The 60,948-nt window shown below is 36.9% G+C and overlaps 3 protein-coding genes across 5 annotated transcripts in view; 1 reads left to right on the forward strand and 2 right to left on the reverse strand.

The window, feature by feature from the left end:
• LOC104892885 (lon protease homolog 2, peroxisomal) overlaps positions 1-7,765 on the forward strand; it is a 15,467-nt gene extending 7,702 nt beyond the window's left edge. Inside the window, exons 11-17 of the mRNA XM_057395019.1 lie at positions 967-1,097; positions 2,463-2,676; positions 4,039-4,341; positions 4,695-4,889; positions 5,356-5,601; positions 5,893-5,994; positions 7,315-7,765. Coding sequence (XP_057251002.1) covers positions 967-1,097; positions 2,463-2,676; positions 4,039-4,341; positions 4,695-4,889; positions 5,356-5,601; positions 5,893-5,994; positions 7,315-7,398 — 1,275 coding nt within the window. The 3' untranslated portion in view covers positions 7,399-7,765. The remainder of the gene's footprint in view (positions 1-966; positions 1,098-2,462; positions 2,677-4,038; positions 4,342-4,694; positions 4,890-5,355; positions 5,602-5,892; positions 5,995-7,314) is intronic.
• An 8,388-nt stretch (positions 7,766-16,153) lies between these two features.
• On the reverse strand, positions 16,154-19,426 carry LOC104892886 (ATP synthase subunit delta', mitochondrial). Its single transcript, XM_010678909.4, has 2 exons — positions 19,052-19,426; positions 16,154-16,774 (listed from the first exon to the last, which is right to left on the reverse strand). The coding sequence occupies exons 1-2, from the start codon at positions 19,307-19,309 to the stop codon at positions 16,430-16,432; spliced, it is 603 nt and encodes a 200-aa protein (XP_010677211.1). The 5' UTR covers positions 19,310-19,426; the 3' UTR covers positions 16,154-16,429.
• Positions 19,427-31,542: 12,116 nt separating this feature from the next.
• Positions 31,543-60,209, reverse strand: LOC104892887 (uncharacterized). 3 transcript variants are annotated; one of them, XM_010678911.4, is made up of 23 exons: positions 60,015-60,209; positions 55,463-56,343; positions 54,289-54,401; positions 51,437-51,645; positions 50,953-51,072; positions 47,493-47,618; positions 47,280-47,405; positions 44,697-44,752; positions 44,513-44,612; positions 43,474-43,591; positions 42,747-42,956; positions 39,376-39,700; positions 38,201-38,294; positions 37,042-37,150; positions 36,671-36,942; positions 36,456-36,583; positions 35,245-35,479; positions 34,791-34,979; positions 34,421-34,707; positions 33,353-33,560; positions 33,007-33,246; positions 32,427-32,512; positions 31,543-32,300 (listed from the first exon to the last, which is right to left on the reverse strand). In XM_010678911.4, the coding sequence occupies exons 2-23, from the start codon at positions 56,314-56,316 to the stop codon at positions 32,147-32,149; spliced, it is 4,359 nt and encodes a 1,452-aa protein (XP_010677213.2). In that variant the 5' UTR covers positions 56,317-56,343; positions 60,015-60,209; the 3' UTR covers positions 31,543-32,146. The 3 variants fall into 3 exon arrangements, with proteins under 3 accessions (XP_010677213.2, XP_057251003.1, XP_010677212.2); XM_057395020.1 differs by having other exon boundaries at positions 31,543-32,312; positions 55,463-56,331; positions 60,015-60,208; XM_010678910.4 differs by having other exon boundaries at positions 31,543-32,312; positions 60,015-60,208.
• Positions 60,210-60,948: the final 739 nt, after the last annotated feature.

The following is a 60,948-nucleotide window of genomic DNA, read 5'->3' on the forward strand; positions in this document are numbered from 1 at the left end:
TTCATTAATAAAAAGTCATACGACATCTACATAAGCAATCGAATCAAACAAATACATAAGTTGAATTAAACAAAAATTTCCTTCATAAAAACTACGATCGTCAAACAAATCTTGCAATGTGGAACATCTCCCGCTTATATCGCTGGAAAATACAGCCTTGTTGGATAGACAATCTAACAATCCCTTGTAGTCGTGAGGATGATTTCCGTCGGATTCATCTGACCGTATTCGAAAAATTGATAACCTTTGTGATTTCGCATAATTATTCACCAACAAAATAATTTCACGGCAATCCATTAGATCTAGTATCCCGGATTGTAACCTGTAGAAATTCTCCCTCTAAAAGAGGAGAAAAACCCTGTCTTTCGAAGGAGGTCGAAAAACCTTGTCTTTCGAAGGAGATCGAAAAACCTTTTCTTACGAAGGAGATCGAAAACCCTTTCTTTTGAGGGAGAATCGTTATTGGAAACCTAAAAAAAATAAAAACAAAGGTGGGGGCTTTCCAACGGTAAAAACCGATGGAAGCCCCTTTAAAAATCAACAATGGAGGCTAGGGTTTTTGAAAGTAGAGAGGAGAGAGGGAAGATTATTTATTGTTTAGGCACTATTGTGGATAATAGCACTGCAAACAATGTTGTATTGGTGTATTTGCAACTGTTAGCTATTGCTTTTCTATGGTATTTGTTTGATCTTCTGAACTGTAGCTATCTTTGGCAACCTTGCTGTAGCTAAATGATGAAAGGTAAAAGGAATTTTTTTTTGGCAAGCTTAATGTTATCTCCTTTTTAGATATATTTAAATTCTATAGTTTGCTGTTTCCTTGATGATACTTCCTTCGGATATTGCGGTTGTTACATTTCTTAAATTTCCCCTTTTTTGTAGTCTTTAGGAGTCATGCCAACGAGCTGCTTGAATAATTTTGCTTGTTATATAATGTCCTTACAACAATTATTTGTGAGTTTCCAGAGAGTGGGCGTCTCCAATCCTGTTATGCTGTTAGATGAGATTGACAAGACTGGCTCTGATGTCCGTGGAGATCCTGCTGCAGCACTGCTAGAAGTCCTTGACCCTGAACAGAACAAAACTTTCAATGACCAGTATCCTTTATTCCTTTCTGACACTATATGATCTTGAAAGTTTCTTTTTTTCTGTAAATATTAACTTCATATGGTCTGTCCGTGTCACCCAATGACACTTTTAGATGACAATCACATATTAATGCCTATTGCTAAGTCTTTACAATTTGTCTGAAAGGAAGTGGGGGGGGGGGGGGAGTACAACACTCCTAGTTCTGATCTTTAATTTTCTTTTTGGGTATTTTATTATGTCTGGGGGTGAGGGGTTTGGACTTTTTCAATTTCTCCTTAAATCAGTGATCAATGTTTAATTTTTATTATATGTAGGGATGGGTAAGTTGGTGGGTGGATAAGGGGGTAAAAGAAGAAGGCGTATCAATTTATCCTGAGCCCCTTTTCATCTACCTAAACATTTGATCCTTTTTATTTGATTTATTAATTTTTGGTGGGCATGCCTCATGGGTAGGTAGGTTGGAGGAGAGTGGATCAGTGGAGGGGTCAATGAAAGAGAGGGTGTGGTGACAGAATGACCATGTCTTAATCCTATTACCAGCCTTTACCGTTTCTTCTCTCCTTAGTCCTTACTCATCAGGATAAAGCTTTATCCTTCCTTTCAATATGCCTCTTCATTCTTGAAATCTTACCCCATTTAAGCTCATTCTCTTAATTAAAAGTGCCAAACTTTGAGGGTAAGCTTTAAAAAATGGGGGTCATTTGACCACATTCAGTTTTAACAATACCAGGCTATTGCATCCTCCTGGATCTAAGATGCATATGCGTCTTCACATGAAGCAGCATATGCATTTGGATATGTTATACTTGCTCCGTTCCTAAATACTTCCTCCGTTTCTAAATAAGTGCAACACTTCTTGTTTTCACGTTTGCCAATGCATTATTTTAACCATTAATATCTTCAATTATCAATAAGTAAAAATTATAAAAAGTTGATATTAAAAAAATTCACATTCAGACGAATCTAACAAGATCACACATGACTATGTTTTTCCTAAAATGTAAATCACCAAAGCTAATTAAAGTTTAAACTGTGAATAGGAAACACTATGCAAATGTTGCACTTATTTAGAAACGGAGGAAGTATGTGTTATGTTCACTTCTCACGTAACCCAATGCGCTTCTTTGATCGTTAATATCTTTAATTGCGAAGAAGTGAACACTCATAAAAAGTTGATATCTTGAAAGTGTGTACCCATTTGTCTATGTTTTCCTTTATATAATAGCAAGAAAAAAAAAAGTCAAAGTTAGTTGATAAATAGTGTCAATTTATTCAATGTAACACTTATTTGGAAATGGAGGAAGTTTAATTTAGCAATAATCTTATGAATATAGGTTTGAACTTGATGTCATGCCTTAATTAAAGTTATCCAGTTATTTGAATGTTCCATATGATCTATCCAAAGTCATATTTGTGGCAACTGCAAATAAAGTGCAGCCTATCCCTCCTCCACTTTTGGATAGGATGGAAGTCATAGAGCTGCCTGGATATACACCTGAAGAGAAGGTCAAAATTGCTATGCAGTACCTTATACCAAGAGTTATGGACCAACATGGATTGAATTCTGAGTTCCTGCAGATTCCAGAGGTAGTTAGCTTTCTGATGAACATTTTAAGTTACATCTATGCATGTGAGAATATTTATTATCTACAAAAATGAAGCAATAGCTGATAGTGAAGTTTCAAAGAAGTCTTGAGGACGAAATAGAACCAGGCTACCAGCCTTAACGTGTAGGGTTTGAGCCGAACATGGCCTGTCTTCTCCTTTCTGTTTAAGTTTCAGTTCAGTTTCGGCTTGTGGTAAGCCTTCTTAGTTCATACCATCATTGGACTGCTAAAAGACAAGATTCACACCTCATTTTTTTTTCTTAGTTCTCCTTGTAATTCAATCGCAAGCTTCTGCTCTATGTTCAAAGGGCCATTTCCATTTCCTTGTCAACTCCACTCCCTTCCCAAAAGAGACAAATTAAATTTTGGCATTGAGTGATTTTTTCTGAAATTAGATAACTTACATACACAAGGTATTGCTTATACTTCTTCATTAGCTCGATATGCCTTTCTTGAGCAATTTAAACTGTCATGACACATTGAGATCGTTGTAATTTTTCAAATATCTATACTAGTTGTCTAGTTCATGCCACATCTTTCTAATTTCATCATTAAAAATCAGATTCTTATGCGATGAGACAACTATACCTGTTGTTGCTATAATTGGGGTATCCCAATCCTATTTACACTTAAACATAAGATAGAGATATCTTGTGAATCAGAAATTTCTGTTATTTAGGAGATTGACTATTCCTTTTGGACATCTTAGTTTCCGAAAATTGTGAAATTAAACATTATTTATGGACGATCCATCTTCATGATTTGTAATTAGAAATTAACTATGGCTATTTTAAAGTTTTAGGTTGCAATTCACTATCAATTGTGTGTCTAATCCACTTTTATATTCCTTCCATATTATGATCGAAGGCATGCTCACTTTTCGAGGTTAAACTTACACCCTTAGTTTCTCTCGAAACATTTTGATTACTTGTATTAAAATTCTTGCAACACTTTGACTTTTATACTCCCTCTTCCCTATAATAAATGCAACATTTTGACTTGCACACTTGCAAATGCATAATTTTGACCATTACTTTCTTTAATATCTATTGTTATCAGTACAATAATGAAAAGTTGATATTATATAAAAGATAGACATTGAGATAAATCTAAAATCATCTATATTAACACTTATTATTACTTTTTTTAGTGAAATTGTAAAAATTCTATGGTCAAAGTGAGGTATTTGCAATGATGTTTTGCAAGTATTGTCTATTTAAGATGATGAACGCTATCAATTTTTGAATCAGTCCTATTCTGAGTGTTTAATATTTTGAATCAATCCTATTCTGAGTGTTACAAGGTACATGAACTTTCATGACATTTAGGGATTTTCTGGCAGGGTATGGTGAAACTCATAATCCAAAGATATACTAGAGAAGCTGGTGTGCGGAATTTGGAAAGGAATTTGTCTGCTTTAGCTCGGGCAGCAGCTGTAAAAGTCGCTGAGCAAGATAATGCTACAGCTGTTAGTAAAGATATCCATCAGTTTTCTTCACCAGTAGAGGAAAGCAGACTCGCGGAAGGAGCTGACGTTGAAATGGAGGTTATCCCAATGGGTGTTAACAATCAAGAAATTTCAAATGCGTTGCAGGTTGCATCGCCTTTGATTGTGGATGAAACTATGCTTGAAAATGTTCTGGGAGTGAGTATTCTGTGTCTCTTTTGTCTTTAATTGCTACCTTTAAGTGACCATGTTGTAAGTTTCTCCGTTCAGTCTCTTAATATTGTTAACTTATTTGGCTTCATGATGTATAACTGCAAATTCTTCTGCGGAATTTTTCAAAAATCATGAGATCTTAGAGGAAATTGTCATTAATGTTTTATATTGCTTTCTTTGGCCAGGACAAGATAAAAAAAAGAAGCTAGGTTAAGGGAATTTGATTTTTAAGATGGGGAGGAGCTAGTCTGTAGTTTCTTAGAGGATTTTGGTGTTTTAGGTGCCGCCTCAGTTTTTCTTGGCTAAAATAATGAAGCAAAGGTTGTTTGTGATTGCAGCCACCCAGGTATGATGACAGAGAAACTGCTGAACGGGTATCAAATCCTGGGGTCTCTGTAGGGCTGGTATGGACTGCCTTCGGCGGGGAGGTCCAATTTGTTGAGGCTTCTGCAATGGCAGGAAAGGGTGAATTACGTCTGACTGGACAACTTGGCGATGTTATTAAGGAGTCCGCACAAATAGCTCTCACCTGGGTAATTTTTCTAATTATATATTTCTCTGGTTTGTTTTAGGCTTGTTTCTCTCTCCAAAAAAGTTCTTCTAAGCTTGATATTTTACCTGATTTTTATTGGTGGGAGGTTAAATCACTAATGGTCTTTGATGAGGACTTTCACGATAAATTGAACCATATATTCTCTTTCTCATTTAATGATTCTACATTTATGAACATGTGCAGCACTCTAAAACCTCGGTAAAAAAAAAATCGGATGGAGTAATGACTAGCTTCTAGGTGTGCTGTAGAATGATGAGAGTCTTAGACTTGAAAATATGATACTTGAATTTTATTCTTATTGCAACTTGCAAGGTTCATGAATCTACATAAAGAATAAAAATGTTCTCTATCTTCCAGCTCTAGTTTTGAAAAAATAGTCCGGATCTTTCTTTCTGAATTTGTGAATCATGATTTGACATAATTTTTATAAAATTAAATATTATTAGGTGAGAGCAAGGGCCATGGAGCTGAATTTAGTTGCTACTGGTGAAATAAACTTAATGGACGGACGGGACATCCATATACATTTTCCAGCCGGGGCTGTTCCTAAGGACGGTCCGTCAGCCGGTGTGACATTGGTAACAGCCCTTGTTTCCTTGTTAAGCCAAAAGAGAATGAGAGCAGATACAGCTATGACTGGGGAGATGACTTTGAGGGGCCTTGTGCTGCCTGTTGGGGGTATCAAGGATAAGGTATGCCTTTAATGCTAACTTTGTTACTTCTTCTATCATCTGCTCTTTTCATGATGCTCTATAGGAACTAGACATCTTTTTATATGGTCCATTTGCATTAGTAGGATTAGAGTTTATTTTCAGTTTCTGCTTAACAGGCTGACTTGCTCCCATCTGTCATGTGAGCATGTTCTATAGTGATACTGAAGTCGGACACTATTCTAAAGACTTCATGGTGTTTGATATGCTTTGTCTTTGTTTAGGCACTAGGTTCTTCTAAACTGTTAGCTTTCTCAATCTGATGTATAACAGGTATTGGCGGCACACCGATATGGTATAAAGAGAGTTATATTGCCTGAGAGGAACTTGAAAGATTTGGTTGAAGTACCATCAGCAGTTCTTACCGATCTTGAGGTAATGTCTCCTAAGTTCTAGCTATAACTGCAAAAATTAACAAGTTCGGAGTTTTGCTCTAGCAATGCTACAAAGTGTAATCATGAATGAAGGGGCCCTTTTTGGTTTCTTGATCCAGCTTTTAGATCCAGGCACCTAGCGAAAGGGGGGGGGGGGAGGCGCCCATCCCCAGACCCCAAGTGCTGTTAGGTTACATTCTGTTCACATGAATTTACTTGAACCAAATTTATTCGACCCAATCTAACATGATCAACTCTGGTATCACCTCATGTTTACACTTATTGGATCTGATTAAACCTTGTCAACTCTGAAAGTTATACTTCTTCCATAATAAAATAATCCTGTTTCTTTTTAATTTACTCACTTTACTTTGAGAGAGAACTAAGGAGGAAATACAAAAGTATGAGAGAGAAACTGAAAAGTGAGATAGAGAAACAAAAAAGTAGGTTAAAATATTAAAAAGTGAATGACATAGGTGGAAAAAGAAGATAAAAGTAGATGTAATATGTTACCAAAAATAGAATAAACAATAATGTGTAGATTAAAAAGAAACGGACTAAAAAGGAAAGTGTGTAGATTAAAAAGAAACGGATAGAGTAGATGGTACACTTTGAAAATTGCACTATTCGCCTAATACTTTTGACCATTTTATAGATTTAGAGAAAATCGACCATTACTATATGATATGTTGTTGGATTCGTTTCAATGTATACTTTTATCATATTAACTTATTATAATTTTTACTAATACACAATTAAAGTTTCTAATGGTCAAAGTATTGCATCGACAAGCGTGGAAGTCAAAGTGTAACATCTATTTTGTTATGGAGAAAGTATTATTTTTTAAAGTGAATAGAATGGGTCCTTGGCTTTGTTTGGTAGGAAGGATTTGGATGGAAAAGAAAGGAAAGGAAAGGTCAAAACAAACCTTTTCATGTTTAGTAAAAGAAAATAAGAGGGGTTTGATTGGAAAGGAGAGGAACTGGAAGGAAAATTCTTAAATCCTTGCTTTCCTTTCTTCCCAAAATCGGAGAAATTTGACAGGATAGAAATAAAGCTAATAAGTTTTTACCTATGTTTTCTTTATTCCCTTCCTTTCCTTTATTAATGACAACCAAACATGTGATTCCTCTTAAATCCACCAATTATACCAAATATTGGAAACTACAACTACCTTCTTTTCCTTTCTTTTCTTTTCCCTTCCTTTACTAAAAAAAAAATATACCAAACAATTAGGGATAAAAAGTAAGACCGTTACCAGTTGAACTGCCCTTTTGTTGGTAAATTAATATTTTAATTCTACTTCTTAATTCATAAACAGATAATATATGCCAAGCGAATGGAAGATGTATTAGAACAGGCTTTTGAAGGTGGATGTCCATGGAGACAGCGTGCAAGGTTATGACGAAATTTTACTCGATAAATTATGACCTATTGCACGTCCATGTTTTAGCAGAAGGCGGCAAGCTGTAAGTTCATTCATGCGTGGGTCTAGTCTATGACAGAAGTATTTATGTACAATGACCGGTGCTGAATTTAGTAGAGGTTACGAGCCAGATTATTCCTGCTGCTTTTACACGACCTTTGAACTTGAGATGCTTATAATCTTGTAAATTGTATAGAAGCCTTCACTTTCTCTTATTCAATCTGCGTAAAGTATACAGAAGCCTTTACTCCCGGTGTTATCTAAGATCTGAAGCTTACCTTGTAAATTTGAGTTATACTTGACAGATTTAATTAATGAAGTTCATTCCACAATTCTTCTCTATTCAGATGATCTGTCCAACTAGTTGCAAGGTTTGAACCTTGTGATCCAAGGTACTGAAACAGAAAGCAAGCTTGAAATGCTAAGAGTTTCGAGTGACATCATTAACTAATCAATGATGTGAATATTTGCTTGCTTGTTTGGTGGGTAATTGATCCTTAATACAATAGCTGGAGGGTTGCTCTGATCTCATTCAAAATTATTGCTTAGAGCTCGTCCTACATCAATTATTGCTCTATGAATTCACAGTAAATAATCTGCGGTTTCTTTTTTCTCTCTCTATCGACATCTATGAAATTTTAATTTTTCTATTAGGGAGGGGGGAACAGGTTGAGTCCATATGTTATTTTCTTGAGATAGGAAATACACAAAATATAGTAGGTCAAACAACCAAAAGGTGTTTGGTATATGACCTTTGAGTACTTAAATTTTGGCTTTTTTTTTGAGTCGAAAAAGCAGCCTATTTGGCTAAAAGGAAAACCAACTTTGGATATTGGCTTTGGCTTTTCATTCGTTTGGCTTAAACAACCAACACGAAAGATACTAATAGTTGATTTTACTAAAACAAACAACTAATTACTAAAACAAGCAATACAAATTGTTGGTTAAACAAGTCAAGTAAAATAGTCAATAACAAATTGTCAAGTCCCACACATTCCTTAAAGTTGTGAAATTAAAAAAAATAAGTGCACATAAAGAGGCATCAATGTCTATTAATATATTGTTAGTTAGTAAAACCACTCTTATAAAGCGATACATTGTTATGAAAAAAAGATGTCTAGAGAGAGCGCCTAGAGAGAGATAGATAGTCTAGAGTAAGAGGAAGAGAGCCCAACCAAGAATGGATCAAAGTAACCAGAAGGAAAACCTACGGCCACCGCCGACCTCCACCTCCGCCTCCCCTTAGCTTCTCAAACCGCCTTCATAAAACTCCTCCCTCCCCACTTCAAGACTGAAGATATCACATTCATCTTCCACAAATATGACCCTATAACACAGATCACTCTGCCAAAATCACCTAAACCTACCTTTCAATTTCAGTTTGCTTTTGTCAAATTAATGGCCAGACACTCTCTTCACCAAGCTATCCTTAATGAAGATGGGAAGAAGAGTGGAAGGTTATAGACTGAAAGTTGAACCTGCCAAGTTCGACTTATACTAACTCTATAAACCATCAACCCTCTCAACCTAAACCAAAATCCAACAGATCGAAATCACCCTTTAAACCCGCAATCAATTCATCCCTAAGAGATCATAGGTCCTATAAGGACGCCTCCTTTCCCCCCACGCTTCAACCTCAACAAACCAACCTCGAACCCCCGTTTTGAATGCTAAACCCCAAAACTACCAAACTTACCCCAACCTGATTTCATTAACTAGGAGATGACAAATGCAAGATTAATGTGCTCCAAAGTTTTGGGCGATGAAGTGGAGCAAGCAAGATTAAATCTTGAAACTGGAGAATGTGACGAGGAGACTGTTAGGCTCATCAGGCTCAACAGATATTCAGGCCATGAAGAACTGATTCAACGAAACCTTATTGGGGTTGCATATAATCTGTCATCCTCATACTCGATTTCACGCCAAATCCTTACACAAGTTGTAAATTGCCTCTCAATCAAATCACTGGGTGGTCCCCTCCACCTCATCTCCTTTTAAACCCTAGAGGATAAAACAACCATGTTGGAAAGAAATTGGCTTGATAGTTGGTACATGGAAGTATGTACCACTTCAAGCAAAAATATAGCTCTTTGGTGTGAAACTTGAATTACAATCTATGGGGTTCCCTTAAAAGTCTGGTCTTATGAAAATTTTCTCAAAAATAGCATCTTCGGAAAGGTCCTATCAGTTAATCAACAAGAATTGGAGTTCACCAAAATTCTGATCTCAACTGACTGCATGTTTAAAATAAACTACAAAATGACACTAGATGTTGATGGAGATAAATCAAAAATCCATATTTGGGAAACTCCTCAAGTCCAATCTCCCAATGTGTCGTGAAAGAACCCCTGCCATTGGCCTGAACTCATATTCCTATGCAAATGAGGCATTGGCTAACGATCTGTCAGAGGAAGGTGAAAAATCGCCAAGTTCAAAGGATGATCATCCTTCTAGAATCCCCGCTGTGAGTAATGATGACCCCTTGGTCCATGTGCCTTGAAAAATAAATCCAAATGTTGCTTCACAAGTAGGGATGGGCAAGGGTAGGGTCTGGGTAGGGTCTGGGTCGGGTCCAACTGGACCTTAGACCCGGACCCTAAATATTTTTGCAGACCCAGACCCGGACCCTAAGGGCCTGAAAAAAATTGGACCCTGCCCCGGACCCTTAGGGTCTGGAGAGTCCAGGCCTAAATTTTTTATTTTGCCAAATTTTCACCATTATTAATATCAATAATCATCTTAAATTCGCATGAAACAAACACAAAAAAATCGCGTGAAACAAACATAAGAATTCGCATTAAACGAACACAAACATATAAATTGGAAAAAACGAAACAAACACAAACACAAACTTATAAACTGAAAAAAATGAAACAAACAAAATTCACATACATATATAAACTGAAAAAAAAACCGAAACAAAAACATAACAAACCGAAAAAAACGAAACAAACACAACTTACATAAGAGTTTAGAATGGGTGTTTTGGTGTTTTAGTTTAGGTTTTAGTCTTTTAGAAATTCAGTTTGTTGTTTTTTAAAAAAGTTAAAATGTATATATTAAATAATTTAGGGTCTAAAGGTCGGGTGGGTAGGGTCTAGGTCCAAAATTTTAAGACCCGGACCCTAAAAAATTTACTTGGACCCAGACCCGGACTCGAACCCGGACCCTTAGGGTCTGAAAAAGTTGGACCCAGACCCTTAAATTAGGGTCGGGTCCAACAGGGTCCGAGTAGGGTCCTGGACCCATGCCCATCCCTATTCCCAAGACATAAACTGCCATTCCACATCTCCCAAAAACAACCTTTTTAAGCCGCTTATTCAGAATATTAATTCCCAAAGCAACACTCATACCCTCAAAATGTCGAAAAATCCAAATTCGATCCAGTAAGAGAAAGTATCCAATAATCTACCTCTCTAACTGACCTACTCCTTGTCTCCATCTAAATCCATCAATCAGCGCCAAATTAGCCCAATAAAATAAAAGAAGTCCAAAAACCCACCTAATTCCAGACCTGAGACCAGCCATACCTTGTCTCAGATCCATCTCAATAACAGATTTAAGGCTCCCTTAAACAAGATTCCCCCTCAAAATCCTTCTCATCTAATTTCGGCCCACCCTTTCCTCCTGAGTTTGAAGACTTAATTTCCATCCTTTATAAATGGCCCATGCAAGAAGAAAGGAGAAAAAATTGAAAAAAAAAAGAAATTCAAAAATGTGAGCTTACCCTCCTCAGATCTTTTGGGCCACAATCCCACCTCCACCCAGTTAGATTTTTGAATGACGCGTACCTCATAAGTGTTGATGATGTGATCGAAATGGGTCAAGCACTGGGAGTTTCTTTCAATGGGCCAAAAGCTGAACTTAAGAAACAAATTGCCAACCTCCTTTCAGCTCAGAAAGCAGACTGGGTGGAATCCCAAAGATAAGTCTTTCCTTCCACCTCTGATCTATCATCTTAATTTTATTTTTTAGATGATTGTTTTTATCCTGGAACATAAGAGGTTTGGGTGCAAAAATAAAAAGGAGTGCACTCAGAAAAACGATAAACATCTATGAACCTTCACTCATAACAATTCAAGAAACTAAAATGAAAGACTTCAACCCCAAGCCCATTAGATCAATTTGCGGAATAAACGACATCAATTGGACTTTTAGTCCTGCAGAGCGTAATTCTGGGGGATTCTGTCCCTTTGATCAAAGGACTTCCTCACAGTAACTACCTCGAACTGCTCTAAGCAATGGCTTGCTTTGAAAGGTTTCCTTACCGCCTTCAAATAAGAATCAATTATCACAATTTATAATCCATGTTATGCAGAGGCCCGTGCCTCGGTTTGGAAGGAAATTTCGGACTATTGGGGGAAACATGAGGTCCCTTGTCTTATTATCGGTGACTTTACCTAAACTCTCTCTCCCATGACCGTGGTAGTCTTCAATCTTCTCTTGTGGGAATGGAGGATTTCAAAGAATTTTTTACGCACACTTCAGCTGGTAGAAATCCCTTCTAAAAACAAATTCACTTGGTTTAGAGGGAACTCCAAAAGCAAGATTGACTAAGCCTTCATCACCAATCCGGAATGGCTTATTCAATTTCCAACTCTTAAACTCTCTCTCTTGAAGAGGGGTCTCTCTAACCATTTCCTTCTCTTACTGAGTTCACAAGCGCATAATAGGGGTCCAAAACCATTTAAATTCAAAAATTGTTGTCTTTTGGATTTGAGATGTTTGAAATTGATCAAGGATGGCAACATCTAACTCCCATGCACTTTGAGGCCAAACTCAAAGCAGTTAAAGAGAACCTTCTTCACTGGAATGTAAATTTTTTCGGTGACATTGAAACTAATATCAAACGCATTGAGCAGGAAATACAAAATCTGGATGAAATATGCAATGAACGGGATCTCAATTCTGATGAATTACAAAAAAAGAAAAAAGCCCAAATTGATCTTTGGGCTTGGATGAAGCGAAAACAAACTTATTAAGCTCATAATTCCCTTATCAAGTGGCTCAAGGAGGGGGATCGCAACACAAATTTTTCCACGTTGTTGCCTCAGTCTGAAAAAGAAGAAATACTATCTCATCAATCAAGGTCGATGGTAAATCATATCTGATCCAGAATGTATTAAACAAGAGGCGACTAGTTTTTTCAAGAAATTTTTTAAAGAAGATATGAACACCATAGCTCTTCTTGAAGGGCTCAGATTCAATCACCTCTCTACATATCAATCTTCATCTCTTATTGCTCCCTTCTCGAAAGAAGATATCGACGAGGCAGTTGCTTATTGTAGCCCGTATAAGACCCCGGGGCTCGATATTTTTACTTTCAACTTCATAAAAAGTTCATGGGAGATTATCAAAGAGGATGTTATGAGATAATTATGGAGTTTTGGAGTTCTACTCGTCTGTCTCGTGGATGTAATACGACTTTCATTGCTCTTATTCCTAAAATTGCGAATCCATTCGACTTCAAGGATTATCGCCCTATTAGTATGGTGGGTTGCCTTTACAAAATTGTGGCAAAAATTCTGACATAATGCCTTCAAGGTGTTATGAACTCATTGGTGGGCCCTTCTCAATCATCTTTCATTGAAGGCAGGCAGATACTTGATAGTGCTCTTATTGCAGGTCAATTAGTGATACATGCAAACGATTGAAAATCTCATCTTCTCTTCTCAAGATCGGCTTTCACAAAGCCTTTGACAGTGTCTCATGGAGATTCCTTGATTGGATTTCCCCCTAAATGGCGCCTCTGGATTCAATCTTGTATTATGACGGCTTCATCCTTAAAATTGATAAATGGCTCACCCTCTGCCCCTTTTTTTAAACTTCAAAGGGGCCTCCGACAAGGCGACCCCTTGTCACCTTTTTTTTATTTGTATTGGTGTCGAATCTCTAAATCTTCTTATTCACAAGGCAACTTCAATGGGGTTTTGGTAAGGTGTTGAGATCTCCAAAGGAGGCTTGAAACTCTCTCATCTCCAATATGCGGATGACACGCTCATTTTTTGTCCCCCCTCAGATCAATTTTTTGCAAAATATCAAGAAGGCCCTTATATTGTTTCACCTTGCTCCGGGTTTGAAGATCAATTTCCACAAAAGTTTCTTGATTGACATTAATGTTTTGGATCAATGGATGAGCAATGCTACTCGATCTTTGCTTTGTAATGGCGGCTCATTGCCCTTCTCCTACCTTGGCCTCCCATCGAAGGTGATACTTCCTGAATTAAAACTTGGGATCCATGGATCACATCTCAAGGAAGCTCAAATCTTGGAAGGGTAGATTATTGTCAATCGGAGGAAGGGTCACCCTCAGAAAATCATCTCTCTCAAATCTTCCCCTTTGTTACATGTCTCTCTTCCTTATACCTAAAGTAGTGGTAGATAAAATCAACAAGATTCAACATTATTTCTTGTGGAGTGGTTCATGTGATAAAAAAATCTCTCCCTCTTGTAGCATGGCAGATTATGGAACTATCTAAGGATTTGGTGGATTGAGTATTGGGAATATTTTTCATCGAAACCCCGCCCTTCTCTTCAAATGGATCTGGAAATTCTTAAATGATCCTTCATCCTTATGGAGGCAGGTTATTTCTCAAAAATATAAATATCCTCATGAGATTACAATTCATGACTTGGTCTCTCCCAAACACGATGGGCCATGGAAGAAGATTTGCTCTGCCGTGCTAAAAAATCATACAACAAAGGAGGTGGCTCTCAAAGGGGTAATGACTTATGGATTGGGCCTAGGCCTCTAAAGGCCCGATTCCCTCGCCTTTTCCTATTATCGGTTGACAAGCTTGCATCAGTAGCATCACTTCGATTATGGGACCGTTGTGTTTGGGCATGGAATTTTTCTTGGGCCCGTGCTTTAAGGCCACGAGACATCATTGAAAAGGATAACATGTTTTTATTGCTTGACTAGGTTCACCTTGATCTAGGCTCTAAGGACTCCTTGATATGGAGTTTTCATAAATCTGGCATTTTCTCGACAAAGTCCTTCTCACTAGAGCTTGCCAAGGCAAATCCGCCTCCTCAGATCGATGTTATGAACGGTATTAGGAGAGGCTTAGTACCTCACCGCATCCAAAATATTTGTCTGGACCTCTCTTTTGGGTCGCATCGACACGAAAAATAAGCTTGCTTCTCTGGACATCATCCCTCCATTGGAAGATACATGTGTTCTATGTAAATCATTCACTAAAAATCACAACCATCTCCTCCTTCAATGCCCCTTCTCAGCCTTCTTATGGAACTGGTGGATCGATCTTTGGAACTTCAAATGGGATCCCCACTCAATTCGAGAGGCTTTTGATCAATGGGCCTTTCCCATTAAAAATCCATTCTTCAAAAAGGTATGGTTGGCTACCTTTTTTTTATTATTATAATCTGGTCCATTTGGAAAGAACAAAATGCTTGTATTTTTGAGAATATCTTTTCACCCCCCTCTAGTATATGTGAGTTAATTTTATCGCAGCTGGGATGGTGGATTTTTGGATGGGATGGCTCATTTCCTTACTCCCCCTCGAAAATTCAACGAAACCCAAGTTGTTTGCAATGGGGAGGTGGGAAGCCTCGTCATCCGTCAAAATTACTGACCCCCTATCTACTCTTTGGATTGCTTCTAGTTATGGCTTATTGAAATGGAATGTTGATACATCATTCAATCTCCGTCTTGGGAGATCAGCCATTGGTAAAGTCCTTAGGGACCATAGAGGTCATTTTATGTGCCTCTTCTCTTCTCCAAATCCATCAATGGAAACAAATAGCGTCGAAATGCTCGCCATTCATAGAACAATTTCAATCTCATGCGCCAACAAGTCTTTGATCCCATCTTCCCTTCTAATTGAGTCGGACTCACCAAATGCGGTGGCTTGGTGCACTGGGGCTCATGGAAGTCCATGGAATTTGGGCTTTCAACTTAATTTCATCAAAATCATTCGCAAAAGCATATCATCAAACCAGGTTGTTGATGCCCTTGCTAAGCAGGGCCTTATCCGTAGTGATAATTTTGTTGCATGGATTTATTCTAGCCTCATTTTCTCTTCATGTATATCCTGTTGTTGATGCCCTTGCTAAGCAGGGCCTTATCCGTAGTGATAATTTTGTTGCATGGATTTATTCTAGCCTCATTTTCTCTTCATGTATATCCTCCCTCTTACTACATTAGTGGGTGGTTTCATGGGAATGTTTTTATCTCATTCCTTGATTTAGTTTTGCTTTCTTTGTTCTGATTCTTGATGTAATGTTGTAATCTTTGATAGAGTTGCAAGTCTCCTCCTTGTCAGGTGTGTTTTAACACTATAAAAGTTCTCCCTTTTGGAAGATACCTTACTTGGAGTTGAAACTCTCAATCTCTTGAATATTAATGGAAGGCAAAACAAATTATCAAAAAGAAAAGCATACTAAAGTATTCAAGTCTTGTGTAAGAAAAACTTCCAAGAACTTGTTGTAGGGTGTTAGAAGTTTAGAAGCTCCTTCAAATAGAAAAGTAACTCATCACTTGCAAAAATATTTTACAAGTCCATCTCACATGTAGTAATGTTCTGTGGTGAAAGTATGACTTTCCTGCCTTTTCTCTACTTAATATCCAAGCCATATGTCGTGTAATTGGATATAAAATATAGCACTGGACTTCATTGTTACTGCAGCAAAAGCTAATAGACCTTCAATAGATGTATAGAGTTAGGCTTCATCTTAATTACCTACTAAGTCCATGATAATTATTAGCAATCAATAAAGATGAACAATTCAGCAATTTAGGATACATGTCAAATGAGAGAACTTTTCTATTGACCAAAAATGGCCATACAAACAAAAAACAGTACTCACTGATCATTAAAAACCATGTTTCTGTGAGTATTGCAACAACAAAGGCACGGAAGGCTCTTGTTTCACATAAACTTATTAAACTTTCCATCCAGAGAGAGCTGCACAGTAAAATGATCCTAAACATTCAACATCACTTCGAAAGAGAATCAAAATGGAGGAAAAATCATATGCAGCCCAAATATCAGCCAGTAAGGGCACCATTAAGAGCACTGTGAAGATCCACTCCGATCTGGGCTTCAGCTTTCTCCAAATCAGTGGAAGCGGAGCTAAGCTTTTGATTGAATTCAGCAAGGCCTTTCTGAACAGCAGCGGGGTCAATTTGCTCAATAGGTACAGCTTCAATAGCAACTATATCAGCAACTGAATTTTGATGAATGAACGCAAACCCACTGCTTATAAAGTATTTAGTCACATCATTTCCTTCATGGACTGACATAATTCCGGGCTTCAGCTCTGCGATGGTGGCAACATGACCAGGAAGCACACCCATCTGACCAGTGGTTGCAGGTACTATGATCATATCAACCTGAAAGTGGACCAAATATAAAATGAAAAAAAGTGCATGAGCTTCTCCAGATATAGAGATCACTGGAATTTCATCCTATATTCATTGGTATAACTAATAAAGATCGAGGAATAAATAAGGTGATATCAGATAGGGAAGTTGTACAAATACTTAGAAAGGTAAGAAACTAAGGATATCAACACATAGATATCTGAATAACTCTGATGTGAGTGTTTGAAATGGATAGATCTATAGTTGAGTCTCGTCTATTGTCCCAAAAATGTGTTCTTGAATTCTATTCGTATTCAAGGATGTGTGCTCTGTACATAAATATTAAGTCAGAAGGGCACTTCTATGAGATATGCAAATAATTGATCATTTTCTCTCAATGCCTTCAAAGGCTTCCACCTTGTGAAGGGTTTTAGGTGTATGCCGCCGTACCCCTGTAGCAATACTACTGTTTCCAGTTGAGCCTTCATCTAATATGCCATAACCATGATGCACTTCATAAATAACAAGTATGCAAACATTTTTATGTCCTTATGAGCCATTCTAACATTTTCCATCACAATCTAAAGGTCGAAGCATATAATTCTGTGGGTCCACTGCAATAATAGTTGAGTTCTATTTATGCAAAGCATCAAGGTTCTTTTTTGTAAAAATGGCATTAACCAACGAGCAAACTTTAGCTTGTGAAACAACTAAGCAATCAAGAATTGTACTAGGCTACTAAATGTATCCATTATGTAATATGTAATTATGTATGTATCTTTATTCTGGGGGGAGGGAGGGGATGAGGCGAGGGGTATTTCCTCTTCTTTAGGGTCTTCAAGAAAAGGGCACAATGTAAAGTGTTTACTACCATAGTTCACTAACTAAATTCAAACTGCTACAATTTATGCATAACAATAAACAGGGTTTTGGAAAAACACATTGAGGCCTAATAAAGCAAATTGTTCATAAGAAGTACTATATCCACTACCCTAATTCACTAACCCAATTCAAATGCTAGAATGTCCCTTATATCCGCAAATCAACCAGGTGAACATCAGAGTTCCAAAAAAGACACATTGAGGCCTCAAAAACAAAAATATTCACAAGAATTAGGTACAAACATTTTAGCCCCTGAGATAAAACATACTCGTGATCAAAACTAAAATTACCTAGAACCCATTGACAATCTCAATCACGGGGAAAGCTCCATTTACAAACACTCTATAGATAACACCTAAAAGAATAACCAAGTCCTGCCCCTTTCTCTGTTTTCTTCATGATTATTCCTTTACCACTTACAAAATATTTTCATGCCAAGATCAGCATTAAAGTTTCTTTCTGATAAATCATCAGACCATCTGAAAGGTACAGGCACACCGCCCAAAAGAAGAAAGCCATTCTAATTATTATTTCGCAACATAGGCAACCACGTCTGTCATAACACTCTTCAATAATGTATCTTCGCCACCAGGAAAAAACCCTGCTATAAGAGTAAGACTACCATATATCAATCCTCCATCACCACCCTCACAAAATAGGAACCAATTCCTTCCAAAAACTACGAAAGCAGTATTCCGTAACCAAGATCCTCCTGTAAGTAACTATTAAAAACGAAGCCGAAAAGCTGAAATGAGATTTGAATTTATGTTGCCAACTGATGGGCCCAGGCAACAAATCTCCACTCTAATTAAAAGATGAAAACCAATAGACAACCCTTAAAATCACCCTTATAAGCTATATACTTCCTCTATCAGAAAACAAGTGACACACTTCTCACAAAAAGCTCTCATATAAAAGAGAGAAGTGTCTCACTTAACTTTTTTTTGACGAAGCAAGCATAATGCAATTACCCTTAAAATTAAACCCCCCATTCCATTTCTTTCTTAGAAGAATTTCCCTGCACTTAAATTACATGAAGACAATCCTTTCACACAAAAAGATGCTTCTCATTCAGCCCAAACAAAATCACAATAAACCAACCTAAATCTGTAGCTTTCTTTTCTGCCATAAACAATCCAAGTAGTTCACAATCCACACCTCAAAATCAATCATTAAAAACACCAATAAAAATGTCGCAATCAAACAAACCATCAACAATCAAATAAGCACAAACAAACTCCTCATCAAAACAACAACAAAAATCCCAAATTCACAAACTCCCCACAAAAAGAGGCATTAAATCCAACAAACCCGGATCACATAAATCTCAAAAACATCAAAAACTTGCATCAAAACCAATATCAAATCAAACCCAAAAAACAAAATAAAAAACCCACAATAAAGAAAAATAAAAAAAAAGCGAACCTCTTTAGAGGAGAGCATAGAAGAATAAGGAAGGGCGACATTAATCTTGAGCTTGGAAGGAATAGTAGAAGGAGTTGGAGGTCGAGGCTTCATATAAGAAGAAGGGGTTTTTGGTGGATCAATATTTGGTATCATTTTCTTCCATTTTTCCGAAAATGCTGAAACACCAACATTTTCTGTCGCCGGAACTTCTGCTGCCGTCGATAAAAACCGAGATTTCCCAGATCGGAGGAGGTGTGCGCTCGCTTGACGGAACATTTTCGAGGGTTGAAATTCTCGATTTACTTTACTTTTTTTTTTTTTGTTTCTGTTTCTGGGGTTGTTTTGTTTCTTCAGTGATATGCTAAATTGCTAATTCTCTCTCTCTTCAAGGAGGCAAGGAGAAAGTGTAGTGTACTAGGATATATTGGGCTTCTTGTTTTGTGTTATGTTTTTTGTAAAATTTAAATTAGGTTTGTTTGGTTCATGTCAATGGTCTAGTGTACTAGGCCCATCTAATATTATAATTCATTTTCTTTTTGGGTAGGTTTTTCATGCGTAAGCTTAATATAGGTTACAAAAATTACATTTCGAGTCTAAAATTTATGATCATTGTTCATTTTTTCTTGTCTTAAAATTGGGTTGGTCTGGTCTAATCCGAATATTAGGCAGAAAAATTTGTCTGTATTTAAGTTTTTAAAAATTGGATTAAATTAGTCTTGCAAGTAGACTAGACTTGATCGCTCGGTCTATTCATCAATATGATAATTTTATCAACTATCTTCTATCACATTCAGGGTGCGTTATCTTCAACTTATTGACCCTAAACTTATCTGAACTGAACTTATTGAACCTGAACTGAACTGATTGGAACTTATTAAACCTGATTGGACCTGATTCAACTTATTGGACCCGATTGAACCTGATTGGAACTTACTGGACCTGATTGAAACTTATTGACCTGATTGAAACTTATTAGACCTTATTGGCCCTAATTGAAAGTTATTAGACCTTATTGGACCTGATTGAAACTTATTAGACCTTATTGGACCTGATTGAAACTTATTTGACCTTATTAGACAAAAAAATTGACGAGTAATAACATAAATATTACCCCTAACGTAAATACTACCCCTCAAAATTTATTATGAACTAATAATTATTAAAATTCATCCTTTATAAAAATAATTATTATTAATTATCTCTTATGATAAATAATTTAACAAAAAAAATTTTACTATTTATATATTTGCCTATACATAACTTTCACCACTAATATATCTAATAGTCTTGTTTTGATTTCATAAAGCACTAGTAGAAAATCAAAAATTGATTAACATTTATTGCTAACAAGTGAGAAATTGGCACATATAATACTATATATTGTGGTACTTTAATAAAAAATTATAATAATAACATAATCAGCTAATAGTAATATGAATAATAAAATAATAGACAATAATACAAGTATAATACTATATAATTATTGTGGTACTTTAATCAAAATTCTAATAAAACATAATCAGCTAATAGTGATATGAATAATAAAATAATGGACAACAATACAAATGTTTATTGAAAATTGACTATTTGGACCTTATTAGACCTAATTGAAACTTATTGCACCTGATTAGAACTTATTGGACCTTATTAGACTTGATTGGAACATATTGCACCTGATTGGAACTTATTGGACCTTATTAGACCTGATTGGAACTTATTGCTCTGATTGGACCTGATTGCAACTTATCTGAACTTATCTAAACTTATCTAAACTTATTGGGCCTGAAACTTAATTTTTTAAGTTGAAGAGAACGCACCCTCAATTTTCCTCTTTTCTCAAATTAATAAAACTTTTCCTAAAACAATGTACTTAAAAGGTAGGAGCAATGATTTAGCGAGAGTATACCGAGATAAAGCATCACCGGGTTGGGTGGGAGCCGCGACTCTGACCAACTTTTAATTTTTTCTAAAAATTAAGGTTAAAATGTATTTTTTTTAAAATAAAATAGGTTAATGTTTATATTTAACCTTTTCAAATCAAAAATGAACTTTTGAAATGCTGAACTACAAACGAAATAAATATCTAAAGCAATGGAACCATCATTATATTTTTGAACTGTTACGAAAAGAAGGATGGTAATTGGATAATTTACTGATCTGGATCTGGTCGATCCTATATTTTCTCTCTTTTTTTCCAACGGAAAAAGAAAGTAAATTCCATTGTAGAGCCATATGCAATGTGGAAAAGATGCACGTACGGTTGTTCAATTCTATTTTTTTCATTGTTATTCTTTTCTCATCGCCTCTTTGTGCGAGATAGAAGAACTTTCCCCCTTTAATATACAAATTTTTTTTTTGGCCTCCTTTAAAATGTTTTTCTGAATTTACCCCTAGGAATATATGAAATGAACGTTTTTCTTACTGTAAGAGGAATGGTTAGTGCTCCTATTATCTATCTATATATATATTAAAATGCGTGCGAAAAAAGTCTATGTGCCACGTGGTGCTCTCCCTAGAGAGTTTTAATTCATGTAATCCATGTACAATTAAAAAATTTCTTTCAAATTTCTTCAAAAAAAAAAAAAAAAATTTCTTTCAAAAAAAAAATGTACAATTAAAAAATTGCATAGTATAGAATTTTATCCCGAGACCTCACGTATATATACAAGTCTTAACCACTAGACTAAGTTGAATTTAGTGTTATTATCATAAAGTGTTATATTAATAAATGAAATTTTTTCTTACCCGGGGCATAACCTGGGCCTAATAACTAGTTTATCTATTATACTTAGCAAGAATTATTCACATTAGACCACAAATAGTTGAGGCTTTTTTATATTACGGTTGTCATGAAAAAATCAAGTAGAAAAGTGGATTGAAAAGAAATTGAAGAAGTCTTGAAGTGGTGTTTTTAACTACAATCTTCATATCTAATATATATCTTAGCAGCAATATTAAGTCATCAAATACTTAGAAGCATGCATATGATTATAATTTATATGAACGTAAGGATATAAATATCCCTTCAACCTTACCCTCTTGCATTCATCGTCTAAGCGCAATCCAATTAATCTAATCAAATATTCCAAATTCCCAAATTCCCAGTAAAAAAGAATCATCTAACATGGTATTATATGCTACTTATTCCCCAAATAACTTTGACTTCCCTCATTTCCCACCACCGTCGAACAACCCCTTTCATCCACCCCTGCCACCCACTCCGACCGCTTCACCACCACCATTTCCGGATCCCAACCACCCAACAGTTGTAATAATCGCGGTCATCATTTCATTCGGCTGCCTCTTCGTACTAGGAGCCTTGTTGCTATGCACTTGGTGCTTCGTCAATAGGCGTAGGGTAAAGGAAGTTATTGATGAGAGGAAAGAGATTGACATGAATGAGCATTTGAAAGTGCATGAAATGATCATGCATGTCCCAAAGAAGGTGGTGCTATTGGTGAAGAACGATGTACGTGTGCATGAAGATGTTCATAAAAGTGAGATCGATTTGGTTGGTAAAGGCAGCTTACACGGTGAGCACAGCGGCAAAGCCAGGATTTTCAATAAGGGGTAGCATAATATAACTAACTAAATAATGGTTTATAATAGTAGAATATAATTCACGTTAACCTACACTTATAACCCTTTTGTACGACACTATATTATATATTCGATGGTTCATACTACTATATTCTTTAGACGTAGATTCTGAGAGAGTTCTTCCCATAAAAAACTCTACGTACCCTATTAATTAGTTTATCGTATCCAACCCTTTTAAAGCCGAAGAATTTGTATCTCCGGTATAATGTAAGTCTGAAGAACTAACAATAAGAAACTAATGAAAAACTTAAAGTTGATTTATAAGAGGGGTACAATATAGAATAAAAAAACTCAAAGCTACAATTTGAAATGAAAAAAATATTCAGAATACAATTTAGGAAATGAAAAAATACATGGGTACTTTATCAAAAAAGATTCTCTTTACAATATGTGATTTATAAAAGGTTGAACCTTTTTATTCGAAATTAGAGGAGTGTAATGTATTTATAATATAATGAACGGCAACTATATTTCGGATGTAGTCGAACCTAAGACCTCCTTGTATTCAGGATAGTACACTTACCACTGCGGCAATCGCAAAACATCAGTATCATCATGCTAGATTTTGTATATATTCTGTTTCTATTTTTTTTCTCCCAGCCTATTTTTTTTAAATTTTTTTTGAGGCCTTGTTACTTAGTAGATCCGCCCCTGGGTGAGCATAAACCCAAAGGAGGTGGTGGTTATATATAGCCAACAACTAACTCTTCCTGATAGCCAAGTTTGATAGCATTATGGAGTTTGTGAAAGAGTTGTACATATAAATGATTGTTTATGCCAAATTCTGCACGGGCAAAACTTAGTTGAGGATCTATAGCTATGATGGTACGCAGCTAGCAATAAGAAGAATAACTAACTGTGAAAAGGTAAAACAACAGAGACTAAACACCAAAGATGGTGATGCGGAAAACCCCAGGAATAATGGTGAAAATCGCGAGTGGCAATGAGTCCACCAATCCTCTATTTCAAGGTGTTACAGCTTAGTCTAAGTACTTTTGTAATATTAAAGTGAGCAAGAACAATACTGAATGTAAATGATAACAACTTGTCTTTTTCTTAGATTTCTCTCCCTATATTTATATAAGTGAATTTATACTTAACGTTGCTAGATTTTCCCGTTGGGAACTAACTCCTTCTCTTTCACCATGTTCTCCTAGAATCAAGAGAGTAGTTCCTTCTTCTACTCGATCATGGGCTCCATCCTATTTTATAGGCTTGGCTTGTTACAACAATATTTCTTTGACTCAGTCTTCTTTAACAACCGCGCGTGCTTCACTAAATTATTTGCTTGACTTCTTTGTGCATTCATGATCACCATCTAGCTCCTCTTAGCTATTTTCCAGGTAGCTGCAATAATGGCCTTACCTGCGATACCAGCTTAGGCAAATATTTAGGACATAACAATGATGTGTTGCCATTGTGCCAATTGGTATGAAATTCAATTACTAGACATACTTTATCATGAAAGGAGAAGATTGATCGAAGTTAACTTGATTTAGTTCACTCCACAAACTTTCAAAAAGCCTACAAACATTATAATATCAAATAGATTACTAAGGAGGATAAAAACGTCTCTTTCTTTTTCCTTATACGAATCTTACATAATTGGATGACACTCTCTCTATCCGCAAACTGTTAACATTTGAGCTTTCTTTTTCCTCTCATGATTTTCAAGATATCAATTTAGACCTTCATATCATTAATTATACATTAATAAGAATTACTGAAAATCCATAAAAAAATTATTTCGAAATAAATCTAACAAGATCACACTAAAAAACATGAAAAAAACAATAGTTGCTACTATAATCTCGAGCTTATCTTACTATATTAAATTTTTTAAAAAATGAATTTCATACATGGGATAATCCAGCAAATTAACCAATAGAAGGAAAGAACTTCCCCCCTCCCTACCTCCAAAAAAGGTCTTTTTTTTTAAGCAAAAGGGAAGGGCCGAAGGGGAGAGTATATAAGTTAAAACAAGCTCCATCAAGGCTAAAATATCTTGGGGATAATTCCCAACAAGAATACACTCATTCCCCCGAAGAAGAAACAATATGAGCCATGAAGTGAGCTACATTATTCCCACCCCTTCTCACATGAGACAATGAAAACTCTAAAAAAGAAGAACAAACACTTTGAATATCTTCAAGAAGGAGACCAGCATAAGCACAACCTGCATAATTTACTGATATGGATCTGGTTGATCCTATATTTTCTCTTTTTTTTTTCAACGAAAAATGAAAGTAAATTCCCTTGTAGAGCGGTATGTAATGCGAAAAAGATGCACATACGGTTGTTCAATTCTATCTTTTTTTATTGTTATTCTGCATTTTTTCTCATCGCCTTTTTGTGCGAGATAGAAGAACTTTTCCCCTTTAATATACAAATTTTATTTTTGGCCCCCTCTAAAATATTTTTCTGATTTTACCGTAGGAGTATATAAAAAATGAATGTTTTTCTTATTGTCAGAGAAATGGTTAGTGGCTTAGTGCTCCTATTATTTATCTATTATATTTAGACAGAATTATTCACATTAGACCACAAATAGTTGAGGCTTTTTTATATTACGGTTGTCATGAACAAATCAAGTAGAAAAGTGGATTGAAAAGAAATTGAAGAAGTCTTGAAGTGGTGTTTTTAACTACAATCTTCATATCTAATATCTTAGCAGCAATATTAAGTCATCAAATACTTAGAAGCATGCATATGATTATAATTTATATGAACGTAAAGATATAAATATCCCTTCAACCTTACCCTCTTGCATTCATCGTCTAAGCTCAATCCAATTAATCTAATCAAATATTCCAAATTCCCAGTAAAAAAAGAATCATCTAACATGGTATATGCTACTTATTCCCCAAATAACTTTGACTTCCCTCATTTCCCACCACCGTCGAACAACCCCCTTCATCCACCCCTGGCACTCTCTCCGACCGCTTCACCACCACCCTTTCCGGATCCCAACCACCCAACAGTTGTAATAATCGCGCGGTCATCATTTCATTCGGCTGCCTCTTCTTACTAGGAGCCTTGTTGCTATGCACTTGGTGCTTCGTCAAGAGGCGTAGGGTAAAGGAAGCTATTGATGAGAGGAAAGAGATTGACATGAATGAGTATTTGAAAGTGCATGAAATGATCATGCATGTCCCAAGACCCAAAGAAGGTGGTGCTATTGGTGAAGAACGATGTACGTGTGCATGAATAGGGGTGAAAGTTTGGTGTGCGGTTTGGATTAGGGCCTAATCCAATCCGATCCAAACAAAATTTGGATTTTAATTTTCCAATCCGAATCCAAACCAATTAGAGTTTGAATCCGATTCAATCCAATCCGAATTTTCATACTCTAAATTGGATCCGATCCGAAAATCCGATTTTTTAAAACTCTAGTTTCTCGATGAAATAAATCAAGCACAACAACAACCTAGTAGATTTAGAAAATGAGGAATTAAGTGTTGTTAGGGTTCTAGGGGAAGGGTGGAAGTGCTACGCCTCCTAGCCTACGGACTATGCTTTTTTTAAAAAAAAAAAATTAGTTAAGCATTTAAGCCCAATCAAGAAAAATAATACAAGGCATATTACTATTTGGTTATATTGGATTTTTGGATCCAATTACCCTCAATCCGATCCGATCCGAAAATCCAATTTTTCAAAAAATCTTAATCTGAATCCAATCCTAACACATTTCGAATCCTATCTGAATTACTAATTCGGATTGGATTGGATTGGATTTTGGATTTTATCCGAATAACTTTCACCCCTATGCATGAAGATGTTCATAAAAGTGAGATCGATTTGGTTGGTAAAGGCAGCTTACACGGTGAGCTTAAACCCAAAGGAGGTGGTGGTTATATATAGCCAACAACTAACTCTTCCTGATAGCCAAGTTTTATAGCATTATAGAGGTTGTGAGAGAGTTTTATAAATAATGTGGTGCCATTGTGCCTATTAGTATGAACTTTAATTACTAGATCACATACTTCATCATGGAAGGAGAAAATTGATCGAAGTTAACTTGATTTAGTTCACTCCACAATCTTTTAAAAAGCCAACAAACATCATAATATCAAATAGATTGGTAAGGAAGATAAAAATGTCTCTTTCATAAGTGTTAATACACTTGAGCTTTCTTTTTTATCTCATGATTTTCAAGATATCAATTTAAACCTTCATATCATTTATTATACATTAGTAAGAATTACAGAAAGTCCATACCAAAATTGTTTCGAAATAAATCTAACAAGGTCACAGTCAAAAACATGAAAAAAAACAACGGTTGCTACTATAATTTCGAGCTTAACTTACTATATTAAATTAAAAAAATGAATTTCATATTTGGGATGATCCAGTAAATTAATCCATAGAAGGAAAGAACTTCTCCCTCCCTCTCCCCCCAAAAAAAATCTTTTTTGTTTAAGCCAAAGGGAAGGGGAGAGTATATTAAGTTAAAACAAGCTCCGTCAAGGCTAAAATATCTTGGGGATAGTTTCCAATCAAAATAGACTCATTCCCCGAAGAAGGAACAATACGAGCCATGAAGTGAGCTACATTATTCCCACCCCTTCTCACATGAGACAATGAAAACTCAGAAAAAGAAGAACAAACACTTTGAATATCTTCAAGAAGGAGACCAGCATAAGCACAACCTGCATAATTTTTTTTAACACAACACACAACACCCCATGAGTCAGACTCCACAATTACCTTCCCATAACCCAACCGACAAGCCGGGAGAGAAGCTAGCCTAACAATAGCCAGCTCAACAATTCCCGCGTCCCACCCAGCTAGGCAGCGAGCCACATCAGCATCCACGACCCTGCCCTGGCTATCTCGCCCCACCACTCCAATCCCAAACTCATCCTCGCCAAGCATTGCTGCATCACCATTGAATTTCATCTCCCACGGGAGGTCGAAACCATTGAGAAGGCGAGTTGCAAATGGTCGAGGCTGGACAATAATCGTGGACAAGACGAGTAAACCACGATGCAACGTCACTCACTCTTGGTTCTTTATGTTCCATTACCAGCTCATTCCTACATGACCACATCGCCCACATCAAAGCTAGCTAGCATGGTACTCACCTCACTGTGTTCAATATGCTCAATTATCCATGATACCATTGATAGGCTGTCGTACACCTGTCAAAAATAAGGTAAGTAGGATCGAATATAAAGAGAGATGATTGTTTTAATCTAGCCTCTAAAGTGTGGAAAAACTAAACAAGATCAGAAATGTGAGAGTTAAAGTTCTAAGCTAATTAAACTACGAAAATCAAATTAAAAGGATCTAAGGTTATGGTTCACCATGTTCATAAATATAATCTATCAAATATCATCAATAGTTTAATTAATCAGATATCTACAGCGCAGGTTAATCCTATGGCCGGATCTTAACACTCTCAAATCAACATATGTAGAACGGTCGCTAACATATCAGATTTGCTAATTGTAGGCAAGCCTCTAAAAGTAAGATCTTGGTCAATACAAAAAATTATTAGCAATATATAATTAGACAATTGATCAGATTGCAAGATTAACAATATAAACACTAATCAGTTAGAAATATTAAGACTAATCAAACTATCAACAAACATCAATTAAGTTTTATATATAGTATATAAACATGGAATCCAAACCCTAGAAATAAAATCTACTCAATCATGAAATAAATAATGAAATCTAAATCTACAAAGTAAAGCATAATCAAAGAAATCAGTGAAAGAAAAAAGAATGAAATAATCAAACTAATGAATTAATGAAGAACATGAAAAACTAGGGTTCTAACTAAAACTAGAGAGAAAAAGATGAAGATAACACTAAACCGAACCTCAGAAATAAGAAATAAAGTGAGAAGGGAGGGAGGAAACAGTGAAAATCTAATATAATTAATACTAGGTAACCTAATATGACTAGGAAAGTAAGTTACAAAAATAAAGAAAGTCGAAATATCATTAAATGGGCGAAATTAGTGATCAGCGTGTACGATAACAAATTCCAGCGGAAACAATCCAACTTCAAAAAAGCATAACTTCTTTACTAGAAGTCTCGAGGCGCCACCTATCGTTTGAAAGCTCTTTAAGTCTAGTTTCCAGATGTGCTAGAATTATTCGATTCTAAGAAGCACATCAAAAGGTATGGTCAGCAGAATAGACATGACTCTTTTACCACATTTCTTCTAATGATCTTCTGCTTTGTTTTTTCTTAAACTCATACTATGACATATTCATATGATCCTTATGCATTATAACTTCTTTCCAAGTGCTTCTAATCCTCAAGCTTTGCTAATCATACAATGCATCACACATTGTTACTTGTGGACTAGTGATAAGAGGTTTTTAGTGTGTCGTTAAGGCACTAAGAACCGCTTTCCAAACAATATTTATAGTCCTAACAAGCAATCACTAAGAGAATAGTAAGGGCAAGTCAAGAGTCGATCCACAGGGAAAATGGGATTGATTAGTGTCTATCTAGTCTAGACTACCTAATTGAAAGGTATTTGGGGTTTGAAAGATGTTTGGTAACAATTAAGACTATCTAACAACTAGAACAAGCAAATATCACGAGTTTAAATATCAAATAAAAGACACTAGAGTTAAGGTTACTAGTATGAATAAGAACGGATGATGATTGTTAATGCGATTGCGAAGCAACAGAGACGATTATGAAGGTTTAGTTTCCCTCTAATTACTTGAGTCCTCTCTCGAATGGTCCTCAAGAGTAATCACTTCAATCAATCAACTAAATCCTCTCTCGAATGGTCTTTAGTTAATTGATTAAGGATTCGATAAGTTTGGAAAACCCCTAATGAAGGATCCCCTTAATTTCCATCCAATATCTTGGTATAGAAATTAAGTTGATTCTTGGGGATGATAAAAGAGTTCAAAATCCGTTTAAGAACGTTTGAAATCAAAATACCAAAGTAAATGTGATCAATATCTATCCTAAGGTCTCAAAACACCAAGATCAATGCATAATTTCTCAATAATCACAATCACATCAACATCATATTAAAACCCTAATTCATACTTTCACCCTAACCCTAGATTATGAAACTACTCACTAATCATGGAGTTAAAGCAATTAAACAATGAATCTATGACTAATCTAAAGTTAAACATGATTAAGAAATGATTAAACTAATGGAAATCGCAATTATTAAACTAGAAAATGAAGATCTTAAATAATATAGAACATAAACAACACCAAGAGAATGAAATAAAAACTAAAACTTTGAATTGAATTGAATAAAAAGTACCTTGAATGTAAATCGAATCACAAAACTATGATCTCTAATCTCAATTACCAATGAAAACTCCAGTGTTTTCTCTCTAATACAAAACCCTAAAAAGTTGTGTGAAAGATAGAATAAAGCGTAAGTCCCTCACTCGAAAGGAAAGAGGGCTTTAATGATTGAAATCTTTGTTACGGAACGCATGGTGCGGGCGCACCACAAGGAGGTGCGGGCGCACGAATGTTAAGGTGCGGGCGCACCTAAGCTTCTGCCTCAGCTTGAATTCATACGTCAAAATGTGCGGGCGCACATAGAGTTGGTGCGGGCGCACCAGACGCAGGTGCGGGCGCACCTTACACTTGGTGCGGGCGCACCAATTCGTCTGTTTTGGGCTGCAATGTTTGTTGATGGTGGGCGCACAAATAGCGTGTGCGGGCGCACCAGACGCACCTCAGGCTAACTCTCAGCCTCTAGCTTGTTCCCTCGTGCCATGCCTCACATTTCTCGGCCCCAAAAAGGGTCATACCTGCAATAGAAACACGAGCAAACATGGTGAAAGCAAATGTGCTAGAAATTCGATCAAAATAGATCGAAAATCTAGCAAAATGTCACTATGATCAAGTATGATCAAGTGAATGAAGTAAAAGGGAAAAGTGAGGAGAAAGAAGGAAGAAAAGGAGGAAAAGGGAGCTAAAACAAGCCAAAAGAAGGTCATAAAGTGCGTTAGAAACGCACTTATCAACTAGGAGTCTAGGACAGAGAAGAGTCTAGGACAAAGAGATCTTACCAATTTTTAACTGAGCTCATGCGCCCAATATATTAGACAATCACCACTCTAAAGTTCTAGACTAGGGGGTTACTCCGGGTTAGCATATATTATAGAATAAAATCCTAACCGTCATTTAGTTAGAGATCATAAATAATGAAAATAATAGTGCAAATTTGTAAAATAAATTCCATAACATTGCCCATGGTAATGCTACGTCATCCCAAAGTATTTATTATCTACCTAAAATTTCATAGCTATGTATCACCACTTGGAAAAGTGGTATTAGGTGGTAATAAAAATTTTAAAAAGGAAAACTGATGTTCTATTGTGAAGTTTCATGACCATGTTTATTACATGGAAATTTCTTTACAAATTTACACTAAATTACATTAGCATTACCACTATTTATGACCACACAAATTGGCAATTGCGCTGTAAATGGAGAAGTTTTTTTTCTCAACCAAAAGAAGTACTCCCTCCGTCCCAAAATATAGTTTCCAGTTCCATTTTTGGTGTCCCAATGTATAGTTTCCATTTCCATATTTAGTTCCACATTTTTTGTAATTTGTCTAGAAAAACCATATCTCATCATTCATTTGCTTCTTGAATTTTGTTTTTTCCTTTGTTTATTCAACCAAAATGTTACAATTAATGCTCTTTCACCAATTATTTTTTATTCTCTCTCCTAAAATCATCTTTTCTCATACAACATTTATTTAAATAAACAAAAAAACTTTACTATCCCTCTTAAATTCTACTTGCATAAATTATCGTGAAAAAAGAGAAATGAGAACTATATTTTGTGACCGATGGAGTAGAAATAATATAATGCCAAAATGCCCCCACATGTTCAATAAAGAACCGTTCTTGAAATAGTCAAGCTCAAATATATATGTAGTCCATGAAATCAGAGCAAGAGCAAAACAATGATAAAATTTTCTTACTAGTAATAGTTATTTTGCTACAAATCTTCATTGAGTCCTTCCTCAGTACCTTTTTGCTGCAGACCAAATATTGCTACCAAACAAATTTCTTCCTATCAAAACTATCGGGATAGTGTGCAGGGCTAGCTAGCTGCTCTTTTCCAACTCGCAGAACTCTTTCTTTAAATGTACAGACAGTGCTATACTTACAGTAAAAGTTTTCCACCTAATTGTTCTGCGCATAAGAAGAGGTATATTGACATAATTACTCTTTGTTTTGTGAGCTAGGGTAGAGCTAGTAAGCATAAGAATGTCATTACACCTCTTTTTTATGTGGAGAACGGTAAGGTAAGCCTTAACTCTACTAAAACTCATATACTGGCCTACTGAAGCACAAACAAGAAACCTGACGCACTGATGCACCTTGAAAATTGCTGTCAATCCATCTTTTGCATCACTTCATCATTATAGCTGCAGATTAAAAACTACACAACTCTGCAGAACTACTAGTACTGTACATCTAGAACATATTTACAAGAGCACGTCATGCCTGGAAAGTCTCGCTCTTTAAGTTGTTGCAACTGCAAACTACGATTCGTGGGCCCAGAAGGCATCTGGGTCTGGGGTTAATAAAGAAGAATCGGAAATTTCCAAGTTTGCCAAGTGCCAATCCACGAAACGAGCCTGAATACACTTCAGTAGCAGCAGGATTGAAGGCAAAAGCCACCATGCATCATCGTCCCTGCTACCAAAACTAACAATTCAGAATATTAATGGTCAAGCAAAACAAACTATAAGATTGTTAGCATATCAGCTGGTGAATGCCTGAATGGACAGAAAAGAAAAGGATTTTTAGGTAATTCTTTACCTTTTAGCATTTCTAGCATATTCCTTTTCGGACGCCAGGACAGAATGAATTGTATAGTAAAATATGCCCGATATAAAAGCCACAGCCTGCAAAACAGTAAAAGGAGTTAAAAGTATTAAACAAGAATATTGATAGCAAGATATATGGGTTATTGGGTTTCTAGTCCAAGAATGAAGCAAAGTCCTGTTCACTTCAACTTAAGGGATCATGAAGCAAAAATCACTTTGAATCAACAAAAATCAGTTTTATTCAGTACATTTCTGTTTCCATCAGTTAATTACAAAAGAGGAAATTACTAGAGAACCAGCAGAAATAAGTTATCATCAGCAAAAAATATTTTCAATCAGTAAAATAAGTTTTTGTCAGTCAAAATAATTTCAATTCATTGTAAAGTGAGCGAGGCCTAATAAAAACTATTAGGTCCAGCTCATTCATGGTTGGCCATGCTCACAGATTCCATTTCTAGAATAAAAGAGCAGTTATAGACCAGCATGGTTTGTCAGGATCAACACCAATTTGCAAGAATGGAAACCTAACTAATCAATACTTCGTAGATTCATTTGAGGTAGGCCTAACGTACAATGCTTGAGAGAGATGTGGCGTTCCACAACGCATACATCCGAGCAAGTGAAGCCCTTCTATGCCCTTTGCTGAATACTGCATTCAAGCCCGCAGGAAAGGGGGACAGCAGAGATAAAGGAAGAATAAGCAAGACAGCCAGAAAAGCCCCAAGAGAAATCCAGTAAAACTGAACTAGCATAAGGCAAGTGACAGAAAGATCAGCCAAAATGATGATCAAGATGAGCAGCTGCACAGTATCCTGAACCCGCATAAACAAGGCGAAGACATCAAAATCGAATTACTATAGCAAAAGATTCATAGAAGAATTTCACTAATGCACTTGATAAATATATTTATGTACAAACCTGACAGCTAACAGGCCTTGTGTTGCGCAGGAACAGAGAAAATATAAAGAAAATGTCTCTTCTGAATTCCAGAGATTTCAATGTAGCATCATTAATAAGAGCTCCATTAATTAGCCCACTAGTCCTCCTACGAGATAACACCTGGCTTGTGTAGCTTTGTGATTGCTGTAGCTGCCTGTACCGCGTTTCCAGTGTTCTACCATTTCTCCTGAAGAGTGAACAAAAAGGGGAAGGGGATGGAGGAATGTTGTAAAAGTAAGAATAAACAGAAATGCAACTGCTATTACCCAATAGTAGTAGGAATAAAGTGTGCAGATTAAAATTTCTTCAGATAGTAGCAGTAGTAGTATGACAACAAGAAGCATATAACAATAACTGAAATAGTAAGAGCTATAACGAAAAAGAGATACATAAAAGAACATAACATTGAGACAAATAAAAGTAGTAAAGACTAAAGATTAACATTAGTAGTAATGACAGGCATAAGGTGATAACCTTTGATACAGTATATAGTAGAAGGCACTGAAAGCAGAGAGCAGATGCACACACAGATGACTAAGAAAGCTACAATTGGAGACCACAATGTGGAGACGACAACACATATCACTGGCTATATTCTCATTAGAATCTAGCTATAAGAAGTCCTCATCACTGATTGCCCAAATTACATAGAGATGCCTTCAAGGGAAAAGGTTCTTGAGGTAGATTAAGCGACACATAAAAGAAGTTTAAATCTAAATTATTTGACTCGTTTACCTCAAGTACCAGTGTTGGATCCTCCACATTCCAACATGGGCATGGACAGTGTAACACTCTATTTTGGGCCAAAATTACAGAAAATTACATAGATAGCTGAGTCGGACACTTAAAATCCGTGCTTGACACGAGTACAAGTCCAAGTAACATAGGTTTCAAAACTACACACTTTTGGTAAGAAATTATATGGTAACCACTCATAAAGATATGGGGTAGACAAAGCGTGTGGGAAACTATATCAATCATCATGAAATTTTAAAAGTGTCCAGAAATACATAAACCTAATTCGACAGATAGGAATAATCAACTTACCTAGGAGACTCATCAGGATTTATGTTCAGTGAAACAGGTTGAGGGTTGTTATGAACAGTACAATCATCAACCACTACCCACATACCCAGTTGATTATAGCCAGAAGATGTGGCATGAAACCAACCAAGATCAATCCTCACCCCATGAAACTCCAACTGGGGATTTGCATGGCTATTGATCCAATATATTAGAGGAACAAGTGTTGAGCGCATGAATCCATGCCGCACTGTTCTTAACTGAGCATTTAGACCAGCCACCAAATGACTCCAGACGGAAGTTGGGACATGCTGAAACAAATAGGAAAAGAAAATTGAAGGTTATGAGATGCATCACAGTCACGACTGGGTTGGGGAAGGAAAAAGCAACACACCTGAGCAATGAGATTGGTCAGCAGTGCATCACTATGAAGACTATAAGGAGACATATAACTGCCATCCCCACCAAAAATTATGCACAAGGGAAATCTTTTTTGTATGATTGATGCAATGTCTACACGCTTTTCATCACCACCGAGAAAGAAATCAATATATGCAACCATTAAATCAGGTGTTCCTCCAACCTACAATAATCAAATATAAAAAAGCTTTATAGATAATCTTGAAAGGGGGGGGGGGGACTAGAGAAGAGAGCCACTTAATCCTTGTATTCATCCCAAATTCCCAATTAAATTGCCCCATCCCATGTCCTATTATGGGAAATCTTTTTCCTTTTACCTTCTCATGCACATCTAGAGAAAAAGGTGATTGAAACTTCTTGGTGATGAATAATTTCGGCATATGAGTTCAAGTTCTTGCTACAGAAATGTCTATTTCAAAATTGAATACCTTCATTCCTTTGTACAAAGCCCGGGCTCGGCAAGAGCGTAGGCATGAGTGATCATATTCGGATTTGACATATTCCTGAAGACGTTGGATTTTAATCCTCCGACGCCATTGCTTCCATGACCAAGCGCAAGGATAAGCAAGCACTATAAGAATGCTATGCACAGAGCCTTCCCACCAATCATATGCAGCAATAGAATTTATCTCATCAATGAATCTGTTAAAGGCATCTTCGTACCTGAAAGGAAAGTAGCAAAAGTTCATCAGGTTATCCTAAATGCCAAGCCATGCATCAGATGAATCAGATTGGGATCCTAAATTCTGAGTCATATATGAGAGGAAGTAGAGAGGGAATCATATATCAACTCCATCTCTATTCTACTAATTTTCTGAGAGTAGCAGGATCTTTGGGTTATTTATCAACATTCCTACTCTTCTAAGTCTTCCCTCATGGTGCCTCCAAAGTCCAATCCCAAATTCTTCTGCTAGTGCACCATCTCCATACATGGCAACCATAATGTCCATTTACTTCACAGAATAAGAAAGTTTGGCATTCTTCAGTACTCCCTATATCTTTCATATGCTATTAATCAATGGCCAATTGGGATCTAGGGAGGATAAGATCTTTGCAGCCTAACTTCCGCAAAAGCAGAGGGGTTCTTTCTGAAACCCCTGAATGGATCAGTTTTCACATAAAAATCTATTTGGTGGCTTTCCCTTTTCAAAATATTCCAAATCTACAAGCAACAACATAAATGGATTGCCGCCTCTAACAGAAATGACTGCTGCCTTTTTAGATGTTTATATCAGTACAAGTCAAAAGAAGTGATAGAGATTAGTAGACAAACAATTCTTGGCGGGATAGCAGCAAAAAGAGTGGAACTGAGAACTCTCTTGGAATCAATTAACTGTTCGAGCTAGTCTTTGCAGAACTCACTCACTAAGGAATTAGTACAGCTTACTACCAAATTGCTGTCTAACTGAGAACTCTCTTGTAGCAACTTTGCCTCGTAATTGAGAGACCAAACAGACCATAATGTTTGCAACTCGAAAAGCTTCCCTCTCGTGACCTGGCTCTGGGACTTTCTTTTAAATATTAATATTCCGCATCAATACTGTTTGAAACTACTCTGAGACAGAGCAACCCCTGTCAAAGGTGAAGCCAATACGTAGCGAAGAGTAAATATCCTACAAAGGAAGAATAAATATCTTACACAATCTCCACAATTTCATCTGGAGGAGTATATGGAAGGTGCCAGGGCTCCCTGAAGGTGTTTGGACCCATGAAGTACATCCTGTAGATATGGCTTTGAGTTTCTTCAGTTCGGCTGGGTCCCTTAACCTGGTGTGAAGAGTGTTTTAAATGCAATTATTTTCGTAAGCATTCAATCTTCTACTGAATAAAATTTGTCTGGCATCAAGAACATACCTCTGACAGAGAGAGAAGATGGGGATATTGACAATCAAATTGGTGCTGCTCAAATGAGTATGTACCATGACACACAGAGCTTGATCCAACCATTTTTATACGGAGCAAGTTTAACAATAAACCCAGGGCTACCAAACAACATAGAAGGAGAAGGGAAAATGGCCAAGGCCCTCCAAATGGATACATTAGCTCCTCCAGTGGTGTAAAGCAGTGGGGCATCCTGTATTTGTCAGAAATACATTTGTATGGACAAGATGGTTGACTTACGCCACCTGTGGTATTGCTTCAATAATCAATAGTCAAAAAGGGAAAAAATTATATAGAAAATGGTTAGATAAAAATTTGGTACAGGTTTCACAAAGTAATTCTACCTCGTACATATATGAATTCTGCTCGGTGGGGAAGTAATTCTTGAGGGCAAGGAGCACAAAAGTGTTCATCAGAGCCATCTATATCCTTAAAAGTTCCGATAGGGCACTCCTGTAATATCAATAAATACAAGCTACTCAACGCAGTGTCTCTGGCATAATGCGAATGCAAAGTAAACTATAGCCAAGCATGAACAATCAAATCAATGCAGCCGTCATGATGTATGTTTGATTTAAAATTTTCTTTTTACTAGAATCTGTTCAAGGGAGTCTTCAGAAGTCTCCTCCCAGGTGATACGAGCTCAGCCTTAATCACTGGAATGAATGAGCTGGAATATACCAAAGGAGGGGAATAACGGCTGGAAAAGGAGAGTCTAAGTACAGTTCACCTTTAGGAATAACAAACTAGTGAGGTGGCAATATTGTTGTCTTATTATGGCATAACAAACTATCTGTTATTAACCACTAGTGAATTAGTCAAATTCCTTTTTTTTTTTTTCACCTTAGATTTCTTGTGATGTAAGAAGTCTATATATAGTGCACTGATATCTCATTCAAGGAATAGGATGAATGAATGAAACACACACTCTCTCTCTCTCTCTCTCTCTCTCTCTCTCTCTCTCTCTCTCTCTCTCTCTCTACAGCCTTTTGTGAATTTTGGTGGCAGCACCATTTCCCTCAAAGAGAATTGTAACAACCCATTAATTCAAGGATGGAAGAGCTGGAAACTAAAAGTGGGGAAAGGTGGGGCGGGGAGATGGGGAGGAAAGCTTTTCAAATTGTAGCTGCAAATAGTTTTGAAGCTCAGAACATGCACCTATGCAAACGGTTAAAAGAATAAAATCTGAAAGGCAAGATCATCTCTGTAAAGAAAAAAAAAAGACAAGAGTTAATGTCTCATTATTCACCAGTCACTTTTCACAGAGACTTCTAACTTCCAAGAAACCCTGGAGCATGCACCAATGAGGTGTCAAACACACTATTTAACGTCATAACTCATAACTAATAAGCAACCAATTTTGCACAGAACAGTAGTTGGTCATCTCTCACCAGCCAAAGTATCCAACTGTGCATTACTGAGAAGCAACTGCCTTATACTACATATAATTTGTTCAAAAATTGTATGTAAGCACAAAAATTTGAAGGCAGAAAGCTATCTTACACTGCAAAATGTACCATAAAGTCCTTTAGGGCAATCTTTGCCAGTGATTGTGCCCTCTTCTCCATAGTAGGCTGAGCTATTCCCTGCACCTCCTCTGTCAAAAGTAAAAACATCATTTAACCAAATTCAGGTGTCCAAAGCTTCTGTAAGCTTTAGAGTAGCATATGTTTATTCCAATCCCAAAGGAATATCATTACTATAAAAGGTGTGATTGTTGACTAAATAAACAAACAATAGCCTGTAAAGGAGGATGCCATCAAGGAATGAAGAGTAAATATTCTCTCCTGATTGTAGTAGTGTAAATCCAGCGACAGGCGAGTGCATCATACAAAAGTAGCCAACTTTTTATTGGCACAGTTAATATAACACTTGGAACAACTTCAAGGTATTAAAAAACAAGTACTATCTCCATTTCCAAAAAAGTTTACATGGTTTACTTTGGGGGAGAACCAAGGGAATGTGCTAAAAGTATGAGAGAGGAAGTCCAAAAGCATGAGAAGAGTGTCTAAAAGTTGGGGAAAGTAAAAGAAAACCATAAAATATTGGAGGAGAGAGAATATATGAGTGTAGAGATGGATTGAAAAGGTGGGAAAATAGATGATGGGAAAGGTTACAATTTTTAGATAAAGTGAAATTGTGTAGATTAAAAAGAACCGGCCTGAAAAAAGTGTGTAGATTAAAAAAGGGATGTAATATATACTTTAATTAAGAGTTGTTTAGCAACAAAATGATGAATCTTAAGACTATCCTTTAGTTTTTGATGACGGATTCATAATCTGATTGGATTGAGCGTTGGCATTCCCAGATGCATGATTTCAAATGGACATATCACTCATATGATTTGAGAAGCTTACAATTGATTTTTATATTCAGATAAATCCAGCTCTCCTCAATTTTTGTCGTCGTTAGTAAAATCTCATCAGTCATATTTTGTACTCAACAACATCAAAGCACCCAAAAGTTTAGTTGTACGCAGCCTCAAACCTGCTGAAGCAAAGAGCCTTTGTCGGACCCTTGGTGGAGCAACACTAATCCTTATACTACTTGACAATAGGTGAGGGACTAGATAGTTTACTAAGCTGTCTTGATCAAGTAATTTCAATAAGTCATACTAATCAGATGAAGACTAAAAGGGCAAAATAACAATTTATGTGGTAATAAGAGTTTGGGCATACCGATTGTAGATGGTGCCATTTATGACAGCAATAGGTACATATTCATCTCCTGTATTAATGTCAGACCAATGGAAATGAATTCTTCCACCACCACCGCCACCACCACCAAGAGGACCACCCTTTCCACCAGCAGCAGATAAGTTGGATTGCTCTGCAAGTATGAGTTTTTGCAGAAAAAGAAGAATTGTGCCACCAGATCCCCCACCAAGACTGCCAATCAAAGTGGCACCACTATTTTTCATCTCTTGACTGTAACCTTGACCATCAGCCCTCAATGATCCATACAAATCAAGCCTGAACAATGGCCATTGTTTTGCTCCAATCACTGTAAATTCAGAAGGGCAGAAAAAACAATTATTTCTCAAGAACAATGACCACCTAAGGAAAATACTGCAGTCAAAGTCATTTTCAAAACTCATACTGCCCTGGGTTTGTTCGAGTTCTCAAAAGTCAAGACCAACATAGTGCAACAGCTAACAAGTAACAACACCATCAAAGGTTCCAATATTCATGCTTTCTGGAATTATAATTGTTCAAGAGTAAGGTGTATATTTTGGTATATTCCCCTGCAGGAGCCACAATGTAAAGCAGCTTCTTGTAATGGGGATACAGAGCTCAAATCCAGCTCCATTTGCAAGAAAGGTAATAGTGGGGTAAAATGAGAGGAAGAAAGGCAACCAAATAGGATAAAGGCCTCCAACCCCAGCAACAACCAGCAAGAAAACCCTGCACCTGACTTTAAAGAGGGCATGATTTCACATAATCAAAATGAGAACATTTGGCAAGCTGCACATATCTAAGGACAAAACTACACATCCAATTCTACATTTCCTAGTCATAGACCAAAGCATTAAAAGTTTGGAGCAAAAGATAGAGGCCCTTGCTGAAGAATTTTTTATGTTACGATACCTAGACTTAGTAATGATCTCAATTGTCAAGTATGTATATGTGTTGGGTTTCTGAATATCCACAACAAAAACAAGAATGTTGAAACTTTGATCCAATAAGATGGGGTTGGCTAAGTATCTACAGCAACAAGAATGCCAAAACCTTAATCCCAAGAGAATGGGGTTGGCTACTATCCACAAAAACAGCAATGCCAAGGCCTTCAAGTTTTATATTTGGTGGTCATCCATTGCAACATGCATCTCTACCACCCCCATCTTCCTTATATGCTCCATCCTAAACGCCCAACACTCCAACATATGCTGGTATAATAGCAAACCTATTTCCTTTTTCATCACTGCAATAGTTTAATGGCTCATCTAAATTCAACTATTCAAGCCACCATGACTGTATACTACGAGTCACATATTTGACCATATCTCTATCTCCATAAAGTCGATCCAAGCTACTTATAACAATCAATAAAAGAGAAATTCCTTACATCCAACGTTTGTACGTTGTCACTTTTCATTATGAAATTGCACTATATCTACTCATTTTTACTTAACTTAACCTAAACACTTGAGATCCTAGTTTACCTCCATTTCTCCAATACAGCATTAACCCCATCTGTAGTCTTGTCTATGGCTACAGTATCATCCACAAACCACAACACACATCGGTATCTCACCCCAATAACTTATTCTAGTTCATCTAGTATTGTCACGAACTAAAAAATGACTTAATGGGAATCCATAGAGTCCTATCGTAATAAGGAAGTCCTTTATACTCCTCACATGTCTCGACATTTGTTTTCACTTCTCAAACACACATTTTAAACTAACTTAATTTATTAACAAGGCATTCCCTTCTTTGACATTTCCCCCCAAAAGTAGGTTTTGGTACCTCATCATAAGCCTCTATAGGTCAACGAAAAACATGTACAAATCCTTCTTCCTCGCCCAGTGATATTTCATTGTCTATCTCATAAGGTCTTGGCTTCTATGGCAGATTGTCCCAGAATAAACAAAAATTGGGTCTCCAAAATACTTGTACATTTCCTCAATCTATACTCTATACTCTATGAGACTATGACTCTTTTCTAACGCATTTATAATATGACTCACGAGTTCTATCCCCTTATAATTTGAGCACTCTTGGGCATCTCCTTTGCTCGTGTAAATTGGTACCAAGATACCTTTATTTATCCAATCTCGAGGTATTGTTTTTCCCGTAAATCTTGTAATAAGTCTCTTAAGTCTTATCCAATACAATACCAACATTTTCTAAGCATCTCCAAACTCAGTAGGGGTAACCATTTGGCCGAACTGATTTCTACAGTTTCATTCTCTTCAATGCCTTCTCTAGCCCTATTTTATGAATTCTTTGCATTTACTCCTGGTTGACTTCCAGCTCCTAATAGAGATGTCTCCTTTAACACCCATTTGACATCCATCAAACAATTTATCCAAGTATTCCCTTCATCTAACCATGGTCTTTCTAAAACGAACCACCCATAAGACATGAAGACACAAGCCTAACATGAAGTGTTGTAAAAGTCATCCTAAGCATATTATATTATATACTAAAGAGTATATTTTATTACCTTCATATTTGTTACTTGTATAGTGTGAGCTTATGTATTTAAATGAGAAGTGCTAACTTATGCAACTATATTTTAAGCCACTAAAATGAATTTCTAGTTGGACAGTGTGTACTAAGTTTTTCTGATTTTGTTCTTGGAACTTGTCATGGTGGGGGCAGAGTTCATTGTTGGTGATTTTGCATGTATAGTATCGAGGACTTGGAATATGTTAAATGAACGAGAAGATGCTTACTTTGTATATTGTAGACTAAAGTTATAGTTAGATTTTTTATTGAGAATATTTCTGGTGGCATTTGGTTGTATTATATTTTGAGGTTCCGGTCAGAATAGCTATGTAAAAAGGATTTCTTCTAAAGAATAATGTATTGAGGGGCTATAACCCATAGGTCCAAGATCGTATAAAAAGGTTATGTTTTCGCTGCAAGAAAATGTAATTTGAGGTTTATGTGATGATAATTGAGATTTATGAATGTTAACTGTGATTAACTAGCAGCTCGGATGTGCGGGCTTTTACATCAAAGTTCATTCAATTTGCATGGGCTGCCTAGGTAAGAAAGAAAAGATCAAGCTTGACCAAGTCCGAAATGTAGCAAAAATTTCAGCCTAAATTGAAGCATTTGATTCCACTCCCCGTGCTCATATGAGAGTATCTTCATAGAAAATGTAGGCTAAGTTAAAACAAAGAGAAACCCACCAATGTTAAAGTTCAACTACCAACCACAGCAAGAGCATATAGCTTTAGCTGTCATTCACTTAATATTAGAAAACATGTAACACAGGCACCTTAATATGTAATATGAGCTGTATGTCCTTGTTGATACCAATAAATGCAGGAAAATCATACGCAATCTCTCAAGGAGGTAACATGAAATATGCTTACCTATCATTCCACCCCCAGCTACATGTCCATACGACTCATTTGGACCCTCAGATCCACTTCCTAGCTCACACGGAAGACAAGCATTGCCATAGCTACTACCACCTTCACTTATTGTTCCATTGAACATCCCGGGGCCTCCCTTGCCTCCATGCCCAGCACCACTACCTACCCCATTTGAGAATCTCCCCATACCAATACCTCTTCGACAACCTGAAAAAAGGCAGTGAGTTAACATGTTTACAGGCTGTTCAACACTTTATCTGCTTTCACATTAAAGAATTTGCAATATATATGATCTAATGCAGGATTTATTGTTTCGCAAGAAAAGGCAAAATAAAAAGACTTCTGTCTCACTATCCCGTTAATTAAATGCATTCTAGGACATCCCAGATGCTTCCATAAATACAAATTGTGGAAAGCCAGTACTCTTGCTACAAATTAAATGTGTAAAGTAACAGGTCAAAGTCCTTTCCTCTCATCCACTGTGCACATTACAATAAGTAAATAATGAAACCGCCACAAAAACGCATGCTCCATTCAAGAGCAGATAACACAAAGATGTATCAACATTTATAAACCCCTCCCTCCTTTTATAAAAATTTATGCAATAAAACTATGAGTGATTAGATACCTTAGAGATGCTTAAAAGCAATTCCTTCTGGAATTATACAAGAAACTACAGCGACTATGAGTTCAAAAATTGAAAATGATGGAAGTCCTTTATTACCCAGTTCTGAAGCAGTTAGCATTCCGTCAGCACTCACAACAATGGTCCTCGCTCTATGAAAGTGAATTATACTTCCTTTGACAAGACCACCAACAAGAATGTCTTCAACACGACATATCTGCCACATCGAAATATGTAGTTATAAATGTTGCCTGCCCTTTTCACCAGCTCCAAGAGACTGTAAAAGTCAATTGTAATGAATTAAAAAGGAAAATATTTAATATACGATATGTGTTGAGGAGGGCCAAAGTCTTGGAATATTATAATGGTGTAACTTGTACATATTACAGTGGTAAACTTCTAGCAATTCTCTTATTCCCTCACACGCTCACACTAGAAAATCAGGTCACATAAGCACAGAACTGGAGTCTTGTTGAAATTCCTCGCTGTTGCTTTAAGAAAGAGCAAATAGCAAGATAAAAGAATAAGAAATAGTCCAACGGAGATAAATTCTCTACAATGTAGCCTTAGGCACATCTTCAGCAACATATATGTCTGCGTATATGTATATATGAACATATATAAATAGTTTTGGGTTCTTGTGAGAACCGCCCTTGAGGTGAAAGCTATCTTTATGTTGCCAACTACCAAAAGCAACCATTGGATCATGTACATAGGTGGATCGAGATCCACGCACGACATGGACTAAAAACGCTACCTGAAGTAGCAACTCAGAAAGCGATTCCAGTCTGTGTTGCATGCAGATCTTAACTCTTGATTCACATGATCTGAAGGCTGCAGTGAGGTTCTCACCATAGGTAACTAAATAGAATTTTCCCTAAATGAATTAAATAAATTGACAAAATGCGAAATTCTGGGAGCATATAATACAGCCACTTACAGGGAGATTCGCAGAAGTACCCGGGTTACTTGAAAGACGAAAAAAGACTACGGAATATTTACTAACTTCTTGCCATTGTTAGATGGAAGAAATACGATCAGAAAAAAGAGCTGAAGACTATAAAACTTTATACTCCAAAGTTTTCAATATGAAATCTGAAGATAGGACCACTAGGAAACAGATGAGCACATTTCTTACTTGGAGTGAGAAGGAAGTGGTACTGTTAATATGACAGTCATCTGGTGGACTTATCAAATCCATTGGACATGTCTGGTTCTCACAAAGAGATTTTGTTACCCTGCAACAGAGAATTGAATATTGGCAATCAGTTATGGAGCTCGGTCAAGTCGTACTCAAAACAAGTAAATAATTAAGCAATTACATGGTTTTACTAGCATTATTGTCCAATGGTGCCTGAAGCAATGAACCGCGTCCAAGCTGCAAATGAAATGCTCACAAGTAAACAATAAGTATGCAAGTGGACAAACCCGACAGCTAGTACAAGTACAATATATTGATGGAGTGATGAAATCATGCAAAGACTACGGCTACAGAATACAGTACTGGTAGTAGGATCTTCAAGTCCTAGCAATCAGCGTGAACATTCACCAGTAATAGAATACTGCAAGAGCATCATATTCAATTACTCTTTACAAACATATAAAGTTGGTGCTATAAGATCTTCTCCAATTGCATCAGATCCTTGAATCGCGCTAACTTTCATGATATACAAGGAAGAGCATCATCGTGAAAGAGGACTGGAAGTAAGACAACTCTGCTTAAAAAGTAAATATAGAACCCTTTCTAAAGAATATGGCATATTTTTTCTGACTAATTTAATCAGAATATCAAATTAAAATTCCTCCTTACTATATGACCAAATATATAGCATGTTATCAAATCAAAGATCCTTGTGTGTGTGCGTGTGTGGGCGCGGGCGCGGGCACGAGCGCAGGCGTGCGTTTGTGCGTGTGTTCGTGTCTGCATGTGTGTGGGTGTGTGCTTGTGTGCATGCGTGTGTGCGGGCGTGTGTGTATGCATGTGTGGGTTTGTGTGTGTGTGTGTGTCTTGGGACATTAAAAAACATTTGTGTGTCTGCATGTGTGCGTGTGTGTTGGTGCGTGTGCACTGTGTGTCTTTGTGTGCGTGTGTGTGTGTCTTGGGACATTAAAAAACATATATATCTACATCAACATAGATATGCATACACATAAATAAATATGTTTATAGATACATCAAAAGTAGAACATTTGAATATAAGAAATGAGACAGTGTCAAATGAAGTTAGCAAAAAAAGAAAGCATTATGGCATCAGCTAGAAGTAAGATGGAGAAGATATTCAAAGAATGGTTTTTGTTTTACAAGGACTAATGAGGCTCAGACATACAATAACATTGTCATCACGATAGCAATCTTTAGAATTGTCTAATTTGCTGGAGTGACATCCTCGTGACACTACATTTAAGATCCATTTGTTGGATACATAAACATACAAATTGAAAAAAAATCAGATCTTGCAATTATTGTTTTAAGTTATATAACATCTTTTGCAGGTCTTTCTTGGATATATTATATACACTTTCCGTGACTTGTAATTTATGAGAGAAGGACCAAGAAGTATTTCAAACAGTTTTTTGCAGGAAAATGGGGAAAGGAGAGAGGCAGAGGCTACCATGAAATATAAAACATAATGCCTGATGGTGATGCAGAAGCATCCTGTTACATGGAACTTGAGAAAACTAGAAGAGCTTTAAGCAAGGGGGTAAACTAAGTCAATTAGGCACCTATATGTATATATGTATACATGTATGTTATGTATATATATGTAAGTGCACAACCAAGCTTGCTTGATGGAGGTGGTGAAGAATTCACCTTGTGACTTTGAGGTCACGAGTTCGAACCTTACTACCTACGTGTGCTTGGGAGTAGGGATTCTCTTTTATCCCCTACTCTCAATCTTTGATGTGTATAGCTTGGCTGGCTGACATGCGAGAGTTGCTGATTCAGTAGGGTCCTTCTTACCAAGGGGTTCCCACGTCGAGCCCTCCAAAAATATACATACATGTGCACAAGCACACACACACATAGACAAGGAATCTAGAGAGAGAAAGTTGGGACCACAACAAAGTCAGGTATTCAAGGGGGTGAAATAAAAAAGTAGTGGTCCCTCTTGCTTTTTAGTGGCATATTTGTAATAAAAAGGATTTGTTTTTTGTCATTTCAAGTTTGGTGCCATATAAGGGAAGTGTGTCACTTATTAAGAAATGAAACGGAGGTAGGATATACATAGTCAAATTTTTGGTGAGAAGGGATCTTAGGGTGAGAATTGTGAAGGAATTACAATTTTAGTAAAAAGGATTATATAAATTTCTCAAATTTACACAATCCTTTTTAAAATTTCAGTAAATTCATGAATTTCAGTAAATACTACAATTTTACATATTATCTTTTTTACTGAAATTGTAATCCTTTTTGGAAAATATAGGATCTTTCTTACTGAAATTTGTATTTCCTTCTTAGTTCTCATCCTAGCCTTCTCATATGAACTCATTTCTATATATATAGATAGATGATGGGGAAAAAAAAAAGTTTTAAAGGGGCCAGTGTGCCACCATACCTATTCAGTCCAACTATTACTAATAATTCTAATATAAAGCGCTCAGATGCGGAGAGAGTTATTGAAAAAACTTTAGATACTTACATGGGAAGTCAATTTGAGGAGGAAAGACTCCTAAAACAATTGTATTTATTGCTAAGGCTAAAGAGAAATCATAAATTGCAAAGCATTGGTGAGCTGGCCAATGAATTACAGTTTAGCATATCCTTATAAGAGAAACCATCAGCATAGAGAAATTAGAAGAGAAAGTACCACAAATATTGCAATATCTAGACTCTAGAATAAAATTTGCTGACTGAAACACAAAGGAACACTGGTGAGAACTATGCTGAAAAGAATAGTTCTTACAGTGATGTTATAAAACTGTGACAACAGCAGCCTCTGGCTTCTAATTACGTCACCATCACCAGTCAACTTCAGCAGTCCTTGACCATATAGTGCTAAATTCGTATTGGAACTAATAACCGAGTGTTCCTGCACAGAGCAATCTATGATTAACCTGGCTAGCAGAAAGCAATGAGACGCAACATTCCTAGTATTAGTAGAAAGAAAGACACATACCCTCAAGACAGCAAGATTTCTAACTTCAAGGACAGAAGTTGTGACAACAGCTTTGCCTCCATCAATTTGGATCTCAGAGTTCCACATTAGTAACATTTTGACAATCACTCGCAAAGCACCATAGACCTTCACCACAAAAAGGCAAGCTAGAAATCAGCCACAATGAATTACAATTCCTAGTACATAAATTTGAAAAATCTTAAGTCTGGAAAGGAGCAGCAAATTCTCCTCCTTACAAATTAGCACTACTCTATTAGTGAAGTCTGGCAAGAGTCACATGATCTATTGAAATTTCGTCAGAAGACATTGGTGAGATGAGAAAAATTGTCGAGGAAGACTTTGAGAATAGATAATTCGAAACCAAAATTAAAAAAAAAAAAAGAGAATAAAAAGAAAAATGCAGATACCCCTGAGAGCCCCGATAACCAAAGGACAGCCAGAGTTGTCAGAAGATGGGACACAAATAGAGGTCAGAGTTCAAACCCCTCCCTCACAGGCAAATACATTGGAATAGATCTTTCCGGAGACTTCTCCACTTTACCAACCAATATAATGTGCCAAATAACTATAGTCACTCTAAAAACCCCAAAAGAAGGGAGGACACTGGACGTGGAATGTGAAGTAGACATTCAAGCTTGACACTTGAAGAAAAATAACATACACTTTAATGCACTTAAGTAAAAGATTTTAACTTTAAGATAGCAAATTTTCAACTGACATCTAGCTTATCAGTTTAGCTTTCTAACATAGCCTAAAAGTGCCAAGCCTAATCTGCTTAGAACATTTTCTTCAAGAGAAAGAAAACAAATAACAAAATTTCGCTTCTGTAAGACCATTCATGGAAGCAAAGTGATTGTTATCACTTATCAGACTGCTTAAATGTGCTAAAGCCCTTGCCTCTACAAAAAAAATCACATTTAACATCTGGCTATAGGGTCAGTCATATTATATATTGGTTTTCTAGTCATTCCAAGCAGATGCGAAGCAGGTATTCAAAGTGTAGGGAGCATGCTAGTATTTATAAACAAGCACATATATAAATATACGGTTTTTTCACCAAGTACCCCCGAGTTTTCAAAAAATTCACCTGGTACCCTCCAAGTTTTCAAAATTCACAGGGTACCCCTAAGTTTCAAACTAATACACGGGATACCCTTAAATGCCCTTAATGACTAACGGCGTTAACCGCCGTTAGTCATTAACCCTAATTTTCTGCTTTAACCCTAATTAATCCCTAATCTTAACCCTAATCCTAACACTAAACCCTAACACTAACCCTAACCCACCACCCCACCACCCACCCTCCCACCACCGCCGCCCACCTCCCCCACCCTCGCGCCGCCCTCCTCCCCCACCCTCGCGCCCTCGCGCCGCCTCCTCCCCCACCCCCCGCAGCCCCTCCCCACCCTCGCGCCGCCCTCCTCCCCCTCTCAGTTCATTTCAGCAGTCCCCCCACCCCTCCCTCCCCATCGCCCCCCCCCCGACCTTCCCCCACCCCCGCACCAACCACAGCACCACCCCCTTCCATTTTCGCCGACACTGCCTTCTCCACCCTCGCTTCATCTCAGATTTGCGCCGCCCAGTAGTCCTCCCACCCATTCGATTTTAGGGATGAAACACAGGCGACGCCTAACAGTTTGAGGGGACGCTGCAGAGGTGGTGGGCGGCTCGTTGGAGGGCGGTTCGTGCCGAGAAGAGAGCGAAGGAAAGAGAGGTACTGGGCGGCTACAAGGTGGTGCGCACAGGGTGTGGGTTTGCGGTGGTGGGGGAGAAATCGAATGGGTGGAGGATGAGGGGGCTGGCGAGATTAACAGGGTGGGGGAGAGACAGTGGGGGGGCTGCGATGGGGATGGTGGTTGCGGTGGGGCTGTAGGGGTAGGGTGGGTGGGTGGTGGGTGGAGGGGAGGGATAGTGGTTGGGTGGTAGTGGGGTTAGGGTTAGGGTTTAGATTAAGGTTTAAAATTAGGGGTTAGGGTTAGATTTAGTTAGGTTAATTAGGGGTAATTAGGTTAATGACTAACGGCGGTTAACGCCGTTAGTCTGTAAGGACATTTAAGGGTACCCCGTGTATTAGTTTGAAACTTAGGGGTATCCTGTGAATTTTGAAAACTTGGAGGGTACCAGGTGAATTTTTTGAAAACTCGGGGGTACTTGGTGAAAAAACCGATAAATATAATTTCTTATCGACAAAAAATTTGCAATATATTCTAGGTTTTTGTGTTGAACAGGATAATAAACTATACAGTAAAACTGGACCCCTCAGCTAATTTATTTCTACAGTATAGATATTTTGTCCTCTTACATCGTACCATTAACAGATTTAGTACTCCCTCTGTATTCTTTTATCTTTCTCACTTGAAATCTTGACATTATTTACAATTAGAGAAAATCTTCTTAATTTTTCGCAATATACAAGGAAAAATATAGTCATGTGGGGTCTCTTGTTTGATTCGTCTCAATGAGTACATTATTAATATTCAATCATTATAATTTTTAATAATATGTAATGAAAAATATTTAAGGTCCAATAAGTGCATTGGCAAACGCGCACAGTTAAAGTAGGAAAGATAAAAAAAAAAAATTAGAGGTATTATCGTTTTACTTAGAGGTATCCACAACAAAGTTAAGACTTAAGATAACATCAAAAATTTCTACAGTTTCCATAGCTAAGATAACCCAAAATAAATCATCACCAAACGACATAACACAAAGAAGCTTCAAAGTACTAGCATAGCATGTAAGGCTATGAAAGAGCTTAGTCTTAGGAAAGCCATCCAACTAGGTGTGTATAAGTTCTATATTGATTGGAGCTGCTATACGACTTAGGAAAGGACATGATCAACATAGAAGCAAGAAGGAAAAGAAAATGAAGGGGAAAAAGATGTGTGTAGCATGAGGCGACAGATTGCATTGAACTCACAATCATCCTTCTTCATCATATATTACATAGGGAAACAGCTCCTTTGAGAGTATATTATGTAGAGATTGCTTTTATACGAAATACAAAAGGGGGACAAAGTGGAAAGACAAATGGATTGCGAAGCTGGGCCAGGCATATACCCCCCCCCCCCCCCTTCAAAAAGAAAAAAGAAAAAAAAAAAAAAAAAGAGTACCTCCACACAAGTGTTAATGTATTTAGCCTAATAACTGTTTGTATTAAGATGGCCAGCACTTGATGCCAAGACAACTACATTACCAGCAATTTTGTGCTTGACAAAGTTAAAGGTAGTGTATAGATACAGCTAGTAGAGTTAATATGAATTGCCACTCACAAATAATCAAGAATGCAAACAAGGTACAATCAAGACCAATCAGTTTAGAAAGACATCAACTTCCAACCAATTTGTCTAATGGTGCACATAGAGCTCTTTTGTGCAAAGTCAAAGAAACAAGACACTCAAGCTACAAGCATTATTTGAATCGAGTTGGTCAAAATGAATGAGAATCGCAACCTGGATACCTGAATATTGGAGTCACTCATAAGTAGTTCTTCTGCAACAAGCTCAAACTCTGAGATAGGGTGCTCCTTCAACCCAAAGTTGATACTACTCCTGCTAAGCACACTTATTTGGCCTCTCAGCTTAACAACGAAGATTAATAGCCTTCAGTAACAGCACAATTAGACAGCAGTAAAATTGGAACTACTAATATACAGCTCCTAGGATATAAAAGATCTAGTGTATAACCAACAAAATAAACCCGTAGTAACCATACCAAGACTAATTCCAAATCGTTTACATAGTCTATAATATGTATATCAAAACATCATGTTTCCGCAAGCAAATGTTAATAATTTCTGAAGCCATGCTTCTCTTTCTGGCCTTTCAATAAGAAAGTAATATATATATATATATGACCAAGGACCACTATATACATACAATGTCAATATCATGTCAATGACATCACATTATCACAGTCTAAATAAAGTAGAATAAAGGTAAAACCTGAACTCTGGTCCACAGGAGTGGAACCAAAGCCTTTGCGCTGTTTTCTACAAAGACTTTGGACCATAATGGGCTGGTAGAGAAGTCCAGCAGAGGAGTTTCAGTTTCTGTGCTTATATTATCATTGCCAACTCTTAAACTGAGAAGAGTAGCATCAAAATAAGTTCCTGCTGCTCCAGCATTCTCTGGACATCCAATACTTAAACCACCTGCCAGAGCAAAGGAAAACCAACTTATTATCTACATTCTCCTGCAATGTTTCCATAAAAACATCCATAGTGGCTTATATGATAGTTGATAGACATCAAAAAACATATTCTGATAGACATTGGTGGTGACCACGAATATGGGGTCAGCGCTTCTAGTTGGCAGCCCATGGGAAATGGTGATGTTTTTGCTTCATTGTTCTTCTCAAAGGAGTAAATAGAAACTAGGAGGAGAAGACCACCAATCATATCCGATTTCTCCTCTTGAATATTTTTGAAATATTAGACTAAATGAATTCCAAGGGGGTTTGAACTTTGACCCCGTACAAGAAGGGGGACTAGGGTGCCCCCTAAGCACCTACAAGTCTCTCAACCGAAAAACCAACAGCAATATTATCCCAATCAATATAATTAAGGGTTTACTATTTACCGTCCGTATTTACTAAAACCGTCTGTACATTTATATCTATTTTGTATTTTCTTTTTTAACTTCTCAAAAATATTACAATTTCAGATTTTTTAGTATGAACTAAATCAACTTTTTGGTTCTCTCATGGTGGAAACGGACAAAAAATTTGTTAAAATTTTTTTTTTCAGTTCTACCATGGTGGAAACGAAATTTTGTTTTGTTTCCACCATGGTGGAAACGAAATGATTCCATGAAGAGTAGTGAAAAAAAATAAAAAATAAAAAATTGAAATCTCAGAAAACAGGGGATAGAGGAAGAAGGGTCGGGGGATGCGTCGTGGGTGGGAGGGCATGCGCGGGGAGGAGGAGACGCGCGGGGAGGAGGAGACGCGCGGGGAGGAGGAGACGCGCGGGGGGGTCTTCGAGGGGAGGGGGAGGGGGAATGGGTGCTGGGTTTTGCAGATTGGCTGTGAAGGGGAGAGGGAGGGGGAATGTGAAGGGCTGGGTGTCTGGGGGGCTGCAAAGGTTGGGCTGGGTGGGATTGGAAAGGGGACCGGGGGGTGGCTGTGGGGGTTGGCTGCTGGAGGTTGCAGGGGTGGGGTGGGGCGATGCTGGTGGGAGGCTGGGGTGGGGGACTGGTGGGAGGTGGTGGTAGTGGTGGTTGTTATGGGGGAAGAAGAAGTAGAGGAGGGGAAAAAAAGAAAAAAAGACCATATAAATAAGGACGATATATGATAAATACGGATGGTAAATAGCATGAGGGTATAATTACTGTAGCAGACAGATTTCCTGATTCCATCTTGTTAGCGTATGAACTATTAAGGGTCAAAGTTATGCAACCTTGGCACCTTTCCCTTCAGCTGCAAGGATGACTTTTTATTAATCCCATGATTGTAAAACAAGGCATCCTCTTTATAAAAGCATAAATTACCCAAGCAAAATCAATGTGAAACAGCAACCAAACCTATTGCTTATCAGTAAAAAGATAAGCTAGAAGGAGCCTTGTCAAGCGCCCAAGTGATCTTTGGTGAACAGAAAATGGAAAACACGACTTCATAAAGTAGGTTTGGCATCATATAAAATGTCTGCAGAAGGTCGAATAACACCACATAATCAATGAGGTTTACAGTGCACTCTGCCAAAGTCTATATGCAACTGATGATCCATAGAAAAGGGAAGTCACCTCTTCCAAACTTGTTTACGACCAAAATGAACCAGAAAACAACAAAAGGGCAAGCAAGAAATCCAAGTTTAAGACCAAAAGAGTAACCTATTTGTTTGCATGAGATGATTGGTCATATTATACATCAAGAAAAGGCTTCTCATGTAGAAATGGCATATAAAGAATTTATTCTACGATAGAGCCGTCCACCATGAGAATGCTGATTTATACAACATTTGAATGGGGATGAAAGGAAACATAATTCAACAAAGTGAGACGATGCAGGTTTTTCATAAGAAAGCACAGTGGGGGTGCTTTGAACTCAAAATATGCAAGAGCGGCCAGGATGTGCGCATATATATATATATATATATATATATATATATATTATATATAATATATATTATATATATATATATATATATATATATATACCAACAGCAAGTACAGCTTAACATTTTGTAAAATTAGATACCCTAGCATAGACTTTCAGCTTGAAAGCAGAAAAATTCCCATTCCACTCCAAAACCGTAACATTGATCACAAGATTTTACACTCTAAAAACCCTTCCTACACATGGATCCAGCAGGCCAATGACCACTATAATCTACATTGTGATGTGGAGCCAAAGGTATTTAGGCAATTAGGCTCCTCAATGGATAAGGAGAGCTAATTCAGACAAAGCCACATTACTTAGTTGAGCTTCCCATCCTTGAGATCATGACACAAAGGTATTATTAGAAAAAGGGGGGCGATGAACAATTTTTCATATTCTTATTCACCAATTCCAGGCATGAATATTGTCCAGATCTCTACATGGGTTAGGCATTTTACCATCCAAATACTTTGCAAATTGAGGAGCTTCACAAAAATATATTTGATCGGCAACGTGTAGAAGCCAGAGATTTAAACAATACAGACAAAAAAGGCAAGCAAGCTAAAAATGCACACAATAGGTATTTTACTAACTCAGTCTAAGCATAGCCATAAACAAAATTGAGGCTAGAAACAATTGCCAATTAACAAAGATATCTTGCTGTTTATGAATGTAAAAAACATCAGTGATCAGAACAAACCATGCACAGTTATTTCGACATCTTGTACGCTGTAGCAATGAAGTGATATTCTTCCACCACCTCCTCCTCCCCATCCTCTTCCACCTGCTGCGCTGATAGTACCAATACCTTTCCTAAATGAAAAAATTGCATCGATTAACTTTTACCATCAAATGGAAAAGTCGTGAGTTATGCTGAATCTTTTTTCTGCAAGCACCATATTTTAGACAATCTATGTTACTCGGATTCTTCATTTTACCTAAAGTAACTGCAACGGGTCCTCGACACTGTGACATGGCCACATGCATATGGCTTATGGACACTTCGACACCTCATATTGGGCCATAATCAGGGAAACTAATCATAAGATAGACGAGGACACTTAGACACATACCCATCTCACACTCGTGTACAGAAGTCTGAGTAACTTAGTAGACAACAGTAATTAGTAAGTTTTCATATTCTCATTCACCAATTTCAGGCATGAACATACACACAAACATGTATATATGTATATAGACCTAGCTGAGTTAAGTTATTCTTCCAAGTATTGTATTAGATAACATCTCCGGAAGCATATGTTATTTTTGCAAGTATAAGATAACATCTCTGGAAGCATTTTGACAGTGCCTGTCAGAGATAAACTTGGATAAAGTTCAATTCCCCAGAACTCGCAAGAAGTGAGATGCACATTATGTGATGTTATATTGTTTTTGTTCGAAGGGACAGTAATGTTACATTATTGATCGTTGTTACGGTTTTTACATGAATATAACTCGGAGGACCTTTTACATTTAGATATGGACCAAGTGAAGTAGAAGCAAGTTTAGGAATATTAAATGCAGTAGCCAGTAGTCCCTATAGACCTTTTTAAAGAATTTTTTTATATATACGGGGCCACCTTTGAGACATGAAATGGTTAATCAAAAGGTCCAAGGTTCAAATCCTTCCACTTTACAGGCAATGCCTAAGAGCTAAGCACAAGAAGAAAATTTTTCTCTCGTACTATGTTGTCATTGGCTCATTGCCATCTCTTTAAGTGCATACCTATATCTAAAACAATTCAGCAATATAGAAATACCATAAGTAGCAAGCAAGAATCAATAATAATGTCGGAATTAGAGGTAGCATCTACTCTTCAAATATACAAAAGTTGCATGCCTGAGAGCAAACAATCCCCTTTGAGTGTACTCACAGCTTATAAGAATTTATGATAATGCTCCCTCCAGAACCTCCACCACCACTCACTCCTCCATCACCACCTTCGGCAGTTACAGACCCATTCAAGTACAACTCATCTCTTGCTATGAGTTTTACACGTCCCCCACCCATACCTCCAAAGGGTTTATGAGTAGATTTACCACTTCCCTTGCTCCCGTAGCTCCATGGTCTAGATACATTGGACCATGAGTAAACATCTCCACCCCAAGCATCTCTTTGCTCATTTCTCAAGCAAGAAGCTCCCCGGCCTCCATGTCCTCCACCGGCTCCTTCATAGCCAAAGGGAGTGCCACTAGTTTGAGGAGGTGGTCTACCGCCAAGGGCTGTAGTATTTACTGAAGAATTCTGTCCAAAGCTCAAGCTATGGGCAGAAATAACAACTGAACCAGCCATAACAGCAGCATTAGGTCCCACTTTCACATTCCCAGATACATTAAAGGTTATGGAACACCCTTCAATGGGACATACAATTGAAACATGAGGAAGTATCTCGAGGTTTCCCGTACCAAAAGCATAAATACTTGAATTCAGATGTACATGTGAATTAACCACGCAAGTAGTATTGAAGGATCCAACACCTTCAAGGTCCTCACAAGATACCAAATTGACTGATAAGGACATAAAATTTGAGGTATCTTCATATCCACTAATATTTTCTCCTGAGCTGTTACCCAGAATTGGCACAGCATTATCGCTTAATGAAAATTCAAAACCATTATCCCCGCCTACATACCAGCCACAAACACCACTAAGTACCAAGAATAGAACCAGTGACAAGAGAAGAAAGCGGTAAAGGTACCACTGACAAAACACAGAAGGCATCCGCATCCACTATGCAAATTGCTAAAAAATCTCCTGCATACAAACAGAAATTGTTTTATTGGCCTCACTAAACAACTCAAAACAAGCAGATCAGCCAGAGGCAAGTATGTTTACAGGGTTGTTTTGGCAGCCTTAAAATTGGCTGCACAAATATTAAGAAAAAAGTTGTTCATCGAGAGGCTACAATTGAAAATACCCCCTTGAAGTTTGAACTGCAAAATATCATGCCTTATCATTTATTTTTCATTCGGGCAGATGGGGGTTCCACAAATTCATCAAGAAGTTTGCATTATAGAGAACTACTTCCTCCATTTTTTTTTAGATGACCAGTTTTGACTTTTGACACTATTTTTGACTTTTGACACTATTCACATATGTAAATTTAAGAAAAAAATATGAACTTTTTGTAATTTTTGCTTATTGATAATTAAAGATATAAAGATTCAAGATAGTGCATTGGCAAGTGTGTCCATAGGAAACGGGTCAACTAACAAAAAGAGGAAGTAGTAGCAAACAAATATCAAATGCAAAGTCAAGCATTTTCTAGAGAAAATCCAACTCTATGACCACTTTTTGGCAAAAAACCACTAGACAATTGTTATTGTCATGAGATGACAAATTTAGATACTCATGGCCATGTCAATAGCAAACTTAGACTTCAGTAAACATAGCTTTCACTTGTCTCTCTCTCCCCATAAACACAAACTAACCACACAACAGCACATCAAATTCATATATTCAGTGTGTGAGATGCTCGCCATGGTACTCGCTACAAAAATCAGCTTAGTTACATGACATAACAAGTATAATTTGTAAAAAAGCCTATTTGGCCAACAATGCCCTTTAATCATAATAGTACTAAAGCGGGATTAAAAAAGAAAGATATAGGTGGTATGTGGCAATTGGTTGTTAGGATGTTTTTATTGGCTATTTATAGGAGTGCTTGGTAAATTCAGCTATTAATATTGGTTGTTTGCAAATGTGTTTGGTAAAATTAGAAATGGCCAATGTTGCAGGCCAATCTAGCCCGTCCAGCCAGCCCACCTCGTGGGCCGTGTGGGTTGAGCCTGCAAAAAGCATGGTTCAGCCCGCCTCGAATCGTGAAATTGGTGAATGTATCGTAGGTCGGATTTTTTGAGCCCAGCCTATAAAAGCCCAATACTAAAGCTGTCCAACTCGGTCCACGAAATCAGTCCACCCGGCCCATTAACCGGCCCAACCCAAGTATGTATATTTTAATCAAATTGTATATATTTTAATCAAATTGCATATATCATAATTCAATCAAATTCAAAAATAATAAAATTATTCATTAATATATAAATTAATTTTAAAGGTTTTATTTATGTAAAATAAAAATAATGAATAATTTCAATGATTCAATAATTAAAAAAAAAAAAAAAAAGATTTCCCATGTCAGACCAGTGATTCAATAATGAATAATTTCAATGATTCAATAATTGGCGATTTTCTCTATGCAATAATATGCCATTACACTATCCAGATAGAAGATGGATTGTAAGGAGTCAATTTCTTATAATATAGAATTATTGATTATGATCCCTATCTGTAGAGAATAATGTCTCTTGATATAAGGGCCTATGTCCAAATGGCACATTGTATTTTAAGATGACATCACCCCTTTCCAACCAGTAAGTAGAGGGGATATTCAAACATGCACATTAGCAAACTGCCAATCCCCATCCCCCCCCCCCAAAAAAAAGACACATACACTCTTTTCAACCCCCTAAACAGTCATGCCTAACTCGTTCCTGCAACAAGAGGGATTGCAAGCAAAAACCATCAAATGCCTGTAAACAATTCCAAAGAAAAGTAACCATCTCAAGATGTAACAACCACTGACTCCAAGTTACATCACTTCACAAGCATGGAAGCCACAACTAAAGGGAAACAAATCCAATATGTTGGCTCGTTGGTCTTAAGTCTCAGTAAAGGGTCAAACCAGGAGTAGGTTCTTATTTTAGTGAGAATTTATGCTCAAATTTTTGCCTCTGTAACGGGTACATTCTCTTTGAAAGGAGATAATTGGATGGAGGGAGTATTTTATCAGTCTTTGTTTTATCTTCTTTTTTTTTCCAAGGATTGTTTTATCTTATTCTATTCTAATTTTATATTAGTTGCATTCTTGATTATTTACTTATTGATCTTTATTTCGAATTTATGTTATGTTTTTGAAATGTTTCCCCTTGCTACATTTTGTTCCACTACTTTTCTTGAAATATTATCACACAGTTCTCTCGGAAATAGTACCCATACTAGTTTAGACAAGTACCGTTGTTGATGTAATTATGACAAGCAACAAGTACACGTTATAATTTAGTGACAGAAAAATTGCACCCCTCACCCCTGTAATTAGAAATGTATTTAACATTCAGAATTACCTTCTGCCTCTTACTTCTATGCTAAAAGAATACATTCCCTGCTCCAATAATGTTCTCTAACAAGTAACAAGCTACATCTTTGGTATCTTTCTATAATCTTTGCCAGGTTGCCTCGTAATCTACCCATGAAGAAATTTAAGAAGCTAGAATACAAGAACAAATTTCTACTTTTGAAGTACTTTTTGCCAACCAGAACACACTCTCTCCAAAAAAAAAATGCATGAGCACAATCCCTTCTTTCATTCTTAATCTATTTCTCTCTCCCTCAGCAACGGGTGGATAAACCAATTGATTACTTCTCTCAAGCCACCAAAAGCCCTTAAATTTTGCGTTTTCCCTTCACTGATTAGTGTTTCAACTTACAGCTCTATGGAGGTGCAATGGATTGGATTTAGCGGATGAAGTAACATGTCTAAACGTTCATAACATACCCCCAGTATCGAACTCATCTTCCAGGTTGTATCTTGCTCCAAATCATGAGACGATTTGAACGGGATGAAAATGGCGGGTTAGAGAATAGACGAGATAGTTTCACTAACTAGTTCTGTCTGATAACATCTAATCCATCTGTGATTGGCTTGATAATTGATGGCACATCCTTCACTATTAAGTGAAGTTATATGTAGATCTAATCATGGTTTCACCACCTACTTACAATCAAATTAGTAATATATTGATCTCATTCAGAAGCTGGTATGATATAGTCTCCTCACTACGCTCGAAGTCATCAAATGTAATATGTATCATAAGCTATTACTCCCAAAAACAAAACTCGATTTCCCATGGTCCAAGGAGGTGAGAACTGAGGATATTAGGAATGGCATTCGAGAATCATGCATCCTCAGACCTCGATATCCCTATAATTGCAATTAATTTGAAACAACCGGTTTTTCGACTCGAATGCATCGAAATGTGCAACATTCTCCGTCTCCCCAAATACCAATATCATCAATAGACAAGTAAGCCTCTGAATTTTTTTTCCAGGTGATCATACATTCACCAAGCATTCATTCTATAGACAAAAGAAAACCTAAAATTCACAATGATTATATTAAGTAAAATTCCCCCAAAAAACCAAGAACATGCAAGTGATTCAGCACTGTTAAAACACTTACACACAAAAAAAAATCAACTTCAACATCTCAACTCAAACACCCAAAAATTATCAAGAAAAATTCTGTAAACTAAAAAACACGCACAATTCTACATTACCCAGAAACAGCACATACAAGATTCAAATTCTAGCAATCAACAAACACAAAAAAGTGAAAAAAAAGGGTGAAAATCAGAATTTTTACATACCAGATTAAGAGGAGAGAGAGTATGTTGTATTGTTGTGTGAGAAAACCCCAGGAAATTTCTAGAGAATTAAGGTGATGGATCTTTGAATTTTTTTTTTGTCCCCTGAAAATGATGATTAGAAGAAGAGATGGAAATTAAATTTGAGTAGAAGCTGGCTTTTTCGCTTTCGTTCGCTTTTAACTTTGAAGCAGTGAGTATAAGAGTAGTAGTAGTAGTGTAGTAGTAAGTGGTCGCTATCCCAGTAACAATTTGAAGCTACGTCAGATTGAGACTTGTCTTTTGAGAGCCATCTGTCATTTTTTATAATATTCTCTTGCTGTTTTAGGTGGAACATTGATTGAGTAACGTTTTCACTTTTCTGCCTATTTTATTTTATTTAAGAGCTTTTGTTTTTTAAGCTTTTGGTTCAATCTTCTTACTATTGCTGGTTTTTTTTAGGAGCCATCTGTCAGTACTCAGTATGGCTATTTGCTAGTTAGCTGCACTATCGTAATCCGTCGACCGTGCTCCCGAGATCACCATGTGCTTCGTGCTCCCAACACAAAACGCACCTTCTAATAAGCAAAACATGGATTCTAAAAACTGTAAATATCCAATAGATTATTTAGTGAAACAATATAGAACATATTTTGCGCGGAATAACAAAGATTAAAAATCAACATATTAAACCGCAAACTCATTTGAAACTTCCATTTCTCTCACTTCCACAAACCAATCAACTTCCAAAAACCTTCATTTTCTCTCACTTTCTCTCTGAAAAAAACTCACAATTTTCTCTCATTTTCTCTCTTAAAATCAAATTTCGAAGAATTATACAAAGTGGAAGATAAATCGAAAAAGCAAATTGCACAACAATATGTTAGAATAAAAAGGTATAAACATTGATTACATCTTCAATTTTACTTTTGATCTTACTTTCTGATAAATATTCTAA

Source organism: Beta vulgaris, chromosome 5 (assembly GCF_026745355.1).
Source record: "Beta vulgaris subsp. vulgaris cultivar EL10 chromosome 5, EL10.2, whole genome shotgun sequence".
Classification (NCBI taxonomy): Eukaryota; Viridiplantae; Streptophyta; class Magnoliopsida; order Caryophyllales; family Amaranthaceae; genus Beta; species Beta vulgaris.

Excerpts from the sequence above, each read along its gene's own strand:
- LOC104892886 (XM_010678909.4), bottom strand. The coding sequence starts at position 19,309 with ATGTTCCGTCAAGCGAGCGCACACCTCCTCCGATCTGGGAAATCTCGG. Across the intron at positions 16,775-19,051 it reads CTATGCTCTCCTCTAAAGAG|GTTGATATGATCATAGTACC; the intron begins GTTCGCTTTTTT and ends GTCCACTTTCAG.
- LOC104892887 (XM_057395020.1), bottom strand. The coding sequence starts at position 56,316 with ATGCGGATGCCTTCTGTGTTTTGTCAGTGGTACCTTTACCGCTTTCTT. Across the intron at positions 51,073-51,436 it reads TCCTGTGGACCAGAGTTCAG|CTGAGAGGCCAAATAAGTGT; the intron begins GTTTTACCTTTA and ends TTCGTTGTTAAG. Across the intron at positions 39,701-42,746 it reads AGCTGGGGGTGGAATGATAG|TGATTGGAGCAAAACAATGG; the intron begins GTAAGCATATTT and ends CTGAATTTACAG.